At 47.2% G+C, this 68207-nt stretch overlaps 6 protein-coding genes and 1 pseudogene across 12 annotated transcripts; 5 read left to right on the top strand and 2 right to left on the bottom strand.

Annotated features, from left to right (window-relative positions):
- The first annotated feature begins 12773 nt into the window (after nt 1–12773).
- METTL17 (methyltransferase like 17) lies at nt 12774–18710 on the top strand. 3 transcript variants are annotated; one of them, XM_058541056.1, is made up of 14 exons: nt 12774–12880; nt 13016–13169; nt 13257–13391; nt 14294–14375; nt 14634–14715; nt 15039–15112; nt 15559–15653; nt 16028–16098; nt 16288–16395; nt 16669–16737; nt 17410–17460; nt 17722–17814; nt 18045–18220; nt 18295–18710. In XM_058541056.1, the coding sequence occupies exons 1-14, from the start codon at nt 12800–12802 to the stop codon at nt 18398–18400; spliced, it is 1377 nt and encodes a 458-aa protein (XP_058397039.1). In that variant the 5' UTR covers nt 12774–12799; the 3' UTR covers nt 18401–18710. The 3 variants fall into 3 exon arrangements, with proteins under 3 accessions (XP_058397039.1, XP_058397038.1, XP_058397040.1); XM_058541055.1 differs by having other exon boundaries at nt 18036–18220; XM_058541057.1 differs by lacking the exon at nt 18295–18710 and having other exon boundaries at nt 18016–18147.
- Nucleotides 18711–19457: 747 nt separating this feature from the next.
- SLC39A2 (solute carrier family 39 member 2) lies at nt 19458–25514 on the top strand. Of its 2 annotated transcripts, none has more exons than XM_058541054.1 (4): nt 19458–20208; nt 20394–20524; nt 20770–20820; nt 24901–25514. In XM_058541054.1, exons 1-4 carry the CDS (start codon nt 20094–20096, stop codon nt 24997–24999), a joined length of 396 nt encoding a protein of 131 aa, XP_058397037.1. In that variant the 5' UTR covers nt 19458–20093; the 3' UTR covers nt 25000–25514. The 2 variants fall into 2 exon arrangements, with proteins under 2 accessions (XP_058397037.1, XP_058397036.1); XM_058541053.1 differs by lacking the exon at nt 24901–25514 and adding an exon at nt 21271–23451.
- A 2271-nt stretch (nt 25515–27785) lies between these two features.
- Nucleotides 27786–36168, bottom strand: NDRG2 (NDRG family member 2). Of its 4 annotated transcripts, none has more exons than XM_058541049.1 (17): nt 36089–36168; nt 34733–34799; nt 33928–34008; nt 33577–33618; nt 33092–33197; nt 32741–32861; nt 32495–32557; nt 31483–31543; nt 31179–31265; nt 30923–30979; nt 30645–30748; nt 30128–30172; nt 29783–29834; nt 29488–29535; nt 29202–29237; nt 29014–29065; nt 27786–28771 (listed from the first exon to the last, which is right to left on the bottom strand). In XM_058541049.1, exons 3-17 carry the CDS (start codon nt 34000–34002, stop codon nt 28605–28607), a joined length of 1116 nt encoding a protein of 371 aa, XP_058397032.1. In that variant the 5' UTR covers nt 34003–34008; nt 34733–34799; nt 36089–36168; the 3' UTR covers nt 27786–28604. The 4 variants fall into 4 exon arrangements, with proteins under 4 accessions (XP_058397032.1, XP_058397033.1, XP_058397031.1 ...); XM_058541050.1 differs by lacking the exon at nt 36089–36168 and adding an exon at nt 35729–35783; XM_058541048.1 differs by lacking the exon at nt 36089–36168 and adding an exon at nt 34936–35586.
- A 4015-nt stretch (nt 36169–40183) lies between these two features.
- TPPP2 (tubulin polymerization promoting protein family member 2) lies at nt 40184–41867 on the top strand. The gene is made up of 3 exons (XM_058540385.1): nt 40184–40427; nt 40675–40828; nt 41608–41867. The coding sequence occupies exons 1-3, from the start codon at nt 40255–40257 to the stop codon at nt 41794–41796; spliced, it is 516 nt and encodes a 171-aa protein (XP_058396368.1). The 5' UTR covers nt 40184–40254; the 3' UTR covers nt 41797–41867.
- Nucleotides 41868–42910: 1043 nt separating this feature from the next.
- On the bottom strand, nt 42911–43994 carry RNASE13 (ribonuclease A family member 13 (inactive)). The gene has a single exon (XM_058540384.1). It carries the CDS (start codon nt 43992–43994, stop codon nt 43533–43535), a length of 462 nt encoding a protein of 153 aa, XP_058396367.1. The 3' UTR covers nt 42911–43532.
- Nucleotides 43995–53241: 9247 nt separating this feature from the next.
- On the top strand, nt 53242–53712 carry LOC131405325 (ribonuclease 8-like). The gene has a single exon (XM_058540383.1). The coding sequence runs from the start codon at nt 53242–53244 to the stop codon at nt 53710–53712; it is 471 nt and encodes a 156-aa protein (XP_058396366.1).
- A 12623-nt stretch (nt 53713–66335) lies between these two features.
- On the top strand, nt 66336–66794 carry LOC131405324 (ribonuclease 8-like; annotated as a pseudogene).
- The last annotated feature ends 1413 nt before the right edge of the window (nt 66795–68207 follow it).

Genomic DNA, 68207 nt, shown 5'->3' with positions numbered 1-68207 from the left:
TCCCCTGGAACTTCGTCTTCTAGGGAGAGTATTATTTATCCTTCCAGGTTCAGTTTGGTGTCATTTTCTGCAGGAAACCTTCCCTGTCCCCTGCCACACACTCCCCAGACCTGCAGTTAGGCCCCTTCCCTGCTCACCTTTGTGTTATTATCATCCAGTTATAGGTATGTGTTCCCCCAGCAGACTGTCAGTTCCTGAAGGGCACAACCTACAACCTCAGTCTCTGATGTCTCTGCCTAGAATGTTATCTGACATATGGAAGGGACTCTATAAATATTTATGGAACAATAAAATTGGTATCAATAGATCAATGGGCATGAATATCCTTTTGGCTCTTGACACATTGCAAACTCCTTTTCAAAAGGTTTGCACCTATTTATACTACAATGCCATCTGCTATGCATAGAGTGTAGGTTTCACTGCAAACTTGCTATTTTATTAGGAGAAATTGTGACCTAATGTTTTAACATGTATATCACTACTAGTGAGATTAATAATTTCCCCAATGTTCACTTCACTAATCATAATGCTCTATTGTGGATTATCTCTTTATATCCCAGTAATCTTTTCTGACAGCTTGCCAAAGCTACGCCCGAATTTCTTTCTCCCCCTAAGCAAGGAGCCACAGGCTCCTTGAATGGAGAACTTTTTTCCTAAACTATGTAGATACACATCAACGTGCCCAGAAGGCATTTTACAATCTAGGTTTGCTACAAGGCCTAAAACAGTTAAGATTCTCTACATTACAGACTATTTTCTTGGTGGGAGCTACAGATAAGATATACAGTCCAATAGTTTTCAGCAGATACCTGAAGTTTCTGCAAAAATGCAAGTCCATAAAAATGATCCTTCCTTGCTATCCCTTGAAATTTGCTGAGTCTGTTCTCCAGAACTTCTCCCCTTAAACCTCTAGATGGAGAAGGATATCAGGAGTAGGAGGAAGTGGCATCATCAGAGCATAGCTCAAGGACATGTCCACACTGAGAACTTAGCCAGCTTTGCGGTCAGTTGGTTATATGTTGTGATATAAATTAGAAGGACAATGTCTTTTTCTCTAAAAATGTAGGCTCTAAAAGTCTATCCTTATACCTCCCTGGTATGGGTCTCCTCGTTTACTCTGATGGACAGCTATGGAAAGAATACAAACTATTATACCATGGTGACAATGACTTTTCATTATACATACTAGATAGCATTAGTGAAAACTTATAAACACTATCTCATGCCCCACAATTCGACTTCACACAGTCTCACCAACTATTCAGGTTTTGAGACCTGCTCTAGTTCGTCTCAAAGTTCACATGTACTGCCAGTCCCCATTGTAGGCCACAGCGATTTATTCCTTGATCTCTGAAGAAGCAGGTTTCTTTCAATCTCAACTCTGGGCCCAGTTTTCATGGCTCAAGGAGAAACTACCCTCCTTATGTCCATGCAAAGCCAACTCGAGAGTTTGTCTGTGTTTTGTTTAGAGAACATTTCTAAACTAGTCTCTTCGTGGCCAACAGTTCTAAACTTCTCCTGCCCTGAAAGCTTTCTCCCCCTTGTCTGTACCCTAAAGAAACTCTTCTTAAAATTCACCAACTAGAGGGCATCCAAAGAGCCAGCAACACATCTTTTTCAGGCACTCATTCCATTCACTCAAAAAACATTTGAGCAGGTACTTATTAGGAACCCACTATGACTACGTACCTGACTTTTGCCTAAGTGCCGAAGATACAGCCAGAACTACCCTTAGACCCAGGAAAGAGGGGCCCCTTTCCTGGGCCTCACATTGAAGAAAGTCCCACATGTAACTAATGCAAATATGCAAAATAATAAATTTATTAATGAATACAGAGGTGCCTCTGTCCTCAGGATCCAGTGAAACTCATGATCCTAATCTCTGTTTCATGACCGACCTGGCTCTAACCCAAGGGAAACTTCTTCACATTTCTTCTCCAAGATCCTTAAAAGATGACCACGTCTGAGTGATAAGACTCCTTGTAGATGGTGACTCTACCAGGATAGGAGACAGACACTGCTTCCAGGTGCTGGAAGGATCTGGGCAGCAGAGGCATATGGGTAAAAGAAAAGACTGTCTTGTCAAATTCTTCCTCTCAGATAGCGTGGCTGAAATGCATTTTAACATTATGGTGTATCATGGTGCCAATCATCTCTTTTCTTCTTTCCCTTCGTGTTCCAGAGCAGATTTCTGAAGGTACTCAGAAATTAGCACAATATTGCCAACAGCTGTACAGGGCAGCTGAGGCACATTTTGCAATATTCAACAATTTTACTCATAAATTTATATATATGTAGGTTTGGACAACATGTGTGAAACTTGCCACTAATTCTTTACAATACTTTATGTATCTAGATATTGCTTTAAGAAGTGGTAAAAATCACAATATAAGTTATAGCACTTTGATAAAATTAAAATAATCAATAATATTTTCTGTGGTCATGTTAATTTAACATATGCAACCCCATTCCAATATTAGAAGATGATATGAAATGAATTTACAATTCATTTCCAAAGCTATATATTGCTTTAAAGATTGTACGGACAATACCAATTGCCATAGCCTTAACAGAGCAAAATGTCTTCAAATTAAAATTAATTTTTAAAAAACTATCTAATAACTATAATGACTAAGAAATATTGGCTAATTTGATATCCATTGCCATCAGAAGAACATAAGTTATGTGAGAATCTAGACTATAATTACAGGACTTTGGAAGGGATGAATTGGAAGGGACACGATTATATAGACATTAGAGAGCTATTTCTGGTACAGAGGGTTTGTATGACTATAGAAAGGAGGCTTGAGGAGAAGTACATTAGACTCTCCATATATTTCTGAGTCGCTGATGCTATCAGCATTGGAGATAATGAGCAGAGGTTGGGAGATTTCAAGCAAGAGTGAGTCACGCACTTCTTGCCTCCTCCCATCCCAGGAGCCCTTGGAGTCCCCTTTAGCCTCCTCTGCTTTCAGCCATCAATACTTTCCTTTCTTCCTATGACCATTTCTTTTCCCTTTTCCCAAGATCCTTACCAACCAGGACCAAAAGCATTTTGAGTTCAAACCACATTGTATCAAGAGCTGGAATAAAGCTAGAGAGTGGCTCCATAGAGGGAACATCGGGATCAGGAAAAGGAAACAATATTGGTCATTTTTAAAAGGTACGAACCCCCAGCCAGGAGCCAGAGAGGACTATAAGGGAACAGAAGACGAATGTGATTTCTGAATGAACTTGAAATGAGGAAGGATGGAATAAGAACCACAGGACAGGAGAGAGAGCTGAGTTAGCTGGGAGGTAATGACTACAAGCCAGTCTCAGGAGTGACTTAGGAAGGGAACTGGGACTGGGAAAAGTTAGGAAGCACCATGCCAACCACAGCGAAACACTGTGTCCCCATGGGCTAGACTGGAATCTCTAGGACCGACAAAGAGGTCAGTCAAGGTCAGCAAACTCCCTCTCCCTTGCTCCCAGCAGAGAGCATCTCTCTCTACCTAATTCTTGGGTTTCTTGTACACAGACATCTATAGCAGAGAGACACACACATTCACCACCCATTTCACACACCACCTCCATGACGGGTACATACACACATACTCATATATGTACACATACATGTAATTTTATTCTTCTTCCGAAGATTACCCTGATAACAGTGTTATCTATGTAGATAAATGTGCTGAGAAGACCTGCTGTCCCTTCCAGAATGTACAGCAGCAGTATTGCCAGTCAATACTCCAACTCCAGCTCCAGTTGGAGTTCTTTGCTGTTTCCTCATGTTTTGCCACAGCTTAAAAACATCAGGGCTTTTAATGATACTCTGTCTGTCCTCATACTAAACTCACATGTTCTTCCTGACATCAAGCTTTGCCTTCATAAGAAAGAGTGGCAAGAGACCAAGGGAGAAGTCAATGATGATTCATCTTTTAGAAAAATATTCTTATATCAAAAGTAGAGTTTCCCTGGGTGGTATGTATTACTAATTAGCCTTCTGAAAGACAACAGAAAGAAAATTCCAGTTATGCAGAGAATGAAGTATTTTTCTTGAGAGGTGCTTGGAGAAAAGAAGTGGACTTACCCCATAAAAGTCAGTCAAGAATTCTCTGAGCAAACCCTAGGATTCCAAACATTCCTCCATCAGTATCACCCCACCTGGAGGAGGAGTCCAAAATTCTAGGTGAGTGTGTGGTCCCCACTGCAGCAGGAAGCGGGGTCTTATGGGGCTGGAAAAGACCTCAGAATGTCTGATTTAAGGAGCCAGTATTTTAAAGAACATTTTTATTTTTTCTTATGACAGAAGTGACACATATTCAATACAGAAATGTTAGAAAACAGGAAAAAAATAACAAAAAGATAGCTGTAATCTGACTAACCAAAGATAAATTCTCTTCATATTTATAAATTTCCAACCAGTATTTTTTCTGCTTATATTTAAAATTAAAATATGTGATCTTATACATCATCTTATGATCTACTTTTTTTGCTCAACAATGTAAAGGGAATGTTTCCCATTCCCAGAAACTCTCTCCTAGGGTGTAATTTATAGTGGCAGGATAGTTTTCCATCCTAGAGATGTGCCATCACTTAATTATCCTTTCTCTTATTGCTGAGTATTTCAATTATTTTCCACACTCAGGACAGCAGCCTGAGAGCTGATAACTGTGCTTGAAATTTTGCCCTCAGTGATGGTGAACTTTTCCAATAAGTTGTTTAAGTATATGTGATTACCAGGGTGGGGACTTGTTCTCATTAAAGTTCTTGTTCTTTGTTTCAGTTTAGAGTGTTAACAACATAGCTGGAAAAACAAAAGTGCATGCTCTTCTAACCGAAGACCCTTATTGATCAATGCATGGGAGGATAGCTGGGCCAGCCTAAAGGCTGCTGCTACTTTACAGATGAAAAAATGACAGTGCAGGAGGAGCAAGAACAACCCCAGTCTCATGACGTGCTCGCTTGACTTCACCTACGTACAGTTTCACTCTTCTAAAACTTCTCTCAAGGTGAACATAAAACAAAATGGATGTACTGTTCCAGGATTTGCCTTTACCCACTTTATACAAATAGTATTTTCAGTTTCTGCCAGATTTCAGAGCTGACAGCCCAGCCTGACTCAGTAAGTGGTGTCCTCCAGGGTAGAGATGTTGCTGCAGGCTCCATGGGAAGGGAATACTCTTTGCATTCTTTTTCTCCCATTGGTGAGGCTCTGCTCTAAGCCACTCACATTCCATCAGCCAGGTTTCCTTTAGGCGATGACAGGGAGCCAGGGATGGACACTCAGTTCCCTCAAAGGAATCTGGCCAGCCCAGGTGTGGTCCTCCGTTGATGGAAAGATTGAGTAATGATAGGAGACTGTTTATAGCTCTAAGATTCATGGGACAAATCAGAGGGATGCCAGTCAACTAATACTGGACATCTGTTGTGATTTGTTAAAGTACTTTTAAAAGATGCCTCATCCCCCACTGAAGCGAATCTGTTTTGACAGAGGGTTTTCACCTTGCTTTGTCAAATTATACACATGTTGTTCTTAAGAAATCTCATAAATATGTTTATGTAAATCTTGTTATAGACGTTATTTTTTTTTCTTTGGTGAGGAAGACTGGCCTTGAGCTAACATCTGTTGCCAATCTTTCTCTTTTTGCTTGAGGAAGATTGTCCCTGAGCTAACATCTGTGCCAGTCTTCCTCTATTTTGTATGTGGGATGCCACCACAGTATGGCTTGATGAGCGGTGTGTTGGTCTGCACCTGGCATCCAAACCCGCAAACCCCGGGCCTCCGAAGCGGAGTGTGCGAACTCAACCACTGCACCACTGCACCGGCCCCATAAACTTGTTATTTTTGAGAGAAATTTTAAAGTAGAAAACATATTTATATCTGAAAATTGAGTAACATATACATGTTGTTTGTTTTTGAGAGGAAGTCTGTGGAAGAACTGATGAAGATCTAGGCTCAGGCTCTTGGCTGCAGTAACCCTCAACTCCTGGTAAGAGTCTAAGCATAAAAGCCTGGGCAGCCATACCCTCCTTGAACTTTGAGCACTGAATACAAATCTCCCTGCACTTCTAATGGGGAAAGTTGAATTGGGTTTTCAGCAGAGCATAACCCCCAGTCTTTGAGGAGTCTCCAGCCTACTTGTACAAAATCAGAAAGAAAATCTTTGAGGTGGAGGTCACTGATGCATTAGCTGGGCATCAGTGACAGTCTGGCTCTGAGCCACTGATTGTTCCTGTAGGTTGGTGTGTGTCTGTCCCTTGTGTCCTACCCTATGTATTTGCTAGCTCCCTGCTTAGCTAATTGACAGAAATAAATGTAAATGTGGCATTGATCAAGTGGGTGTATGTATCATAACTATTTTCTCTCAGTATTGCCTATACTTTGAAATCCTGAACCTAAGGGGTTTACATTTAACCTTGAATTATTACTCAAAATAAAACACACATCCTTTCTTCTCATAGTTCTTGGCCAAAATGGCCTGCTGAATCCTTGAAAGCCATAAGAGAGATGTATGGCAACCTATTCTTACTCAACTTGGTCAATCTAGTGAGTCTTTGTCATTCTCAGAGAATTTTCCTGGGAGTAAAATCCACTCTGCTCTCGGACAACTATCACCCTGACCAGGGTCAGGTTTAATTGCATTCCAGCAACACAGAAGTCCAACAAGTAGAAATGCACAACGCCTACTTGTTGAATATCTAATGTGGTCCTCTAATTTATTAACAGGACCTACTAACCTGAAAAAGCACAAAATCTCTATTTTGGAATATATTAATATTTTTGTAACTCCCCATTTCTACACTGTACAAAGTACAGTTTACAAAGCTCAGTCAAATACCAGGAACCTAAATATCTAAACATTAGAACGAGTTTCTAATTCAGTTGATAATGACACTGTCTTTAATTACAGAGGGAAAAAAGGATAATGCATCTCACTTGATTCACAGAGAATCGACCTAAAATATACTGAGATGGTAAAATGAACAGAAAAAGACACAGAATCAGTAATCAAAGATAGAAGAAACATTCTTTGGCAAAGGGAGGGGAGCTGTTTTTAGAATTAGATAGAGATCACAGAGTCCCACCATAAGCAGAAGCAACACAAAAACATTGCCTTTTGAAAAATGTCTAAGACATAACAAAAGAGAAGGCATTCTGAAAGTTCCTAAGTACGAAGAGCAGGCCACTAGGAGTAGAATACAGACAACAGTAGTCCAGGGCATTCCACTAAAAAACTAAAAACTACCCTCTGGACACCAAGAAACAAAGGATACTGTGTCCAGTTAACTTTTTATTCTTATGAAAACAATAGAGAGACATTCTTAGGTCACTAATATTTATTTAACTGACATCTCTGAGTGCCTTTGATGTGATAAGCACTGTGCAAAGTGCTGTGTGTATTGTGGTGAACAAAACAGACACCTGCCTGCAGTCTCTAAATTTTGTCCCCACATACCTTGCTTGTGACAATAATTATACAGCATAGGCCAAATATTGAACTGTAAATCTGTGAAGGAGGGTGTGAATGAGGATGCTGCCTATTTATCACAAGTGATAACCAGGGATATCAGTATCTCTGGGCCTTAGAAATGAGGATTGGATATTTCCCCAACTAGCTCTGAGAGCTATATTTTAACTAAGAAGAGAAAATCCTTCTATTGCAGCAGTTAACTACCCCCAGTGAGAACCCACTTTCATCACCATCATAACCAGGAACATTACAGGGGAAAGAATGGCCTTGCCTTTGGCACCAAGACTATGGCTTGGGACCTCCTGTGTGGCTGCATCAGTGGATCAGGTGAGGACAATCATTTATCAAATCTGGGAAAGATAAAAAGCAAACAACGTAAGATGAAAAGGTAGTGCAGGTCATCACCAGATGGCTCTGCTGGCTTGATAAGTAAAATCAAAGTCACAGAGGGTATAACCAAGAAGAATCGCTAAACTACCAAATTCTATTTAATCACAGTTCAGAAGCACTCTCCTAATTTCTGTTGAAGGTACATCAATAATATCAATGACCTCTGGAAGAATGTAGAGGACTAATGGGAAAAGTTGATTGGTGTTTACTTCAGAACAAAGGAGAAGGAGCAGGCTGCTCCAGCTCAGAGAGAGAGAGAAAGAGAAAATAAGGAGAAGAAGGAGGAGGAGGAGGTGGAGAAGGAGGGAAAGAAAGGAGGGAGGGACAAAGGGAGGTAGGGAGAGAGACAGACTGGCTTTCTGAAGACACAGCTGAAGCAACAGCTCAGAGGCAACATTCTGAAAGGAAGGAGTACCACATTTCAGGATGCAGTGTATTTATTAAACCAGAGACCTCTGAATAGTACTGTGTCCCCAATAGGAAGAATACATGACTCAGCAACCAAAGAGTAGAGGCAGGAATGGCTCCACTTACCGTCACTACCATTGACCCACTGGAAAAATCTGTGCTTTCATCTCTGTAACTCTGGGCTCTGCTGAGTCAAAGGTCTAGGTCCCCAAAGGGGATGCTCTCTTGCCAGGTGACATATCAAGGCTCCCATTGAACTACAGTCTATAACTGCTGCCAGGACACTTTGGATTTCTTGGGTCTAGGGACCAGCAGATGAAAAGAGGAGTTACCATATGTCAGGGCTAAGTAACCCTAATCAGCAGGAGGAGGCAGGCTGCTTTTACACAATGGGGGCAGAGAGGAATTCATGTGGAACCCAAGTGATCTACTTGGGTGCTTCCTGGAATTCCCATGCTCCACTGTAACTGTGAATGTACATTTGTAGCAACCTTAGCCAGAGAAAGATATGACTATCAAGGGTTTAGACCCCTCAAGAAGGAAGGTTTGGGTCACAACACCAGATAAGTCACTAAGACATAATGACATGATAGCTGAGGGTAAGAGGAAATTAGAATGGATAGTAAAGGAGGGAGAGGATGGGTGCCAGTTACAGCCCTGGGATCAAATGCAGTGACAGTGGCTATAGTTTGTCCCACTAACCTCCTTCTTCTATATTTCCCTTCAGGAACAGAAGCCCATATGAAGCTTGAAGGAATTGTCCCTTGAACCTATCTGGAGAAGTAGATTTGTGTGGCTTTAGGGCAGCTATGAAAATGCACTATTCAGATCTCCTGCTGGGGGGATCATAACTGACCAATGGCCCTAACTGCCACACTGGTGAATCTGCTCTGCCTCCCATGGGCTGCTCTTAAAAGATGACTGAGTGCAGCAGAGATACTAAGTCAGGCCCATTTCCAAGAGATGCAAGACTCCTCCAACAGCCACCTTGGGCTCAAAGACTCTCCATCAGCCTGGTTGAAACTTTTTTAGAACTGTGCCTATCCAACGTGTTTTCGTTCCCTCTGTCTTTCACAGAGGTCAGACCTGCTTCACAGTCTGACAGCTCTTCCTATCTCTTCTTCTCCCCCTCTCTTTCCCCCTCACAGGCATTTCGCCCAATACGTGTCTTACAAATCGAATCCCATCTTAATGTCTGCTTCGCCAAGAACCTAAACTAACACAGACATGTCCACAAAACAGATTAAAACTGTAATCCATGGTTTCAAAAAAAGCTAAGAAAATAATCCAAGACATGAAAGAACAATAAGCATCAAAATTAGAAAAAAACTCAGAAAAAAAGGTGACACATTCAGGAGAAGTTACAAATAAAAGTAAAATCCTTTAGAAGATAAAGACTGGGGGCCAGCCTGGTGGCGCAGCGGTTAAGTGCGCACGCTCGCTGCAGCGGCCCAGGGTTCACAGGTTCAGATCCCGGGCATGCACCAACACACCGCTTGTCAAGCCATGCGGTGGCGGCATCCCATATAAAGTGGAGGAAGATGGGCATGGATGTTAGCCCAGGGCCAGTCTTCCTCAGCAAAAAAAAAAGAGGAAGATTGGCATTGGATGTTAGCTTAGGGCTGGTCTTCCTCACAAAAAAAAAAAAAGAAGATAAAGACCAACCTAGAAAATACACCAACACAAACACAACATAATGCCATAAGAGAATAGAAGATTTAAAAAAAGGAAAATAACAAAAAGAAATGAAGCAGGAGATAAAAAGGATACTATTTGGGATCTTTGATGGCAGAATTTCTTTAATTTCCCAAGAAACTTATTGCAGTTGCTTTACACCTTCATTGTTGAGAGTTTCTCTGAATCTAATTATTAGTTATTTCCCTTTTTCATGAACTCAGTGGAGAAAACCAGTTGGTCATCATCCATCTCCAACCAGATTATCCAAATCTTCCTCAGAGAATCTTTTTTATTTTCCCTTACTTAATTTGGGGGTGGGGGTTATTTCTCTTAATATTGTCTATTTTCTCCACATTTATGTCTGTTTCTTTTAACGTAGAGCCACTAATTGGAAATACTACCCAAGTCAAGGTATGACCAATGCTAACATGGCAGAATTCACGGATTAGGTGTGAAATGGGCTCATCTATGCATTTGGGGAATTGTGACCTGGTCAAACGATTAGACTCAGATCCTCAAACTAGTCTATTCTGCTGACCTTTTCCAAGCATGAAAACAAAGAGGGGTCATTTTATCAACATAATCAACAAATATTGATTAAGCATTTTCAATGCACCAAGAATTGTGTTCACTGTTTTAGATGTCTTGAGGACATCTTTGATCTATGAGGAAGATGGTGTGGACGTTTTTGTTTTCTTTTGTTTTTATGAACAATACTTTGGATTAAGAACAAAGACACTTAAAATTAGGTCTAAGTCAGCTTTTGAGATGTTGTATTACCAAAGGAAGAGAACAATCCCAATTAGGCCAGTGCTAGAATGAAGGAGGCCACAGCTATGTTGGCAGCTTGATGGGAAAAACAAGACGGACATTCAGAGGCACCACCCAAGTTCTCCTGCTCCTTACTCCTCAGTCTCCACTGCTCAGTCTTACTTGGCCCCAAATATCCCCACTTTCAAGTCTGTCTTGGAAATAAAACATAAATTTATAATAAAAATTAAAATGTGGGGCCAGCCCCGAGGCTTAGCGGTTAAGTGAGCGCGCTCCGCTGCTGGCGGCCCAGGTTTGGATCCCAGGTGCACACCGACGCACCGCTTCTCTGGCCATGCTGAGGCTGCGTCCCACATACAGCAACTAGAAGGATGTGCAGCTATGACATACAACTATCTACTGGGGCTTTGGGGGAAAAAAATAAATAAATAAAATAAATAAATAAATAAAAATGTGATTATGTCCCTTCAAGTTCCCAAAATACATGATCACATATATGATAACAATATCATAAATATATTGAGCATTTACTTTGGGCCAGACATTAGCTCATGAAATCATCATTCCAATAACCCTATGAGGTAGCAACTATTATTATCTTGCTGCTCTAGAATTCAAATTCAAACTGCCAGATTCCAGGTGCCAAGCATCTTATCCCTATGTTCTGCTACCTCCCTATGACAAAAAATAACATAGCCAATCTTATGCTACAGCTAACCTACAGTGACAGGGATATTTTATTTTGCTAATACTTGAGCCAGCAATTTAAAGTAAAAGCAAAGTGTCACAGACATGAGGCTAAGTGTAGCACTGTGAATCAAAGCGTGGGGAAACAAAATGAAGAAGGTGAACCTGAAAGGGAGGAGAGCAGTGAGTAGGGAATTTACAACAGTTGTCCTAAGCACCCCTCAAGTCTCCTTCCAGAGTATTCAGATTATAAAGCAAAGACCTCCTTTATTAGAATCAAAGCTTAATAACCTAAATGCAAACCAGACATTTAACTCTCCAAATGATACAGTTCCCCATATTCTATCTATAATTATCATATCTGGACTCTTTCAGTTACAGCAAAGGCAACAACACTTCTATCCTTCCAGCCAACAGATTTCTATCTCAAAAGGTTAAGATATACCAGAGTTGACTAATGTGTTTGCTATAGGAATCAACAGGTTACAACACAGTGAGTTTGTTTTAATGCTACACGGTAACTGAACACTTCAGAACATTTAGCATATTGTTCTTAGTTAACTTGCTAACTTGCATTCCAAGGAGCAACAATGTGAGGTAGGACTTATGTTTAAAAGTGAAGCTCAGACTCAGACTGCCTAGGTTTAAACCTAGTTGTCACCTAACAAGCTTTGTGATCTTGGGCGTGATATTTAACCACCTGAGGACTCACTTTTCTCAGCTGCAAAATGGGGTTAACAACAGAATCTACCTCATAGGATTGTGGGGACTAAATGGAGTAATATTGCGTAAAAGTGCGTGCCACAGTATCTGGCACATAATGCTCTAAGTGTCAGCTATTTATCAAAGAGGGCCGGTTTAATATGAAGACAAACTAACATGTAAAAAACATTAACTCTATTAACTATAAATCTCTGTTATCTTCGGTCACCTAAATCTGGTTTTTCATATCTCATCTTTCCGTTACTCCATTCTACTCTTTACACAAAGGGAAAAAAAACTCCAAGGCTTCAGAGTTCTCCGTAGTGAAAGCAAGGAGCTCAGGTAATTATTACACCCAGAAATAGTCTTTGCCTGTCTAAGGCGCCTTTCTAGAGACTCCAGGAAAGGGCCCTTCCCCACCCCGCCCCGCCCCGCCCCCTCGATGTCTGGACCCGGAGACCAGTCCCAACGCAGCCGCGACGCCACCTCGCTTGCGACTAGTTACGTGGGAACCGAGGTCCAAGTCCGATCCATGTACAGTTACTCTGCAAGGTGATTTACATATCTATTGTTTATTGGCTACCAGCAAGCACTGGCTCTCTTCATTGGCTAATACTGCCCGGTGCCGCTGTTCCGCAGGGCATGGTCCCCGCGAGGGTCACAGGCACCTACATTTCCGTTTCCGGGTCGCCTCGGGAGCCATGGCGACCGCGTTGGAACTGAAGTATCTGCAGACATTAGGCAGATGGCGCCGCGGCCTTGGAGTACTTCCCCAGTCTCGCGTGAGTGCCTGCTTTTCCCTGTTCTCGGAGGGACGCTGGATCTCTGGGAGGCGCTCTCGGCAGCTCCTCTCTAAGCGAACGCCCAGAACCTTGCCTTCTGCCCCTCGCAGTCAGCTTTCTTTTCCCGGGCTGCAGGCTCTCGCCGCCCTCGTGCCCGGCGTATCCCAGGTGGATAACAAGTCCGATTTTCTGGGGAAGAGGCCCCATCGCCGGCACCCTGGCATCCTGCAGCTGCCGCGCGTGCGGCTGCCGCAAGCCCTGGCTGACGCCGCGCAGTTACTGCTGCTCGGTGAGTGACGGTGGAAAGGGAGGCTCGAGAAGAGGCGGAGACTGGGGCTGCCCGCGAGTGATGCCGCTTTTCATCTTTCGCCCGTAGAGAGGTCTATGCCCAATGTGGAGAAGCAGGTGCAAGCACTGACCAATTATCTCTGGAGCCGGCATTTACCTATAGAGCCAGAGGAGTTGCAAAGACGGGCTGTACATCTTGAGAAAAAATTCTTGGAAAACCCAGGTAGGGCTTAAGAATAAAGAGGCCAAATTGAAATATCGGTGAGAAGTGAAGAGCAAGAAATAATATTACCGTCTCTCAAATAGATACTGCGTTTTCTTGCTTGACTTTCTGGCCAGAGCAGTTATTACAATGACGTCTTATCAAGAGAAGAAAGATTATTTCAGAGATTGCCCTTGGGGCTTTGGTAAAGGTCAGCGAGTGCTTCAGTATCCTGTTGAAATCTAGATGTTTATTTGTGTCCTCCAAGTCCGCTGGATTAGGACCGTCTAAGTTTTTATTCAAGTGAAATAAAGTCCCTGTTTGGCTCCCTGTCCAGTACTGGAACCCTCTTCAGGGATAGGAGAATACTAAGTATAATTTGTCAAGTTATTTTCATGATTGTGAGCTCCTGCATATTACAGACCTACTTTTTCTTCGTCTTGTATTCCCTGCACTTCCCACAGTGCCTGGTTCATAGTAGGTGCTCAGTAGATAAAATAGTACTGAACTGAACACGGTCATGAGGCTTAAGATTTTCAAGCCCCTTTCCTCCCTATAGGAACATTGGAGACATCACAATCTTAAGTGTGGGAGAAAGGAGGAAATCCACAATATATTGTCCTTATCCAATCCTTTGATTCTTTACCATACTTCCCTTGAATAAAGAACAAAACCTGTGGGATAGGGTTGATGGAGTTGAATAAACTGCTGGTAGAGGTAAAATACTATCTGATGCAATCTGTTGGTGGTGGTAGTCATCGTTATTCTTACCTGAACTTTTTCTCTAGGTTTGGCTTCTCTCCTAAGCTTTGAGGCTTTCCCTGGTGGGAGTTGGGGAGGAATGGGCAGGCAGTATATTCAGATACTGGATCTGAGCCCTGTTCTTCCTAGGTCCTCACTTCCAGTCCTTGTTCTCACCCCAGACTCATCTCAGACAGAGGAGAAACTTTGTGGAGCAGTGCTGCATGCCCTGCGCAGAACTACCTACCACTGGCGAGAACTGAGGTAAGGGGGACTAGAAGGGCTGTAGAAGAAAGAAAAGTTTGACTTCAGAAGGAGAGTTGGGGAAGTACAGTTACACAGTTTAGTGTTTGAAAAAGCTGTCTGGTTTGTAAGGCTCCCCAAGAATCTTCTCTGTTGAGGAGTGAAAGTGTTGAATTGGAAGAGCCCTTTCCAAAGATTTCGTTTCCTAAAAGTCTAGAAGATAGCTATGGGATAGATAGTTATTTTCCAGTGGGTATGACTCTCTGATTTTCCTGGCAGCTACAATGAGGGACTGAGCCTGGTGTACATGGCAGCAAGACTGGATGGTGGCTTTGCAGCAGTCTCCAGGGCATTCCATGAGGTGAAAGTCCCTCAACTTCAACCTGAACCCTTTTACCATCAGTTCCGTGATTCATAAAGTAGTCTCCTGGGATAGGATTCTTGGGACATTGCATGTCCATTTCTTTCTTTAAAGAGGCCCTCTTTATCCTCTGAAAAGATTTGTGACCCAAGAAAGATTTAGAATCACTCTTTTAGGAGCTTCCTATCCTATAAAGTATTTACATTGAATCTCAAAACACGTTCACGTCGCATCTCCTCTATCGTAGTCCCCTAATTCATATTCACCAAGGCTCTAAATAAGTGTCTATTTACCCTAATGTGGGGTGTTATATATTTCTTCAGATCCGGGCCCGAATTCCAGAGTTCCAACCACAAACCTTGATGGACTTTGGTTCGGGTACTGGTTCTGTCACCTGGTGAGTATCTTTCTCTGTCAATTCTAGCTCTGGAGAGCCATGCCTACACCACTTCAGTATCAAGACACTGTGGAACCAGAGGGAGAATAGGAAAGTTGGGAACTAGAATGTTTCTTGCCTCATGTTAGGCAAGGCGTAAGATTATGGATTAGGGCCAGAGCTTAAAAGAAATGTCAAGTAAAAAAGACGCATGTTTAGAAAGATAAAAAAGGAAAAGAATTTAGTCTAGGGTGTAGGTTTTACATATCATCAAAATTTTTTGCCTACAAGTAGTTTTTTCAGTCTGCCTTTTTTTTTTTAAGGAGTTATAAACGAAAATTGTTAGTTTTTCCAACTATTTTAACATAACACTCTGTTTCAGCAGGGGTGGGGTTGGAGGTGGAGTGGTCTCTTGTAGGGATGACTCATTGTCATGAGAATTGGCGATTTATATTTTGCCATCTTAGGGCTGCTCATAGTACTTGGGGCCAGAGCCTACGTGAATATATGTGTGTGGACAGCTCAGCTGCCATGTTGGATTTGGCAGAAAAGCTACTGAAAGGTGAGGACAAGGTATAAGAAGGGCTTTTCCAAAGTTGAAGGAGCTAAGAAAGCAAAGGAGTCCTAGAAAGGGTGTTTTATTGGGGAGTAGAGGAGAGGGCTAAAAGTTAAAGATGAATCTGATCTCCTTCCAACATTATGGTCAAGCAGAGGGAGGTGGAGGCCTTTGCTGGACTGTGGATGGGTTGGATAAGATTAACAGGACGGGAGACCCAACATTCTCCCTCCCCTTTTTAATATTTGCTTACCCTATTGCATCTCACTCTCACCTAGCGTTTTTCTTTATTCCCGGGGCCATGTTTCTTGTCAGGATATCACTTCAGTTTATACATACCTGTACATTCATAGTTGCTACATCTCTGCTTTCCTCCACAGGTGGTTCTGAATCTGGGAAGCCTTATGTTCCAGGTGTCTTTTTCAGACAGTTTCTACCTGTATCACCCAAGGCAAGTGGCAGTGTGTAGGTGTGCTGAATGTGGAAGTTGGCAGATGGGAAACTGTGGCCTCGGCTTCACAACCCAGCATTGACTCTTAGAAGATAAAAGAAAGACGAAGAAATTTAGGGGATAGAACTTTGTTGTACTCTTGGAAGGAGGAGGTGGTGGGTCTGTCATATGTCTTGTCTCGGTCCTCAGGTACAATTCGATGTGGTGGTATCAGCCTTTTCCCTAAGTGAACTGCCCAGCAAGGCTGACCGCACGGAGGTAGTCCAAACCTTATGGCGCAAGACAAGTCATTTTCTGGTGAGTTGAAATCCCTTTTCCGTTCAAGTTTTAAACCACTTTCATGGTTTTCTTGCCTTTCCATCTCTCCATTAGAGCGTGTCATCATTCTTGACCGTTTTTTTGCTGCATAGATCCCTTTGTCCCTCTTTTAGGGTCTTCATCCCCATCTTATATATAATGTCTATTTCCCTTCGGAGCCCTACTCCATCTGTGAATGTTCTTAAGGAGCTACTGACGTTTATGTTTTCATGTCATTCAGGGCTTCTGCTTATTTTCTCCTTTTGTGCACAGATACTGGTGGAGAATGGAACAAAAGCTGGGCACTGCCTTCTCATGGATGCTCGGGACCTGGTCCTTAAGGTAAGGTTTTTTTCTCCTTTTTTCACACCCCTCCATCCACCTGTCTGTCACGAGTTACTAGTACTCCCTTAAAAACTGAAGGCAATTCTATCATACAGTGAGAAGGGTCACTCAGGATATTAGGCGTATAAAGTCAGTATGATATAGGGTAGTGGTTGTCAAACTAGGATCAAATCTGGCCTGCCACCTGTTTTTGTATGAGCCATGCTTATTTTTGTGTCTGTGTCTATGGGGACTTTCTCACTACAGATGGCAGAGTTGAATAGTTGGGACAGAAACAAATTTTGCCTACTCTCTAGACCTTTAAAAAAGAAGTTTGCCGACCCCTGAACTAGGGCATTGCTGAGCCAAGAACCTTATCTCTTTGGGGCCGTATGAGCCAGTGTATAATCATAAATTTAATTGTCCGGGATTCAGATATTTTTGAGAGTGGAGGTTGCTGACAAGGGAGAGCACCATACTATGTGCCAAGTTCTTGCCTTTCTCCTGCTGCAGAGAAAAAGTTCTTTGTTTGGAGTTTTAGAGAAGCAACCAGCTTAACTCAAAGAACATAGTTAACAATTAACAGAATTGAATGTTAAAGGAGTCCTCAATTTACTGAGTGCAAAGATTGAGTTATGAGAATAGACCCCTCAGGCCCAGCTTAATTTTTCTGATTTCCTTTGATTTCAGGGAAAAGAGAAGTCTCCTTTGGACCCTCGACCTGGTTTTGTCTTTGCCCCCGTGAGTATTACTTCCACCTTTCCCAGCTCACAAAGATGTGAACTCAGCTGTGGCCAGGAAAAGGGAGAGGTGAAGCAAAGCCACCCTCCACTACTTTGTGTCCCTATCCAGTTTTTTTCTCAGTGACTCCCTGGTTCTCCCTACCCCCTGCTCCTGTGCTCCCATATTCCTTACCCTTCTTGACTCTATGACTCTTAGCTTTTCAGTTTTCTGATCTATGATTCTTTTGTCTTACCTCGTGTCTTTTATGTGTCTTCACAGTGTCCTCATGAACTTCCTTGTCCTCAGTTGACAGCATCTACGCCCCTGGCCTGTAGCTTTTCCCAGGCTTACCATCCCATCCCCTTCAGCTGGGTATGTACCCTGGGAATATTGCGGGAGGGAGAAAATAACCTGGGAAAGCAGGATGAAAAAGAATCAGAGGTGGGAAGAGTTGGAAAATACAGAGAAGAGCCTGGAGATTTTAGGGCCTGAATGTGCATGACTCATAGAATATGAAAAGGGCTGCAGGAGTGGGGGTCAATTTTTTTCCCTGTATCTTTTTCCTCCAAACAGTCTCTATATCCTTATCTTAGAACAAGAAGCCAAAGGAGGAAAAGTTCTCAATGGTAATCCTTGCCCGAGGGTCTCCAGAGGAGGCTAATCGCTGGCCCCGTATCACTCAGCCTGTCCTTAAACGGCCACGCCATGTGCATTGTCACCTGTGCTGTCCAGATGGGCATATGCAGCATGCTGTGATCACAGCCCGCCGGCATGGCAGGTAGAGAGGGTGTGACCAAAATTAGTGGGAGGTGGCAAGAACCTGCAGCCCACGTTGACCTCTCTTTTCCACAGGGATTTGTATCGCTGTGCCCGTGTCAGCTCCTGGGGAGATCTTTTACCTGTGACCACGCCGCCTGAGCTTCCTCCGTCCCCTGCTAAAGATCCCCCTGAAAGCTGACAAGGATATGTAACAAAAATTTTCTTCTGTCAAGCCTGCCAAGGCTAAAGCTACCTGGTATCCAGGATGGAAGGGCTGATACTCCTATATATGTGTGTGTTTGAGGTTTTAATAAAAATAAAAAGTTTTCAAAGAATGGAAATGGAGGGCCGGCCCCGTGGCTGAGCGGTTAAGTGCGCGCGCTCCGCTACTGGGGGCCTGGGTTCGGATCCCGGGCGTGCACCGAGGCACTGCTTCTCCGGCCATGCTGAGGCCGTGTCCCACATACAGCAACTAGAAGGACGTGCAACTATGACGTACAACTATCTACTGAGGCTTTGGGGGGTGGGGGGGGGTAGGAGGATTGGCAATAGATGTTAGCTCAGAGCTGGTGTTCCTCAGCAAAAAGAGGAGGATTAGCATGGATGTTAGCTCAGGGATGATCTTCCTCACAAAAAAAAAAAAAGAATGGAAATGGATCTTGTGAGTCTTAAAAGATATAGAGGTCAGTTGTCATGGCCTATCCTATAACGAAGAGGATCCTGAGATGTTCAATGCCTGTTTTCCCACACAAATCTCAAGCTCACTCTCTCCACTAAGAACTGCTTCTCCCTGAGACCAGGCTTCCCAAGGAGGTAATCTGGGGTAGTGGGAAAACCGCCCCTGGCTCTCTGCAAACTGGCTCAACAGGTCTCAGGGTTGTTAGGCAGGCCACCTGGATAGGAGAACCAGCAGCTGCCCCATTCCCTTGCATCTTCCTCAGGGTTCGTCAGCTCCCCTGGAGTTTGCCTAGTATATTTCTCTCAAGAGTTGATCCCCATCAGGACTGAATCTGCCATCTCCACCCCTGTATACGCAGGCAGGACCCTTCAGTGTACTTGGTTCATTTCTCAGTTTTCCCTGGGCCCTGCTGTTTCAGAGCTAGAGTGACTCTGTCTTAAAACTCTCAGTCCCTCTCCAGCAATATATATCAGGAAACAGGAATAGTCAAAAGTTGTAATATCGATGTTGTAATACTAGAAACCTCAACTTCCCACTAGACATTTCCTTGCCTGAAGCTATTTTCCTGGGGGGGGGGGTTACAGGAAAGGGGAATCCCCTCATCTAGTTCTCACAGCGATGGCAGCACCACCTCTCAGCCCCACCTCCTTACCCACAGGTGGCCCCAAATCCCTTCTGAAAGGGTGCAGTTCAAGTATCAGCATAGCAACCTCTAAGACTTGGGGTGGGGTGGAAAGGATATGGAAGGCTTAGATCAAATGTCTTGAGTGAGGCAGGACCAGATTGTCCCCAACACAAAACAGCTGGGAAGTAACTACCAGAGACTCTTATTTTGGGTTAGACCAGCCCCAGGCATGAACGAAGACCGTCCACAGCCCTTGGATTAGTCATGGCATTGAAGAGGAGAAGAAGACGTAGAGCATGGGGACTGTGCCTGGCAGGGAGTCTGGAGTTTCTGGTCTCGAGGTTCAGGAAGGCATGAGCCAGGGGAGGGGCCTCCATGCAGGGGGAGGGCGGAACGCTGGGGCAGGGCCCGAGTCAGCTATGCAAGACTGTGCAACCACAGGCAACACAGAACAGAAAGAGGATCCCAACAGTCTCCTGAAATTCAGGAGAGTGGACATTCCAGCTTTGACCACCTAAGACACCACTCCTCTAAAGATTACGACTCCATTTGTCATTCTGAGGCCTCTGCTTGTCCTGTACCCCAAGGATGGAGCCACTTCTAGGAGTAAAAATTGGTTGCCTGTTTGCCCTGCTGGCTCTCACTCTGGTCTGTGGCCTTATTCCCATCTGCTTCAAATGGTTCCAGATTGATGCAGCCACAGGTATAGCCCACTTCTTTGTCCCCATAACCTAAGTCTGACTTCAACCCTATCACCCTATCCTGATACCTCGCTCTGATTCTCTCACCATCCCCAAGCTTGGGATATTGAGTGCTGCTTGTTGCTCTTTAATCACCTTCTTGTATCTCCTTGTTGACAACTGGATTGTAACTCCTGCTTTTTATTAGGTCGTCACCACCGGGTCCTCAGCCTCCTGGGCTGCACTTCTGCTGGTGTTTTCCTGGGAGCAGGGTTCATGCACATGACCGCTGAAGCCCTGGAGGGAATTGAATCAGAGATCCGGCAGTTTGTGATGCAGGTGAGCCACAGAGATGCTGAGCTACAGGGGTGTGAGGCCAGAACAATGAACAGAACCAAGGGAAGAAAGGGGGAAAAGTGATGGAGCGGGGGACACGGGTGGAACAACAGGGAAGATGACAGCTCTTGGGATGTGTGGAATGATGAAAACAGGTCAGATTGGGCTTCAAGGAAAGCATTGCCACGGAAGAGGACAGGAAGCTGAGCTGCTCCATCCCCATCTAATTTTTGCTTTTTTCTCCCTAGAACAGGACAGAAAGTAAGAGAAATTCTTCTGATGATGCTGATTCAGCTCAGGTAAGTGTCTCCCACCAGCCCCAACCTCGAGGGTGAGGAGAACCAGAGACTCCTTCCATACCCAGACCATTTTGAGGGGAGTATGTGGGGAATACCAAGAATCCCTTCTGCTCCTCGGCTCAGATGTTGTAGGGGAAGGGAGAAGCCAACCCAATCCTTTTGGGTTTAGGGAATCCCAGAAAAAGCTCTTGCGCTACTCTTCCATTCTTTCCTTGGACCCTTGACTTGCTTCACATCATTTTCCCATATCTCTAACCCTATTGATATTGTGCCCCTAGTCCCTCTGGCCTTCCTGTTGTTGCATGTCCACATCTACTCTGGGCTTCATTCCTCTCCTGTTTTTATGTTCTATTACCACATTTCACTTCCCTTCACTCTCTCAATGCCATGTCCATCCAGTGCACTTCTTCCCTTCCTCCCCCAACTCACAGCCCCTCTTTCTGTTCCTAGATGGAGTATCCCTATGGAGAGCTCGTCATCTCCCTGGGCTTCTTCCTTGTCTTCCTCTTGGAGTCACTGGCATTGCAGTGCTGTCCTGGGGCTGCTGAAGGATCAACGGTGCATGAGGAGGAATGGGGTGGGGCTCATGTCCTTGGACTCCACAGCCATGGGCCTCTGCCCTCACCCTCACGGGGTCCCCTTCGAGCCCTCATCCTCTTGCTCTCACTCTCCTTCCACTCAGTGTTTGAAGGTCTGGCTGTGGGGCTGCAGCCCACCGTAGCCGCTACCGTGGAGCTCTGTCTTGCTGTCCTGGCTCACAAGGGGCTCATAGCGTTTGGCGTAGGACTACGGCTGGTGCGGACAGGCACTGGATCACGATGGGCCGTGTTCTCCATACTGTCATTAGCTCTCATGTCCCCTCTGGGCCTTGCCGTAGGGCTGGCTGTGGCCCAAGGAGACTCTGAAGGGGGGCGAGGCTTAGCACAGGCTGTATTAGAGGGTGTAGCAGCTGGCACCTTCCTGTATGTCACCTTCCTAGAAATTCTGCCCCGAGATCTAGCTGGTCCTGAGGCCCCTCTAGCCAAGTGGGGCTGTGTAGCTGCTGGTTTCGCCTTTATGGCCTTTATTGCCCTGTGGGCCTGAAAAATCCCTGATTTTTCTGATGGACCTATCTAGGATGACCTCCTTCCTACCCACAGGAGACACCTCCCAAATGTCTTTGGCATTCAAACATTTCTTCACTGAGACATTCACTAGGCATCATCCCCGTGAACTGGGCCCCAGCGTTTCCCCACATGAGATCCCATTTCTCATCCAGGACTGACAAAAGGATGTTTAGGTTGACTGCCTATAAATTGAAGAATTGCATAAACACCATCTCCAGATTTGACTCTTGTCCCATTTATGCTACTGTGTGTAATAAATGTCCGCTTCACCCTTCCCCTTCAGCTGTGCTATACTTTGTTTCTCCAGGTTGCTTAGGAGCTTCCTGGTACAGGACATGGAGGAGTGGGGAGTGGGAAGGGTGATTTTCTTCTGGATTCAGGGCCACTAGCCATTCTGTCAGTTAAGGGCCATGCCCCCGAGGCATGGGAGCATTGCTGAAAGTTCAACAACCTGCTACCACCTTACCCAGAGGTGTTGAGAAACTGAGCCCGAGTTCCAGCATTTAGAGAGAAGACATTTAGAACAGAAACCATGCAGATCTAGATTTTTCCTAGACTAACCACACCCACCCCACTCCCAGTACCTATTATCAGCCACCCACAACATGTCCAACAGACTCTTGAGATCAGGCTAACTGACCTAGATCTATCTGGTTCCTATTTTTCACACTGAGCTCTGTGTGGCCCCAGGGACATTATTGCTCTTCTTTGAGCCTCTGTCTCCTTCCAACTGCCTTGTGCTGAGGGATTAAGGAGCAGTATCTTTAGAGAGGGAGAAAGGCGCCGGATAGATGCTTATGGTGATTACTTGGCCCTACCAGGACTTAGTGGCTTTCTTTTCTGCCTGCTCTACCTGCCAATGTGCCTCTGGCCCCTCCCTACTTGACCATCTGCCTTTCAGTTTGAGTAACCCCTACAATGTGTTACTTTTCTTAAAAACTGCTAAGGGCAAATACAAAAACTGATTATCTGGAATTGAGGAGGAGCAGGGTGGCAGTTGGCCAGCTGCTGACCCATGAGATGGAGGAGTAGCTCAGACTTAGTGGAGAAATTGGGAAAGAGAAGGGGTGCCTGTGAGCTCAATTCCTCTCACCAGTTTGCCCTTCTAATATTTTCAGTGTGGAAGCCCAAGTGGCCTTTAGGTAGACAAGGTCTCCTGAGTTTCATTCTCGTCTCAGTCTGTGTCCTGTCCATCCCCTCCCCCTCCCCACACATTGAGATAGACAAACCTCCTCACAAGCCCAGCTTACCCACCAGGGATCAGGGAGAAGGCAAGCTTCAGGCAAAACTAAATATAAATGTCTGACACAGGAAATAATTTCCCTGAAGCACCATCCTACTCTGTTTTCCCTTCAGTACTAAATGCACTCACATGTGATACACTCAGAATAGTGCCTGGTGTGTAGGAATAATAACAGAGATTCCACGCTGAGCACCTGCTGTGTCCCAGGCCCTGTGCTATTGCTTTCTCATATGTTATCTCACCTTCCCAACCCTGCCAGATAGATATTATCCCCATTGTAAGTCTAGGGAAGTTCATTCAGAAAGCTATTTCAACCCACAATAACGTGATTCTAAGAAAAGCTCACTATATAGATTTTCTTCTCCTTCCTTACCTTTATCCCCTATCTTATATGTTAGAGTCTCAGAAGTAAGCAGAGACACGTTGGATAATTGAGGCAAGTTTAATAAAGGGACTATGTAGGAAAGTGTGGGCAGGGTTTGGACAGAGCAAATGATGGTGCAATACCCTGGGGCTGAGTAGTAACAATGCTGTCACCTAAGCTGAAGAGAAGGGAGCAGTTACCAAGAGCTAGAGAGGCCAATAAGAGCTGTGGCCGCGGGGAGAGGGATGCAACCAACCTGCAGGGACTCGACCATGAGGAAGCCAGAGGAATACCCTCACTCTCCTTCTACTCTTTGGTGTACTGCCAGTGTCTCTTGTTGGCCATAACCAAAAATAAGCCAAAGGACAAAACTGTCTCTTGCTGCACTGCAGATAGGTCAACTGCATGAGGGACAGGTCATAAGGAAATCTGAAGGGGCAAACAGAAGACATCCAGCATGCCATTGATTCTCTACTGTTTTCAACTCAAGTGATCTTACCAGGACTTTGGAAGAGATGAATTGACAGGGACACGATTATATAGACATTAGAGAGCTATTTCTGGTACAGAGGGTTTGTATGACTATAGAAAGGAGGCTTGAGGAGAAGTACATTAGACTCTCCATATATTTCTGAGTCACTGATGCTATCAGCATTGGAGATAATGATCAGAGGTTGGGAGATTTCAAGCAAGAGCGAGTCATGCACCTTTTGCCTCCTCCCATCCCAGGAGCCCTTGGAGTCCCCTTCAGCTGCCTCTGCTTTCAGCCATTAATGCTTTCTTTTCTTCCCATGACCATTTCTTTTCCTTTTCCCAAGATCCTTACCAACCAGGACCAAAACCATTTTTAGTTCAAACCATATTGTATCAAGAGGAGGAATAAAGCTAGAGAATGGCTCCATAGAGGGAACGTTGGGATCAGGAAAAGGAACAATCTAGATCATTTTGAAAAGATATGAATCCCAAGCAAGGAGCCAGAGGGGGGTTATAAGGAAGCAGAAGATGAATGTGATTTCTGAATGAGCTTGAAATGAGGAAGGATGGAATGACAACCACGGGACAGGAGGGAGAGCTGTGTTAGCCAGTGTGTGGTGACTAGAAACCAGTCTCAGGAGTGAACCTTGATTCACTCACCCTTGAGAGATAGGTTGCAACTGAAGAAAATTAGAATCATGAGAGTTAATCGTGAAAAATAAAAATAGGAGGGAAGATACGCAGGATGGGAAAAAAGATAAGAGGAGAATCTTGTTGGAATAGTCAGAAGAGAATTTATGTGGAATGGTTTTCAAGTCTCCTCAACTCCTGTGCCACTTCCCCCACGCCTCATTCTCCATGCCCACACATGTATTTTTTATGTATTTAAACAGAAGAAAAAAAACAGAAAACAGAAGAATGGGACCTCCAACTGCCCTCCCACCTGGAGCCAGCTTTCCATTTTTGCACCAATAAATGGTTGTCTGAAGTAACACTTTGGAGCTCCCCCACCTTTCTTTTACTTACAAGCTGAGGCTGGGTTGGATATTGCAGTTCTAAGATGATAGTTTATGTGAAGAAAGGGAGGTGGGGAACAGCAGCAAAGAGAAACCAGAGTTTAGGGACTATCCCCGAGCAGAACAGGAGGATGTTGGTCAGAGACCAGCACACGGGAACCAGATACACCCGAGGACAAAAGCCTAAGAGCTCCAGACTGACTCTTGTGAGACAATTCACGCCACCTCACCCCTCCCCTGAGGGCATTTTCCCATGTCTTGCCTCCCTCACCATAGGAAACAGTCCCTGGCTTCTGGCTCTAGTCTGTTGGAGCACAAAGAACGGTTGCCAGCCAAGCGCCCTGACATCACCCCCACTGACTTGAAGAAGCCCCTGGCCACTAGCAAAGGTGACCCAAAAGGGTTGCAGAAACGGGTTATGATGCCCCCAAGCCCCAGTCTGTGTGGATGCTTAAAGATGCCAGTTGTAGATCATTTCCTTTTTATTTCAATTTTGTTCTGAGTTACTATCTTTAGCTTTGTTGAATGTCAAATACAGAATGCATTCTACTTTTACTATATATTTATCCAATTTGGGGAAAATTCTGATGTTGGTGAGAAGAGAGGATGCAAACAACTTACGCTGCTCTGGCATCGTTTACCCTGACCACACTCCTAGCCTTTAGTCAGAACTGACTCTCACTTTCCAGTTGGTCCTAAAGTCTCTCTAGAAAGGTGGCCTCTCCTCCTCTGACATTTTCCCTGACTCTTAGAGGAGTGCTCTCTGAAGCTCAACATCCATCCCTCCTGCTGCAGTCCCACTGTTTTCTGTGTACCTTCAGAGAATCACCCTTTAAAATCTCTTCATGAGTTCCAGAATTCTCAAGCTGCAACCACAAGTCTCTCATCATGTGTTCTTCTAGTTTATTCTCTTTCCCATTGAACCCTCTCTTCCCATTGAACCCTCACTTAACTATCTTGGGTTTCTTTCCCTGAAGTCAGGGAAACGCATTCCTTGAGAATGAGAGGAAGAGAGAAACAGGAGTCCTAAGCTTGAAGCAGAGACAAAACAGAGAGAGTTTGTGGCTCAGCTTCTATGAAGTCACCCCACCTCTCCTCCGAGCCTCTGAGCTCTGATCTTGAGAATGGGCAGGAGCCACAGACCATGGTATCAGGCCCTTCCTATGTAGCTTAATCTAGAATCAAAAAGAACAATGAGAAACTTAGGAAGGGAACCGGGGCTGGAGAAAGTTAGGAAGAAGCATGCCAACCACAGGGGGGCACTGTGTCCCCATGGGCTAGACTGGAATGTCCAGGACCAACAAAGTTGAGAGGTCAGTCAAGGACAGCAAACCCCCTCTCTCTTGCTCCCAGCAGAGAGCATCTCTCCCTCTACCCAACTCTTGGTTTTCTCATGCAGAGACATCTATAGGAGAGAGACACACAGTCACCACCCATTTCACACACCACCTCCATGACGGGTACATACACACGCACTCACATATGTACATGTAAATGTAATTTTCTCCCTCTTCTGAAGATTACCCTGCTAACAGTGTTATCTGTGCAGGCAAACGCGCTGAGAAAACCTGCCTTCCCTTCCATAATGCACAGCAACAGCTATTGGCAGTCAAGGCCGATGCTGGTTGGAGTTCTTTGCCTTTTCCTCATGTTTTGTTTACCTAGGAGCTAGCTGGTCCAATGATTCCAATTATGCCCTTTCTTTCCTTTAGTGTGGCATTTAAGCACTCTTCGCTGCCTGCCCTGCATGTGGTCACCCAACACCCTCGCTATCAATAGCTAGCTCTGTAAGCCTGCTAGTCACCTAAAGCCCCCGCCCCCTTCTGATCCTGGCCTACTGCACTTAAAATAGATTCCATCCTGAGAGAATGATGAAGTCCTCAAGAATCAAGAAACATTCCCTGACCCGCTTCCATGAAATCAGTCTGTCAGCACTGGACATCAAGCTGCATGAGTCCTCAGCTCAGTTTTGAGGAAAGCATATAATTGCCTGTGGGGTTCTATAAAGTAATCTGGCAAATGACCTTGTAATATTCCACCCACAGTACTCTCACCAGTAACGCTACAAAGTGAGTACCTTCTCGTTTTTACTTTTTGTGCCCCAAGAGCCCAAGAATCAGCCTGCAACAGCCACAAAATATCTGAAGTCCTCTTGTTATTGTTCATACTTGTTGAAAATCTTCTCAGAAACCACCAATATAGTCTGATTAATCCCCCAAATTCTTGGATTCATGGGGGAGAAGGAATTCCTGAGAGGAAATCCTTGTTGCTGTGACTCTCCTGAAGGAGTCTTCAGATTGAGATCAACTAGGAGCAACCCAACCCCTCTAGTAACTGCATGAGGCCTGGTCTACTGATTGTACTGAACCATCTAAAATGGAATCTAGGTGACCCCTAGGGAGCATCCTGCAGGAGGGTGGGTCACAAGATGTCCTTGGGCACTTTAGTCAGCTTTCTGTATTTCCTTCTGTAAGATCAGGATGTTGGTGACATCTCTGAAATCCCATGGCATTTCTCTCCTTCCTAATAAGGAAGTCTTCTAAGACATGAATAGCTCCTCTCTCCCAAAACTTGAAAATACTATCAATATCAAGAATAATACCATTCTACTGGAATAGGGACCAGTGACTATGTAGTCACATTTTATAAGCCCTCTCCCATGGTACATGTCACTTTGAGAAGAGAAGGTGAGAGTTGAAAAGGGAGAGGACAGGAAAAGGGGCATGGGGCAGGCATACCCAGACAAAGAAGAAGAATGATGCTCAGATTCCTCTACAGTTTATTGTTACAGCAGAAGTTGTAGAAGACAGGAGGGCACCCTCCACACATAACACACTGTAGTCAGGTAGCCCTTCCCACCCCTACACCAAGCCCCAAGCAGCCCTGCCCCAGCTTGGCTCCCTCCCGCCTCCCACTCTAGACACACACTGTCTAGACAGCTACGAAAGTTAGTGTAGCCAGTGGCCCCAGGCCCCTTCCTATTGCCCCAGCTCCGATCCTTCCCGCATACTTGTTCATTGCCCACCACCTCCCGCTCCAACTTCCATTTCACACACTGGATGTTGCTATCACATCCTGAGGACCACTAACCCACAAGTAAGCCTCCCCGGACTCACACTCATTTAGGCCCATAACCTTCAGAGATCTGAAGGGTTAATGAGAGGCCATATCTGCTTTGGTGAATGGAGCCCCAGCCCAAGTCCCCTACCCCTGCAATGGGATAAGTAGGGAGAGTGTGGTGGAGGCACCATGGACAACTACAACAACCTCTTATCCCTTATCTATGGACACCTACATTAGGGAGAGGGGATACATGCCCTCCCCACCTTAACACCAAAATGAGGGAGAGGGAAAATTTAGGGGTCTGAGTCCCTAAGAGATATTAGGACATCTCTCCCAGGAGCTGAGGGGAATCACAGGTTAGAGGTCAAGGTTAGGGTAGCAATCAAAAGATCAAGGTCATCTCCACACAAGATCTGCCCATCTTCCCTTGCTCACTCTGGCCCAGTGCCCTATGCACCTCCCAGGTTAGTGCTGGGGGAGGTGAGGGCTGGGTCCCACACCAGAGCAACAAGGGTCTTTCAACAGGAGACCTCCATGGTGTGCCCCGGGGGCCCCGAAGCAAGAGTCCCAGACTCGCTGCTCTGGGACAGGGTGCGAGAACGGGACCGGTTGCCATCGATGGACGCTGCACTGGTCAGGGAGGCTGTGCGAGACCGGGACAGGCGAGTCATGCAGGATGAGGCCACTGTGGAGACAAAAGGATAAGAGGGCAGTCAGAGAGGACAGGGGAAGAGAGGCTGGCAACTCAGAGGTGGGGGCTTGGGTGGAGACGAGAGTTACAAATGGGGCCAGGGGTCAATGAGCTTGATTTGGCAGATGCTCGTAAGTCTAGGAATTAGCCCAAAAGGGTTACTCTCCCTCAGTGTCCATCCCTCCTCCTGTGCAGCAATCCCTTGTCCTCATGATAGCCTCTGACCCCATACTTACTGTAGCCCATGCCTTGCAGAAAGTACTTGAAGGCCTCAGTCAGCTTGCCTGGCTGTGGAAGTAAGAAGAGGAGAGGGAGACAATGAGGTGAGGTTAGAAGCTGAGCTAGAGCCCGAGGCCGTGGCCAGCTGGGGGTGGGGTGTGTGGCACAGTGTATAGTTCATCCCACGGATGGCAGGGGTACTCACTTGAGTCAGCTGGGGCTGACCTCCAGAGTCGGCCATCTGTTCAGGAGAGAGCCACCCAGAAAAAGTGATATGCACATAAATAAAATGAGCCATGCGAGAGGTAGAAAAGGGTCTCTCTTCCCTAGCTTCCTGATTCCAGGCCCTTAGGGGTTTTTTTGTTTTTTTACTTCAACCACCCCACTTGCTCCCATGCAGGACCCTGGAGGCCCAGAAGCTGAATCTAGAGAGGATATACGGCTCTGGACAGGGGGCCAGGTCAGGCTGGGCATGGAGTAGGGTTACTGACCTTGAGGAAAGAGGTCTGGGTGGGGTCCAGTTTTGAGTTACATTCCACCTGGAGGAAGTAGGAGGCTGAATGAATGAGGTCACACTCCCTGGGGCCCCTCCCATCCACAGACCCAGGGACGCAGAACCCAGTTGCTTTCCCATCAGCCCCCTACCCATTCCCTTCTTACCAGATATCAACCTCTTATTCCCCAAAGTTGCTCTCCCTGTCCCAAAGAGCTTGCCTCTTGGCAAGGGACCCCACTGACCACCAACACTCCAACCCTCCCTCACCCACCCCAAAATTCCCTACTGACCACTGCGTCTTCATGGGGTGCTTGGTCTCCTACCACCAGCATGACGGGACACCTAGAGGCATAGTGTCGGGGAGGAAGCGGTGAGCCCTTGGCACTCCCTCACTCACCTCTTCCCAGAAGAGCAGCTGGAAAAATGTCTAGCTCCAAAGAGGGAGCAGCCTTCTGAACCCCGCTGACCTCACCAAGAGGATTCAAAAGGGGAAGACCCAGAGGGAGGTGATTTGCCAAATAGGACGGGGTGGAATGTGACAGAAAATTCCCCAGCAAGACTCTCCTTCTTCTAAAGGATATAAGCACCAAGGGCAGATGCAGGGAGAGGCAAAGCTTTATCTCTTAAAGTCTTACTTGAGGGTAATGTCACTTCCACGCCCAAAGTTCAGGTCTCGGCGGCTAGATTGGGGTTAAAAGAGGAGTAGGAATTTTAGGCAGGTGACGCTATCCATCCAGAGATACGCTATCTCCCCCATGAGGAAGCTATCCTCCTCCTCAAAATTATAGTCAAATATTGGTGATTAAAAGTGGGAATGGAAGGGGAAGGTGGCAGGCAGGCCTCAAGCACAATCCCTGGTGAGAGGGCAGCGAAGGGGGAGGAAGGGCATGAGGACAGGAGGTCATTTTACTTCTCAGAATCCAAAAATCCAAGGGAAGTCCACAGGAGAAAGGGGGACAGCTCCTCACAGTTCTTCCCACTGGGTCTGACCTGCAGCTGCCCCAGCTGCACACCAAATCCTGCCCTCCCAGCACACCTCGTACTTCCCAGACCTCCCCCTCCCCCTCCATGCTTCCCCATGCCCCCCTGGTACCGCTTCTACATCTCTCTCACCTGCACACACGCACGCACACACACACGCTGGCCACTCACTTGTTGTAGCTGTTCCAGTACAGTTCAATGTTGTCTAGGTTGGGTGCATGTGTAATGATATTTCTATACTTTTGTATCAACTCGGAATTTCCAGACAGCTCTTCCTGAAGGAAAGAAGAGGGAGAAAACTAGGGTTGGGAAGAGAAGCCAACAGTTACCGGATGCAAAGAGGCAAGCCTTCTTCCCTCCCCAGATCCTGTCCCAGCTAAGGAAGTCACCCCAGGCATTCAAGTCCCTGCTGGTCCCCTCTTCTTCCTCCATCTTCCACACCCACTTACCTGGCTGAAAAGATGTCCAAGGATCATCTCCGGAATGGAAGAGGTGAGGCCTGTTAGCTATGAGGAAAGGGCAGGTGAGAAAGCTCGGGACACTACGGGGAGAAGAGACCCAGGCAAAGCAACACAGTTTCTTTCCTGCTCCATCCTCCCCGCCTCCTTGAAGTTCACAGGCCAATCAGTTATGCTGGTAGAGCCTAACAGGACCCATATGAGGGGAACCCCCCACCTAGATCTCAGCGCACAGGCCCCTCCAAACCTTGTGGGCTGCCCAATCCATCCAACCCTTGGCATTGGGATCAATGTTGATGAGGACAAGACCCTCGACTGTGTCCGGGTGGGTAAGCTGAGGGGCAGCAGAAGTAAGGGAAGTCAGAGGTAGGGCAGGGCCTTATCCTCTTCCCACTGAGCTCCACCCACTCTTAGCTCCCATGAGGCCTGCCTCCCCACCCTCGGACCCACTTCCTCCCTCCAAACACACACTAGCAAACAATGCTCTCCTAATCAGTCTGCCACGGGCCTTGGACCTGCCCTTCCCTCATCTGGGGGTCTTTATTTCTTACAGCATATCGCGACAGGACATAGGCTCCAGCTCCCACACCAATTCCAATTATTGTGGAGAAACTGTGAAAGGGAAACATATGTCTAATGGGCCCTGGTGTCCAAAGCTTTTAGTCTCCAAACTCCTCACCCTCCTTCCCAAGTCCACAGGCACACAGGAGGGCCTTCCTTTGGGCGATGCTGACAAGGAATGTGCCAAGAAGCTAAAAATTGACACTGGTAGTCAGTGTAGGTCCCTGAAGTCCGTCCCCAGCTCCCTCCTGGAGAGCTAATGTTTTGAAAAGAAACACCCATCCACCAACCAACCAGACACTGTTTTCCTATGTAGCTCTTTGTCCATTCTCCACTTTCAGGAGCTGGTTCAACTTGTTCTGCTTTAGCTCCTGGTTCCTCCAGAGGAACTAGGAAGAAGGGAACTTGAAGCAAGATGTAAAAAAAGACACAACTTCAGTGAACAACAGGGAGAATGGAGGAAACAGAGCCAAAGAGGTGACCCAGAGCTGCCCGGGGCCCTGGTGCCCAGGAAAAGCTGAGCCAAGGACAGCGCCCAGGAGTTGTCAGCACTCGTGTGCATACCAAGGAGGCCTCGTCTGCTTTCTCTTCCTTCTCCCATTCTCCCTTACACACAGGGCTCCCACGTCACCAGGTGTAGGTATGGAGGAGTGGGGAGTGGGAGGAAAAGAGACAAGTCTACCTGGTTCCTCAGGGATTGTCACCCCCTCCTTTTCCTCTCTAGTATCCCAATTGGGAAGCCCCTCTTCAGCCTGAGGCAGAGCCACACACAGACCCTGCCTTTTCCTTTCCTCCATCCATTAGGGCTACGCGGCTGACTCAAGTCAGTTTTCGAAACCCACCCCATTCCTCTCAACAATCAGGTGAGAGCATAGAGGAGGAAGGATATATCTAGGCCAGAGGCCAAAACTCGCCCAGGAACCATGGTGGACACAGGAGTTCTAAGAGCCACCTTGTGCAGGAAAGAGAACTCTGGTTTGGAGGGGTCCCCAGGCCTCTCACTTTAAGTACTGCAAGATGCAAGGGATCATGTCCGCAAGCTGGTCCAGAGACGGGTACTGATATCTGGGGAAGAGAGGAATGTTAAGGAAATTATCAACCTGCCTCTACTCCTCCCATCTCAGGATGTCTGACTCATCCTCTCCCAGAACCTCCACTGCCCTCTCTTTCCTCCTCCCCTGGTCCAATCTTCCCCACACCTGCCCTGTGCCTCAAGGTCTGGTGAGGAGGGAGGGAGCTAATTCTCACCCCAAAGGGAACACAGGAGCCCCCTCTTGCATTCCAGGGGCATCCACATGAACTCGCACGAAGTTCTGAATGATTTCCTGCATATCCCCGAACTGAAACAGCGGCTGGAAGCAAGATTTACCTGAAGAGAATCCCCATCGCCCCAACAGTACAATCAGACAGGGAAAAGCGTCCCCGAGTCAGAACCCACCCTCTTTCTTTCAGGCCACAGTCAGACTAGGAGAGAACTTCTCCTAGACATGCCACATGGCTCCCTTCCTGCTCATGCTGACCCTGCCCCTTACCCTGGGGTTCACCCTGCCCCCCAGCCTCTTTCCAAAAAGCAGTGGGAGGAGAAGTGAAGGTCCTTACAGTTGAGTCCTACATCATGGTAGGTGAGGATCGCTGGGCGTTTGGGTTTGGGGGTGCCATAGACAGTGAAAGTGACAGAGCCATAAGGTGTCTCCACAGAGTGAGTCTGCAGGAAAACAGGTCACCATCAGGGAGGAGTTGGCTGAGAGGAGAAGAGGCAGAAGGAGCCCCACAAAAGTTGGGGGGTTGAGGTGGGAGGAGGGGCAAAGAGAGGTGAAGGGAACAAAGAATTAGAAATGGGATCAGCAAGAGTTTAGTTTAGGTAAATATGACAGTGGAAGATGATTTAGAGGGTGGAAAAGAATAATGAAAGATTGGAGAACATCAAGGAACTCTGAGAAGGGAGGAGAATGGAAAGAAAGGGGAGAGATGGGAACAGGAAAGGACTGGAATAAAAGGAGAGGAGAAAGAGCCAGGTAGAGCCTTTCTTTCCAGGGGGAGAAGAGAGCCCCTCCTCCCACCCTGGGACTGCCCCCAGCTGTTACCTGTCCCTGGTCCAGGAGGATTCGGGCAGCTAACTCAGCCTCCTGGAGAGAGACACACAGACAGAAACACAGAGCCACGCAGAGTCACAGATGGAGAGACAGACACAGATAAAGAGAAGTAGGTAAAGAGACCAAACACAGAAAGAGATGACAAAAAGAGACATGGAGAGGATGAAGGTTAGTGTACTGACAGGACAAAGGCCTGCACTGCCGATTGTGTATGGGGAGAGAGACAGGGGTAGAGGCACAGAAAGTAGGGGTGTGGGTTAGAATGAGATCACGGACGGGGGAAGGCAGGAGGTGAGGGGATGCTTGGAGGTCGGGCCTGGGAGTCAGAGCGTCTCTAACAACCTTGGCCACCTCAGGTGTCTGCCCTGGCAACAGCGGCTTCTCCTCCGTGATCTGCACTTCCCGCAGCTCCGCCATGGTGGCCTGGCAGGGTGAGGAAACACGGAGACTAGAGAGCTTGCTTCCACACCCCACATCTCCTGGAACACCTCACTCCCTTTCTCAGCACAGGACAATGCAGGGTGCAGAGGGCCCCAGATGTGAAGACTACTCCAGGACACACAGAGAGCCTTTCCTGCCCCTAGCTCCATGTCCAGGCCACTGAGGAGGAGCGGTTGTGGAGGAGGAATCAGGACAACACTTCTCCTCAGACTGGCCACCCCCACTGCTCCCCGCACACCCACACCTCCGGACCCCCTCCCCTATCTGGATGGAAATATCAGGGTGGGGCCGCAGTGCAGCTCGGGTTTCCCAGGCTATATTTAGGGGCCACCCCACACTCCCAGTTAGGTAGGGAGAGAAACTCCTGCCTCAGTGACTGAGTACTCCAAAAAGACTAAGGGACGGGTAGTGAGAGTTCACAACTGACTGTGACCTTCAACTCAGGCCCCAAGGTCAGCAGCTCAAAGGGAAAGGGGCTAAAAATGACCCGAGTAACATGACCAAAAGGGGAAGGGGGGAAACAAGAAAAGAGGGACAAGGGAAATATGTGTCCAACTGACCCAATGCCTCCCTTCCTCCCAAGACTCTCCCTCCCGACTGTAAATAAATTAGCATACATTCAACATTAGTGGGGCCCAGGAGGAGCAGAGCACCTATGCAGAACTGCAAAATAAAGAGCCTGCAGCCTGGAGGTGGGGTCACTTACTGGGCTCCTATTGGCTGGATGCAGTGGGGTTAGGGGTCAGGGTTCTCACTCTTCCTGGCTCTGGGGTCTGAGAAAACAAGGCAATGAGGTGAATGACATGGGAGACAGACCCTGGGTCTTTTAGGGACAGAAAGCCTCAGCCAAGTCCTAGACTACCTGGGTGATCAACCCTCCCCAGGTCACTAACCCTCCCCAATCTCTACCTCCGGGGTCCAATGAACATGTCTTTTCTAGGCTTCAACCAGAATCAATACAGGCTGGAGGGGCCTGGGGGTGCAGGTATCAGTCTGGCTGGAGGGAGGAGAGAAGGAAGTGCTGATGTGGAAGAAAGGAGGTGGCTTCTGTCAGAACCTCTGGATTCTAGTCCCTGCTCTGCAGCTACCAGAGTGACCTTGGCCCAGTCAGTTAGTACTCTTGGCCTCGATTTCCTATTGGCAAACTAGAAGTGGGGACCAGAGTATCCCCAAGATTTTCTACAGCTCTCGAGTGAAACGAGGATAGCAGAGCATGACCATTTCCAACCACCATTCAAAGACAAATTTTTAAAAGCCTCGTGCCTTCACTTCTTTTCTCCACCCAGTCTCCAAGTAGGTCCCGCGAGTGGAGAAAGGGGGAGAGGGCGGTCCCACAATCTCCTCCCAGCCTCCCCAGACGACCCACAAGGGCCGAGCGCCAGCTGGGAAGGGATGGGTACAACGGATGGGACTGACGGGGCCCAGCACCCGGAGCCTGTCCCTACGGGTCCCTATGCTGCCCGTCCGCGTGGGGACCGACACCCTCGCGTGAAGCGCCCTGGACCCTGGGCACAAGCTCGCGCACGCCCCAAACACGCCCTGGCGCTAGCGGAGCCTCCGCCTTTGTGCGCAGCAGCCCAGCGCCTCCTCCTTGCCGGCCCTTCCTGCGAGCGGTCGGCTCCGAGGGAGCGGGATCAAAGGGCCCACCCGCCCGCCTGGCGCTCTCCAGGGCCTGCGGCCCCTCGCCTGCCCCTCCCCCTACCTGCTGCCGCCGCGGCCGCTTCCACCTTCACTTGCCTTTGACTCTCCGGCCCGCCCGGGCTTGGGCTCCCCACAGACCCGCCCCCAGCCCGCCCACGGGCCGACGGCTCCCTGCGGATCCGCCCCAGACCCCCAGTAAACACGCCCCCCCTCACCCCGCCCCACGCTGTCTGCCGCTCAGGGAGGGGCTGTGCGGGGGGCGGAGGGAACTCCAAGGAAAGCAAAGTGCTGGGTGCTCCCAAGATCCGCGCGCGCTCCGAACAACATCCCCCCCGCCACAGGGAGGCTGTGGGTGTGCGGGAATCCCTTAGTCGTGCGGGGGATCCCCACGCCCGCCCTCAGCAGCGCCCCCACCCGTGACCTGGATCTGCCTGTCGCACTCTGGCTCCTTCCTTCATCCCCAGACTCAGTGGTGGGGACGGTAGGGGGGAGACGAACCCAGGGTGCTGACACCCCACGATTTCGACTCCACACGCCCGGAAACAGAGAGCTAGGTTAAGGGAGGAGGAGGTGGGCGGGGATCGCCGCTGAGAAGGCGGGGGTCTCGCCCGCTGGGAGGCGCAGGTGTGCCTGCACGGACTGGGGGTGGGGGGCCGTCCGAGGCGCAGGAGTTCCCACTCCGGTGCGCCGGCGGTCCTGGTACCTCTTCTCTCTGCTGCGTCCCGACGCCTGCTCTCCGGCTGCTCGCTGAGAAGTTGGAAAACAAGGCGGGGGAAGGGGGGGCGGGGAATGCGGGGGGCCGCTATAAATAGAGGGAGATCGCAGGAAGGGGGGGAGAGGATGGCCAACGGGGACTCCTGGGTCAAGGCCCCAAGGGGGGGCAGAGGAGGGGCCAGGGACCCCCCCGGGGGCTCAGACTCTAGAGTAAACAGGCGCGGGGGCGGAGTTAACTCTGCGGGGGTGGAGTAGGGGCTTGGGGAGGACGCAGTGTCCCAGGCTGGGACCCAAGAGACCCTGTGGCTTGGGTGCTAACCCCTTCTACTCCGGCCCAGAGAAGGATGGTGAGACCAGCTCAGCCGGGCTGAATCGCATTGCCCAGACGCTGATTTCTCAGAGACTGCTGCGTCTCTCTCGGGGCCTGGGTGGGTTTGCCATCCTAGACTCCTCACTCGCTCTGCTCTCCCCCGACCTAGATGCACCTTCCCTGAGCCCCTGAGAGGAAGGCCACCTGGGATGGGATAGTTATGTGGCCAAGGGGATTCGGAGTTGTCTTAGGCAAATGAAAACCAGATTGAATTTCTCCCCACCTGTACCCCTTCCAGCTCCCCTCCCCCAGGGTACCCACCCCATCCTCCTTCATCCTGGCTCCTGAGTTGCCATTTCGGGGGCTGGGCGCCAGGCCAGTTGGGAACAATGGCCAATGGAACTGGAGCTGCCAAGTGCAACACCAGCACAGACTGCCCCCTCCAAGACCCCCAAATTGCCCTTCCCCCTCCTGCCTGGGAACCACCCCCCACCATCACCCTCACCGCCCACAACCCCCCTCCCGTCCAAGGAGCATCAATGCTCCTTTCATCCTCACTTGGCAGTCGTGTATTGGAAAGGAGAGGCCAAGAGGGAGGAGGTGACCCGAGTAGAACTGGTCAGGATCAAACCCAGCTTTCAACAACCCCAAATCCAAAGGACCCTCCTACATCCCCCAATTTGGAGCACCCAAGTTTCCTCTGTTCCCTTCCCCCACTCCCTTCATAACTATTTCCCCAGAAACTGGCACAGAAGTTGGGCACCCTGGCTCCTTGCCTAGTCCCCTCTCCCCTCCGGATGCCAGTTTAACACTCTCCTGGACAAGGAAAAGCCTGCTGGAATTAGGATCACAGATAAAGATGCATAGGAAAGGAGAGAGAGCTCACCAGCCCTACTGGAACTGGGGTAGAGGGAATGCCTAGAGGGAGAACTTTCGCCTGCAGCTTTCTCTCATGTGTCTCAAGTCAGCTTACTTGGAGTGGGGGAGGGAAGGACCTGAGGGTTCCAGCATCTAAATTCGTCTCTGGGTCAGGATGACTCAGGGGGAACCTGATAAGGGGCCTATGCAGGGGGACGGGCAGACAGGAGATGGGAAATTTCCACTGGGATCTGTTTGCTTCCTAGGCCTAGGGGTCTCAGCCTGCTGCAGGCAGAAATGAGGCTGCTTCTGCCCTAAGATAGGGTTCCTCTCTGTCACAGCAGGTCCCAGCCTAGCCCAGGTGTAAGTGGCCCAACAAGAATAATCTCTCTCTCTAACTTCCTTCTCTTGGGCCAGAAGCAGCTTCAAACTATGCCTTCAACTAAGTAACAGTTTTAAGTACCTGCTGTGTGCAAGCCACTGTGAATGCATGGAATTCGGTGTGAAGTCTAGTCGCACCCTCTCTAGAAGCTTATGATCAAGTAGTTGAGAGGAGGTGTAAAGACAGAAGACACTAAGAAAAATGATGGATATATATATGATTAATTGTTTAGACAATAAGTCCTATGGCAATAGTTTCCCACCCTTCTCAAATGGGGGATCAAAGATTCCCATTCCCACGTGATGGCTTTAGTATCTGCTGATGGAAACAAACGATGAATTCAGCAATAGTTTCAAATAAGCTTGTACAGGATTCTGATAATCACAACCTCTATGTATGTAGTAATACCTACATGTGCAAAGCATATTATTTATTCAGTTGACAATCAATCTTCTGTATACATATAGATTCCAGGGGACCTTGCAGACCTCACCCCAGGAGGCTGCAGCCCACAGGCTAGGAACCATTCTCTTAGTGTGATTCAGAGGAGGAAAAGGATTTTGTTCCTAGGGTGAACTACCCTACGAGGAATGCAACCATGGAGTATTTGAGTAGGAGAGAGGGGCATTCTATCTGAAAAGAGAGAGAGCACGAGGGAAAGTTTGAGGGCAGAAATATACAAGTTACTTTGAAGAACTGAATAGTAGCTACTATGTGCAAGGTAGTTCCCATTTATTGTCCCCCAATACTATAAGGTAAGTATTATTGTCCTCACTGTACAGTTGAGGAAACTGAAGCTCAGAGATGTTTAGTGTCCTGCCCAAGGCCAACCAGCTAGTAAATGACATATCTGGGACTCAAATCCCCACCCAGATTCATTTTACTCCAAGGCTGGGCTCTTTCCACTACAGGTAGCCTCTCAGTGTATAGTAATTAGGCCATTATGGCCCCAGATGAAGAATAATGTTGATGAGAGGTGGGTGCTGTTTGGTAAGGTAGATTGGGGTCAAGTGTGAAGGTCCTTGAATGACAGGCCAAAATGTTTGGCACTGAAGATCCATAGAGTGTTCTTGAGCAGGAGTAATGGATAAAAAATAGTTTTGTGAAAATTAATCTGATGGGGGGGTAATAGAGATGATTATGGGGTGGTTGGAGGTGAAGCATTCAGACTCAGGAAAGAGGTCATTTAGAAGCCAGAGTAATCAACTAGATATGAGATGAAAAGGACTTGAATAAGTGTGACAGTAATAAGAAAACGGAAAGAAAGGAATGGATTTGTAAGACAAAGAAAACACATTTATAGGAATTGTTGACTGATTAGATAGGAAGGGGAGGGAAGTCACCAACCCAGTTACTCTATTTTAAGATCCCTGAAGTTCATCCATCTATATGGCTTCTGGCCAGAGAAAAGGCCAAAGAGAAACCTCTGAGAATCATACTTGACTTGCACAGAAACTTCTCTGGAAGATTTTCAGAGTCTGAGACTCACCCTCACTCTGACCTATTTCACCCTGATCTGCCCAGATGTGTTACACTCCAAGGCCTGTGTTCTTTCCATGTTGGGCCCAACGTTGGAAACCATTTAAAGTTCTTACTGAAGTTGGTCTGCCAAAGCCAGTGGGATTCTCCATATTGATCACCAACCCGGTCCTGGAGACTAGGAAGGAGGGCAATGTTGGACTGATACCAACCTGTTTTTATTAACCCCTTCCCTGGGCTCTCCTCAGCTTTTGTTGAGGGGCAGAGCATAAGACAGTTTGACCAGGACCCAGAGGACTGGGTCAAGCTGGGCTGAAATAACGAGGGAAGTTTGATCATCTGGAGAGATCAGAAAGTTGGCTACTTGCTTAATGCAGCATGTGAGGTAGGGAAACCAAAGACCCCTCTCCCAAAGACTAGAGCTGTAGCTGAGGCTGGAGGTGATGTCACATAAACACTGCTGAGGTCATAGAAGCTTCCCTTTCCTCCCTCTGTCTCCCCGTTGCCACACAGTCTCCCCAGTCACACACTTAAATACAAAGGCTGGGAAGGGTCGGACACCATCCAGGCACTCTTAGGTACACAAAAGTGATAGGGAAGTGGGTGGTGGTGGTGATTGTTCAGCATGTAGGATCCACACTAGTATCCCCAGTGCTGGGGATGGTAGGTGGGATGGGAGTAAGGGGGAAGAGGGGAGAGAGGAAAGGGGAGGAAGGGGTTTGTTCCTATTGCTGATTCTGATTTTATGTTAACCTCCATCCTCATTACTCCTCAGTCCTCCCTTCCCCTCCTCCCTCACCCCCGAGTCTCCCTCCCTACCATCCTCCCTCACCTCCAGTTGACCATGGCATCAGAAGCAGAGAAAACGTTCCAGCGATTTGCTGTCTTTGGAGAATCATCAAGCAGTGGCACTGAAATGAACAACAAGAACTTCTCCAAGCTGTGCAAAGACTGTGGCATCATGGATGGCAAAACGGTCACCTCCACTGATGTGGACATTGTGTTCAGCAAAGTCAAGTAAGGGACCAAAGATGGGAGTGGGTGTGATGAGGAGAACAAACAAGGTAGTGGACATGGAAGGGTTCACGTGGCAGAACATTTGTAATGGGTCTACTGTGCACCTACTGGGTACCTGGCGCTGTGCTATTCCCTGTCCTCAAGACTCTCAGTGTCAAGAGGCCAAGTCTGAGTGAGGGGAGGGTTGGGCCTTAGAAGGTGATGAGTTCATGTTCCAGAGTTCCTGGATTTCTGTCTGACTGACCAGGGCCAAGAATGCCCGAACCATCACATTTCAACAGTTCCAGGAGGCAATGAAGGAACTGGGCCAGAAGCGGTTCAAGGGGAAGAACCCAGATGAAGCCCTGGAGGACATTTATAAACTCATGGAGGGCAAGGATCCAGCTACCACTGGTGTTACTGTGAGTGACATTTTTCCTCCCTAAACCTAATTTACCATACTTCCCTAAATCCCTGCTGCTCCCATCTCCCCTCCTGCCCTCCCGTGTCCCTCACCCCTGCCTGCTGTGATACTGTAGGGAGACTGTTGGTATTGGAAGACTTTATAGATCATCCAGTCATTTCAGGGGCAAAAAAACTGTGGCCCAGAGAGGGGAAGTGACTCGCCCAAGGTCCACAGCTATTTTAATAGTAAAATTTAGACTCATTCCCAAGTCTCCAGTATCTGAGCCAGGCAACTAGGGCCTGGTGGCTTTTGGGGGACCCTGAGTGCAGAGGACTTGGTGCCTGATCCCCACTCCTCCTCCTGCTCTTATGGAAGGTCTAATCTCTGAATTCCTGCCTCTCGCCCACCCTCTGTTCCCTATTTGTCCCCTCTCTGCTAAAAGCTCTTTCTACTCTAGGTTTCAAATAGGGCCTTCCCAGAAGGAGGGACCTTGCATATTGGGTCTGGGGTTGAAGTTCTTTGGCTGCAGCCTGTTCGAAATACTTCCTCTGGAAGCAGAAAAATCCACCCCCCTCCACTCATTCCCACACCACAGACTCCTCCTCCCTGAGGAGTGGATGGCTCTTGTCCCAGTTTCTGCCCACGGCTGCCTCTGGTCCCTGAGAATGCAGCACCGTGCCACTGGGAGAGCAATAGCTCTGAGCACTCGCAGAATCAAGGGCCATCTTTAGAGAAGGGTGTGACAGTGGAGGGGAAGGAAGAGGGGGATCAGACCCATCATTCTTTGGCTTGCAGAAAACGACGACGGTGGGCGGGGTGAGCCGGCTGACAGACACCAGCAAGTACACGGGCACCCACAAGGAGCGCTTTGATGAGAGTGGCAAAGGCAAGGGCATAGCAGGACGGGAAGACATGACTGACAACTCAGGCTACGTGAGTGGCTATAAGGGTGCTGGCACCTATGATAAGAAGGGCAGCAAGTAGTGAGTAGCTTCATCTCGGCCTTGACCCCGCCTCCTCAACACCAGGGAACTGGGGAACAATAAACGTCTGTGTGTGCAGCAGCTAATGAGCTCTGTCTTCCACCAAGCTGAGGGACCAGTGGGCCCACTGGTAGAGAAAGAAGAGAAGAGAAGAGAAAGCCCAAGGAGGCAGGGTTTCCAGCTTGACACCCTTTACGCTGCTTAGCTTCATGCCTCTCAACCATAAGTTAGCATTTCCCTCAACAGCTGTTTCTAAGAACAGGACTGAGGACTATATTTGGAGATGAGATGAACCAGATGTGGAGGCAAAAGTATTTGCTACTTGTGCTCACATAATACTGGTATGCACTCTCCTCTACTTCCTAAAGGGGAGCAGCAAGTCCTGATTTGACATGGTATGACCCAGATATCACCAACTAGACCCTTCCCTGTCCCTCCACCTTCCTCATCTGTGGCAGCCCAGGTTTTGTTGGGTGAGAAATAGAAGTGAGCAAGGGTGGGCCAAGGATCTACTTAGTCTGACACTTATTATGAGTTTGCTCTAGAGCTGGAGGGAAGGGATAATCCATTTTCAACACCCAACCTGGAACTGAGTTTTACCCCACCCCGCCTCCATCATGGTACACATGGAATAGATGAGCCTACTGACTGCTAAGGGTAGTCTAGAAAGATGGCCAGAGGTGGGGCCTGCAGGACTCTGAGAGTAGGAGTTCTGATACTCTCCAGGAGAAAGGAATGAAATCAGGACTGATTTAGATATGTTGTTATCTTTTTATTTTGAAATGATTATAGATTCACAGGAAGATGCAAATATAATACATACAGGTCCCATGTACTCTTCACCCAGTTTCATCTAATGGTTGTATCTTACATAACTCAGATGTGGTTTTAAAACCTTCTGTGACTACAGCTAGGCCGACCTCACCTCTGTCTTATCAGCAGCAGATCCTGGAGTTTGGAGGATGTCAGGAGGAGCTTTGAGAAGGAAAGGGATGCAGGAATCTTTAGGGGGATAGGTCAGAGAAGATAACTTGAGACCCCAGTGAGTTAAGGAAGAAAAAGAGGCCAGAGAAAGGAAGACAGAGTGAATAAAGGAGGTTGGGAGTGTGGGGAACAGACTGCACTGGTCTCCATGGTAGAAGGAGGGAGGAAAGGACAGGTTACATGAAGAGAAGATCAGTGATTTCATAGAGAGGAGAAGACTGGGAACTGAGGGGAGTTCTGGGGAAGTGAGGCTAAAATGAGTCTAAGGATCTCAAGGGAGGTTCCTATAGCTAGAGACAGCCACTATGTGGGTGAGTGAGTAGAGGGAGTCCTAAGGAAATGGAGAGACTGAGAAGAGAGGGATGGGGAGTTGAGATGCAGAGCTGGGTGCGTGTTGCCATGGTGTGAGCTGAGGCTTCGGGCCTCCATCCAGGATTCAGGATCTGGCCCAGTGGATGGACAGTCACTGCCAACTGGACACAGTCAGCGTCTTAGGTAGGTAAAACTGTCTGTGGGAGAGGGAGGATGATGGGGGAAGGGGAGGTAAACAAGTTGGGACTAGAAGACAGTGTGACTTTGCATGGTGACCAAAGCTCTGGACATTTTTCCTACCCTCCCTAGTCTCTTGGGAGGAGCCTGCCTGCCTTCAAAGTCAGGGAGAAAGCTTTGTACCAAGGATCAGAGTTTGGGGAATGGGGACAGGCTGGTCTGTGGTGTCGATAGGACGTGGTTCAGAATGAAACCTTCCCTTCCCTAGAAGAGGCCAATGATACCTATGGGTTCAGCATCATACTTTCGAGAACAGAGCAGGTAGAGCCTTTGGTTGGTTAGGGTGCTATTGTAGCGGCAGCTGGTGGGAGGCTGTCTGGATCCCAGAGAGCAGATCGTGACAGGGAAGGAGTCCTGGGTGAGTGTACAGTATTCATTGTAATTCTCACAGAAGCTGTCACTGTACTTGCAGAACTCCCGGACGGCTGTCCAAGGGGCATGTACCACATAATGGATCTTTGGGCAATACCAGCTTTGCTTGACATCCCGCACATAGGCCATCAGACCATTACAGTAGCCGTGGAAACCCTTTGGATAGTTCACTTTGGGATAGTCGATGTGTAAGGTGCGGAAGTTCTTGATAGCCATCTGCAGCTTGCTGTCCATGGCCAGAGTTGGCTCTAGAACAAGCTGGAGGAACAGGAGCCAGGCCACAGCTGCTGCCATTCTTCCTGCTGGCAGAGTTAAGGTGGTTGGAGGCAGAAGTGGGCCTAAGATGGCTGTCTGTCCCTTCCCGGAGCCTCCAGCGCTCCCCTAGCCTTCCCTCTGTGCCTTCCCCTGCACCCCAGAAGCTGGACTCTACCTCGGAGATCTTCCGGCCCAAGTCCTCATGCCCCAGAGAGAGGAGACACTTGCCCAAGGTCACTCAGCTGGTCAGCCGCCTTCAGCCATTCCCCCCTCTCCCTTGGCCCACCTCAGGGTCTCAGCCTCACCCAGTCCATGAGCTGTAACACTTACAGAATAAGAGGTCCAACTGGTCCTTGGGTGAGCGACTCTTCCTGATTTTTGCTGGCCCTGGTCAACCCTTCTGGTAAAAAATGCAGAGGGGATAGAAGAAACAGGCTGAGCTACGATTCTCTGACTGCTCCTGAGGAAGGACAGGAGCTGGCAGACGGCAGGGCAGGGGCAGGGATTCTACTTGCCTGAGAGCAAGGACAGCCCAAAGGTGAGAAGAGGCTAGAAAGGTTTCTGGATAAAGACTAGTCTGGGAGGAGGGAGTGTCCCCTGAGTTTGAGGAGTTCCTGTGCTGCGGGGGTTGGATGGGTGGGAGGAAAGAGACATTGCTATCTGGTCTCCTCCTTTCTGGTGTCACCAGAACACTGAGTTCCCATCTTCTTGCCAGAAGTCCCTAAGTTCTTGGGCTTTCTTTGATGTTTTCTCTGGTGCATAGGCCCTGCTCCAGCGGAAAGGTAAGAAGGAAAGTACTGTTGTGTCTCTGAGGAACAAAGTGCTGCTCGTTCCTGACCCTCAGAGAACAGAGGGTCTGCCACTCTCTTATCCCACTCACAGGAGCCCAGGAGGCCACATATACCATACACCACACAAGGGCACCCCACCAGAGTGCTGGGCTGCGAATCAAAGACCTCCACATGGAGTCTCCACAGTCCCCACCATCAACTCCACTCCAGTCACAATCACAGCAATCACACCGACTCTCTCACCTGTGACCTCAGGCCCTAACAGAGTCTGAGCCCTCCTGGAAGTCTATGCATGCTGACTCTGAAGCCTCAGGCTTGTCAGGTTGGATTAGACAGCACAGCCTGGGCTTGAGGGAGTGCAGGCCACCTGAGCCAGCGGATCAGATTTGTAGTTTGTCATGTTGGAAAAAGGTTGGGCTCCTCTCTTTTTCATCAACACCTGCCCCCTTATCAGAACAAAAGAGCTAGCTCCCTACACCTGCCAGCCACAGTCCCTGACTTCACAGGCCTCTCAGCCTTGTCTCCCTGCAGGGTGCCATCCAGGTTGTGGGCCTCCTCTTAGGAAAGCCTACCCCCCTTGTCCTGGAGAGTGGGGTGGGGAGTCAGAACGCAGAACCCTGAGTGCTGCAAGGCCAATGTGTATTTCAGGAGGGGGCACAGAGAGATATATTGGTGTTCCTCATTCATAGCCCCCCTAAACTTGCTCTTTCTGACAGCACAAACTAGAGTCCAAAATTGACCCTACGCTCCCCACAGCTGGCTTCTCCTCCTGTGTTGTCTTTCTTGGTTTCCTCAGTTACCTGCGCACGAAATCTGAGAGTGGTTCTAGACGCCTCCCTCTCCCTAAGCCCACCTGTTGGGAGGCAGTGGCTGCATGGTGGTTAAGAACAAGGCTTTTGAGTAAAACAGACCGGAAGGTGAATTCTGGCTCTGCTGTTTACAGTGTGTGCACCATCAATCTAAGTTTACTAAACCCCACTATAAGCTTCAATTTCTTTGTCTGTTATTGAGGGTAATATTTTATACCTTGTGGCAGTATTGGGATTCATTAAGATGTATATTAAGAGCTTTAGCCCAATGCCTGGCACATGGTGAGCACTCAATATGAGCATGACTCATGCAGCAGCAGTCATGCAGCTCTGACAATCTTATCTAAACTTTTCCTAAACCTGTCCCTTCCATTCCTATTTATTTCTCTGCTCAGGCTCTCCCCTCTCCTGGACACCACACACTCTCCAACTCCAGTTGAAGGACATAAAACCTTCCATGACCTGATCCCCCCCATGTCTCCAACTCTATCTCCATCCCTGCCTGCTTCCTCCTTTGTGCCCCACCCCACCTGTATGTCCTTGCTCACAGTCTCCTCTGCCTGAAATGCTGCTTTTCTCCTCCTCCCACCCTTGCCTCCATCAATTCCACTGAGCTAGCTCATGTGAAGACTCAGCCCAGAGATCCTGTTTGAGAAGCCTCTACTTGGAAGACCTCCCCAGGGAAGTGTGCAAGCCAAGCAAGTGAGGGTAAAGCCCACACAGGCAGGTGGCTCATCTGTACCCTTCAGGTTGGTCTACAAGCCAACACCGAGTGGGAGCTCATGCAGGGTGGTGCCTGAGCCTGGCTGACTCATGTCTTTGTTTTGAGGAAGCCTACCACTTTGTGATCTCTGCCTCAAAGCATGCCATCGCTTCCCTGTTTGCTCAAGACTGCAGCTTCCCTGAGAAGAGAAAGGGGTTTTCGTGTCTCTTGGTCTTCCTCTTCCTTCATTCACTACCCGCCCACCATCACTCACCTCTGCACAAGCAATTACAGAAATGGAACAGCACATGGTCGAGGAAAGAGCTCAGGGCTTGATACAGATAACCTACTGAGCTTCTGTTTCGTCTTCTATAAAATGTGATTAATACCTTCATTACCTCATGAGGCTGCAAGAATAAAATAAGATGGTCAGCATAAAAATGCCTTTTAACCATTAAATAATATATAAAGGGATAACTGGATATGGTCTCCTAGGTTCTACACCAACTCACTTTTTTTCCAACCCACTCAACATTGGCAAAGCCTCTTTTATTCCCCAAATGAGCCAAGTGACCTCCCCCATCCCCACTCTGCCAGTCTAGAGCCCTTCTAACACCTGACTTAAAATTCGTCTTCCTGAAGATGAATTACTATTCATCAGTAGTAAGTACTATTACTATTACTAGCCATGACCCATGTTGATTATTTAAAAATATTTTTTAAAAAGTAATTATTAAATACCATCTGAAAAGTGCTACGATAAATGTTGGGGAAAATATAGAGGTAAATAAGATAGTTCCTGTCCAGATTAACAATTCAGTGGAAAAGACACACGTATAAACATATGTAACAAAGGCTGAGCACAGGACCAGGAAAATTACTGAGTGCATGCTGGGCCTTGGGGTTCCAACCTGCAATCCTAGTGGTCTGGTCTTTAAAATCCTATCCTAGAGGTGCTGATCCATAGGACTGCTTCATCCACTCTGACATGCTCGCCATAGTTTCATCTGCTCTCTAAGCCTAAGATCTGTGGGATTGTTACTCCATTACACTGGACTTTACATATACAAAAATTACCCGAGAGATGAAGAAACGAAGTTTTAGAGAGGGACAATAACTTGCTCATGGTCGTATGTCTAATTCACTGGTTCTCAATGGGGGGCAATTTGGTCACGTCTAGAGACATTTTTGGTTGTCACAACTGGGAGGTGCTACTGGAATCTAGTGGGTGGTGGTCAGGGATGCTGCTAAACATTCAACATTGCACAAGACAGCTCCCACAACAAAGAATTATCCAGACCAAAATGTAAATAGTGCTGAGGTTGAGAAACCCTGATCTAATGAGAGAATCAGATTTCCTAACAAAGGCTGACTTACTTATACCTTACATATTGCAAAGAGTTGGTAAATATCTAGGACTTAGAAATATTTTTGTTAGATTTTGCTTGTAATGGTGTTGGTTCTTCTACCAGCAAAAGGAGTACTGAGAGTTCACCATTGAAACAACTCTGAGTTAGCTTTCCTGTAAAGGTGACCCTCTGCATGTGGTAATCCACACATAATCTCCTTCCTCCCCTCTCCAATAGTAAGCATTTCTAGAACAACTGGCTAGGGTGGCCAGTGCAGGAGTAATTCCCTGTGATTGAGCAGAATCCCAAGATTTTGCCCTGAGGGAGCTCACCATAATCTCAGTGGCATCACTTTTGCCCTGTCCAACTCAAATTGTCATACTGCTTACCGTGTCATGGACAGTTCCTGGATTGTCCTTGAACCCAAAGGATTGCTTCAGCCATCTCAACCTTCTTGTCATAGCTTCACCTCCACCCCAAGATTGAAGTCCAAGAGCTGCATTGTCAGTTCCTCAATCTGCTAACCAGTGCTGTGGGTGCTAGTGATCCCACCTGGGACTGGGGTCATTCCGGGCAGAGTGAATGCCTTCTATCCCAGAAGTTGAATCAGTTAGGGTCACTTATATGCAAGGCACTGTGCTATATCCTGTGAGAGGTGCAAAAGAAGTGTAATAGATGATCCTTGTCTTCTGGAAATTGACAGTCTAAACTGGAGGAAAATGATAAATACATATGAAGAACTAACTAATGATTCAAGACAGAAAATTATACATCTTGAAGACAGTAAATGTTGTAGGAATTTAGAGGTAAGAAAGATTCCTCTGAATTAGGAGGGTCAGAGCAAGTTTTCAGGGTGGGGGTCATCTTGGGACCTTGGGACCTGGGGTGGGGGTCATCTTGGGACCTTGGGTCTCAAGGAACACTTAAGAGTTAAGTGGAGGCCGACCTGGTGTCACAAGCGGTTAAGTGCGCGCGCTCCGCTGCAGCGGCCCCGGGTTCGCCAGTTCGGATCCTGGGCGTGCACAGACACACCGCTTGTCAGGCCGTGCTGTGGCGGCGTCCCATGTAAAGTGGAGGAAGATGGGCATGGATGTTAGCCCAGGGCCAGCCTTCCTCAGCAAAAAGAGGAGGATTGGCAGATGTTAGCTCAGGGCCAATCTTCCTCACAAAGAAAAAAAAAAGATTTGCGTCTAGACATTGGGGCCGGCCCCATGGCTTAGCAGTTAAGTGTGCACGCTCCGCTGCTGGCGGCCCAGGTTCGGATCCCGGGCGTGCACCGACGCACCACTTCTCCAGCCATGCTGAGGCCACGTCCCACATACAGCAACTAGAAGGATGTGCAACTATGACATACAACTATCTACTGGGGCTTTGGGGAAAAAGAGGAGGAGAATTGGCAATAGATGTTAGCTCAGAGCCAGTCTTCCTCAGCAAAAAAAAGAGGAGGATTAGCATGGATGTTAGCTCTGGGCTGATCTTCCTCACAAAAAAAAGAAAAGAGTTAAGTGGAGATAAAGAGAATTATGAAAGGTATGTTTGAGAAAAGAGAGAAAACCGGTCTGGCTGGAGTTGAGGCACTCAGTGTCAGAAAAGGCAGAGATAAAGTTAGAAAGACAGGTTTGCCAGATTGTGGCAGACCTTGAATATCAGGCTAAGGAATTTATATTTTATTCTGTAGATAAATGGGGAGCTGGCAATGGCTTATGAGTCAGAATGACCTGGTGAGGCCTCTCAACCCCAGGCCAGGTCCCCCTCTCCTACATCCTGGCTTGTCCAAAGCCATTGGTCTGGGAGCCAAGGATTCCAACCTTCTGTCAGGGCCGCCTCCTCCAGACCCACAGCTGTTCCAGGAAAGGTCATGAGAATTCAAAGACCCAAAGTGAGTCCCACATCTGACCCCAACTTGCTGTTTGTTTCACTTTCCCCATCTACAAAACTGAGCCCATTACCTTTATTTATCCGAGGAGCAACAAAATTAGGATAACAGAACTTGGATCTGCTCCTGCTTGAAGGAAACTCTCACGGGCTTTCCATCAGTATCCAGAGGCTGTATGGAACTCCGGAAGAGAGAGAGGCTGGGCACCAATCCAGGCCCTGCCTTCCTCTCTCCCAGCCCCCCTCATCCCCTCCCAACGCAGGCTAGAGGAAGCAGCAGCTGTTGTCCTGTGGGGAACACAGGCAGAGGTCCACCTGGCACTGCTGGGATTTTCACAACACCCACCCCAACAACTTTAAACACACACACACAGAGCAGCGACCTGGGGAGAGGTTAGGCCAACAGCAGTGACTATGGCGATAGAATGAGAAGGAGGCTGGGGTGGTTACCTCATATCCCTGGATAGAGGCTGCTGGTGTGAGGGGCTTTCTTCCCTCCCATCTTCTCTCCCACCATTTTGTCTTCTGCTCTCCCATCTCTAATTTTTCTCTTCTCTCTCCTGCCAGATGCCCCAACCAGTCCTTGGCCTGATGCCTGACTCCTTTTGTTCTCCCTAACCTTGTCCCCCTTCCTCCATCTTTTCCTCTTGCCCCATGAATGCACTGAAGGAAAAATGGCAAAAGTTATCTTACCGAGTGCAGAGGGAAACAGATCTTGGAAGCTGGATAGTTTAAGCAAATAAATAAACAAACAAAATCACCCACCTTATCCAAACAACAGAGGCAAAGTAAGGGTTTCAGCTTGAATTGTGCAGATGGTAGAGGTTCAACTCTTATACTTCAATTTTTGTGTGCAAACCTAAACCTTTACTCTCTCTTCCCTTTCACCTGAGACAGTAGGGCCGTATTTATTTTACTTTCATGTAGCACTAAGGCAGCCTTCTGGGGAACCCAGCATAATGGAGTTGAAGAGCAAACTAGGATAATTATAATGACAGGAAAACACAAGAGCGGAGGGCAGTGCAAGTCGTGGTTTGGAAACATCTCACTCTAGAATAATGAGAAGTAAGAAGGAGTCCAGGCTAGGAATTCAAATGAGCTCTTGGCCTTCCACCCACTCCTCCAACCCCAGTCTGCGGGCCAGGGCTGGACTGGCCTGTGCCGATCTGCATTCTCTCCACGGTCTGCTTTAAACCATGGATTTTATCTCCAAACATTTGCATTTCTACAGCAGCAGAGGCAAAATTCTCCATCCAGAAGTTCAAACTGCAAAGATTCAGGCACCGTAACAAAACGGTGAATGTTGTTCCCTCGCCAAGACCTCACTGAGGGCCAACCAGAGGAGCCAGAGCCCTGCCGGAACTTGCTCCTGGTTCTCTGTTGCCATCTAGTGGTAGGTCCCATCTCCAACACCACTTCTTCTGAAGGTCTTTCATCCTGACCCCAGCTATGGTCTCCAGCGTCTAAAAGGATGTCTCTCTGGCCTCAGAACAAACACTCCATCTTCCTGACTCCAAATCCTAACTTCTGGACCAGAGCGCAAACCTTATGATGGAGACGGTTTACGTGACCTGTCTACAGTCACAATCCACACAACAGCCAGGTGGTCTTTAAACAGACAGGCCTTTTACTCCTCTGCCTAGAACTCTCCAGGGCTCCCCACTGTGTTCAGAGCAAGAGTCAGTCCTCCTAATGGTCTCTCTGGTTTTCCATGATCTGGCCTCTGGCCTCTCTCTGACCCCATCATTCACCTGCTCCAGCCACGTGCACTCCTTGCTGTTCCTCCAACACTCTAGGCGTCTGTCTACTTCAGGGCTTTTGCAGTCTGTCCTCCCCACTTGGAGCATTCTTCAAAGCACAAGTTCACTCTCTCACCTTCACGTCTTTGTCCCAGAGTCACCTACTTCAAAGGCCCTGTTTAAAAATCACTGCCCACCAACCTCCGTCTTGTCCTACTTTATTCCTTAGCAATTATCACTTTGAGCAATGTATGTATTTATTTTTTACTGTCTTACCCCCAATAGAATGTAAGCCTCACAAAAGTAGAGATTTTTGTCTCTTTCGTTCACTGATATATCCCAAGCACCTTGGCACACAGTAGGTGCTCAATAAATATTTGAACCTGAACCCGAGATTCTGAGATCACCTGCTACTTTCAGATGAATCCTGAAAACAAAAACACTGTTCATCTCAGTTTCGCAAGCCTTCCCACCCACCGAGAGTGATGCTTCTCTGTCTCAGTCTCTTAGTTCTCCTGAGAGCCATATGCCAAGCTCACTGGAGCCCCCAGAGCAGCACTGACCCAAGCTCTCCACACCATGTAGCTCCCACCAGGAACAGAGCCAACAAAGTGAAGGAAGGCCTAAGGCTTGATGCTGAGCAACACCACCACCAACAGCATTTCCAAATTTGGACAATGTTTAAATTTTGCAAATTTCAACAAAGTAGGAAGGGAAAGAGTAAAAGATGAGAGGTGTTGGGTTCCTTCTACAGGTAAAGCCAGGTGGGGCCTGGAGGGGCCCAGGTAAAGCCAGGTAGAACTGGAGGGGCCTGGAGGAATGAATCATTGTAGAATAGCTGAGTTGGGATGGTGCTGGGCGTCGTGACTGTGATGATTCATCCACTTCCCTGTCACCTCCATCTCCTCCAAAAGAAGAGCAGTAAGTCCTGATGACAAGAAACCATACAAAGCAACTTTCTATGCTATTCTATCTCTATCTCAAGTCAGAAAAAGGCAATCTTTACCACCACAGTGATTGGCTCTTCCCAGAATCATGAACCAGAGGAGTATATAGGAGGAGATAAATGACACCTCTCCCTGAAATTCATTTTGGGCTGACACCTGGGTCAGGTGCTTTATTAGAGTCATTAAAACCATGTGACCAGGGGCCATATCTAGTCTTGGAGCGTGAGGATTCAAGCTTCCTCATTGCTGAACATGTTTAGACAGGTGCACTACTTCCATAGGTATCCACTTATTTGAGACACGTAAATGGAGAGGCATGAACCTGATTCATTTCCTGACCCAGGAGTGCTCCCTAGCCCGCCCCAAACAGAAGCTGTGTAGCCCAGACCAGCTCTTAAGGAGCTAGGCAGTGAGAAGAGGCCCTCAGAAATCCAAGGCCCAGCGGTGGCTAGGTGCATCCTCAACCCACAGAGCAGGAGCCACAGGGCGAGGACTCGGTGAGGAGGTGAGCCCTGTGGTGGGACATGGCTGAGAAGAGAGGACAGAGAAGGGACAGGTTCTGACCAGGTAAGAATACACTCATGTGAGTGATAAGATGGACAAGGGAGGGACTCAGTGTGGAGGGGATGAGAACAGAGATGGGAGGAGAGGAGAGTGATGCTGGGGGATGGAGGCACAAAATGGGGATACCAAGGAGATGGGGATGGGCTCATGGAGGGGATGAGATACAGAGAAAGGGATGGGGACACAGGGACACAAAGGGGCTGGGACTTGAGGGAGAGGAGATAGAACAAAGAGTGGGAGGCAAGAGGGACAGAATGAAGGAAGATAGGGATACAAGGTGAGGTGGTTGGGGCCATTGGGTTAGGGGCTGGGGTCACAGTGGATGTGGGCACATGGAGGGAGAGGAAGGGATGAGACACAGGGTGAGGGAGGAAGGAGGCAGTAGTGGAGGGAGCTGGTGATTAGCTAGAAGGAGCAGGTATAGGAAGGCTAATTTCTCAACTAAACACCACCTGCTCTCTGTCCCCAGCGAGCACAGCCCTCCATTCTGACTGTTCCCCCTAAGAGAGATGGCAGCAGCCAGAGCAGGATTCTGCCGCCTGCTGCTGCTCCTGCTGCTGGGGCTGTGGGTGGCCGAGGTCCCAGTCAGTGCCAAGCCCAGGCACATGACCTCAGCTCAGTGGTTTGAAACTCAGCACGTGCAGCCCAGTCCCCAGGGATGCAACAAGGTGATGGGCAATGTCAACAAGTACACGAAACACTGCAAAGACCTCAACACCTTCCTGCATGAATCCTTCTCCAGTGTGGCCACCACCTGTCAGACCCCCAGCATAGCCTGCAAGAACCGCCATAAAAACTGCCACCAGAGTCAGAAGCCCATGTCCCTGACCATGTGTAAGCTCACCTCCGGGCGGTATCCAGACTGCAGGTACAAAGAGAAGCAACTGACTGCTCCATACATCGTTGCTTGTGACCCGCCCCAGAAAGGGGACTCAGGGCAATTCCAGCTGGTTCCTGTGCACTTGGACAAAGTCCTTTAGTTTCCAGCCTTCCTCACTCCTGGATTGTGCCTTAATTCCCTTTCTAGGCCCCTGCACCACTCCTTCTATGCTCAGAAGGTTATCTTCCCCTCATCTCTTGGGGCCCTTCCAAGCTCAGGCTCTTTTGAGAGGCTGAGGGGGAGCTGAGATCGATACCTCAGTAGGCTAAGCTCCAGAATAGATGGTCTTTCATCTTTTTGTTGCTGTTTTCCCAGAAGCTTATCCCCAAGAGAGGGGCTGAGCAAGCTCAGGGGTGTGGGTTCCCTGGTCCGTGCCTTGTATATCTCTCTCCTGCCCCACCTTATCATGACAGCATGACAAGAAGAGGAAATAAATGAAAACGGTTGCACAGGATTTATGGACAGAGCTGTTCCTGTTCCTAAACTAGGAATTTTCACCAGCTTTGACGTGGTAGTGAGGTGGCCTGTGTGCAGAGAGGCAGCCGGAAGGAAAGAACACAAAGAAGTACCACTTCATGTTTATATAGCATTTCATGCTTTTCATGCCACATGAGTCCCTTGTGAGATAGACTTGACAGAGATTACTTGCCTACTTTAGGATGAGGAAATTGAGATTTCAGAAAGCTTAACTAAAGAGCTTGTCAAATTGGCTAGTAGCAGAACCTGGACTTGAACCTAGGTCTCCTTCTTCTAAATACAGTGCACTTTGTACTTGACCATCGGACAAAAATGGAGAGACCTCTACAGGGGCAAGAGGAGAACTAGGTAAGAGTTCACCCATGAAGAAATGTACCCAGAGAGCTCTGAAGAGCCTGTTACCCTGTGTTGGCTGCAATAATGGTTATTATCCCTTTAGCCAAGAGACTGTTACGGGGTGCTCCAGGGATCTTAATTCATTCTCTCTCTCTCTCTGCCTCTCTGACTACCCTCCCCCTTCTCCAGCCCACTGTTGTTCTGACCTGGGCCCTGGGCCTGGCTCTGGCTAGATCCCCTTGGCCTGAAGGCATAGGATCAGGGGAGTGTCCCAGCTTCATCTCTGCTCCAGGATCACATTTCCCTTGACCTCAAGGGACTTCCGTGGCCCAGAGCCTGCTTGTCACAAACAGGCTGGTGGGAGCTGCCAGAGCTTCCTTCCTCCTGATAATGATCTCTCCTGCCTTGGTGCTTCCCTGGCTTTCCACTCTGGCAGTTGGCCCAGGCTGGAGGGGTTGAGACGTGGAAATGCCATCTTCCTGTCCCCCTGGGCTGCAGATACCATTTCTCCCTCCCTAGTGAGCAGAGCTGGAGAAGCTCTGGTTTTCTGTTGGCTCTATTGTGTTAGCCCCCTCACCCCCACCCAGTATTGCCTGCAGCCCTGACCATCACCAGCAACCTTCTCTCTTCCTTCATCTCACTCCCAGATGAGCTGTGCTACACCCATGCCCACCCCACTTCAGCACCCAGCCAGGTTGTTGCACCTTCTCTCCCCAGCTGGGGAGTCTACTCTCTTCCTGTCCCTCCCCAACACCTCCAGTGCTCCTTGACTCCTTACCAGAGTCAGAGTAAGCTTTGGAGCCAGATAGAATTGGGTGTAAATCTTAGCTCAGCCCTCCCTGGCTACATGACCTCAGCAAATTACTGAACCTCCCTGCAGCTATGTTTCTATATAGCAAAGTGGGAGCCATACCACCTATCCAGTGGGAATGCAGGAAGATTTGGAAATGACATTTATGAAGACTTAGTCAGCCCCAGGCACCGGTAGGCATTCAATCATGACGATTAGTAGTAGCAGTGGCAGTAGCAGTAGCAATACCCCCATCCAGTCATATCCACCCTTGGCAAATAGGCAGACCAAGGCAAATACCCCACTCAGTTCTCCTTGAGGGCTTTCTTCTGCCAGAGTGAGGTTCATGAGCAGGCTAGAGGACAAGTCTGCGGGCAGAGTCCTGCTAGGTGGGCCGGATGGTTTGAGATGATGAGGAAAGAAGGTAGGGAAAGGGTGATCAAAAGAAAAGAGAGCAGAACCTTGAACAATTCAACCAGAGTGTGGAGCCAATAAGTTGAAGAGTCTTGGAAGTAAAAGGTGCACTAAATATACATTGTGGCCAAATGCCAAATGACTGAGTGTAAAATCTCTACATCCTGTGGTCTCTATACTATACATTAATTATTCTAAATAGGTGGTTTTCAACTGAGGTGTATAAAAAAGCAAGATACTTAGGGGTAGCTAATACTTCTTTTCACTTTATTCTTTTTTCACAACTCTTTATATTTTCTTTATTGTTGATTTTTTTATGGATATTATGGCTTTGAAGACATCCTCCTCACAAAATTTTGAAGTGGCTAAAATTATGACTTTAATGCATCTTCTCAAAATGAAAAGAATTTCCGATAGAACTTTTTCTTGAAAGACTCATGACCTACATAGTATTAAATAACTAAAAATTAAACATAATTTAAAAGTAATCTGTGGTGATAGAGGTCAGAATAGCAGTAGTCTTGGGGAGTACTAACTGGGAAAGGGTAAGAGGTAAGCTGGAAATGTCCTTTCTAGGTCTGGATATGTTTACTTTGTGAAAACTCATTGAGTTGTGTACTTATGATTTGTATATTTACTGTATGTAAGTTATACCTCGATAAAAAAAATCCTCCTAAAAAGAATAGTTCTTAAGAATAATTTTATTTAACATGATAAATGCTAATACACCAATCAATTGTACAAAGATTATGATATAATGAAATCATAGATAGAATTATGATATAATCTAATTTCTATTGTTCTGCTCTGTACTATTTCTTAAATTAAATAGTATTTGTACTATTTATTAAATTGTTATAAATACTTTTGGCTCAAAAAGTATATAAGGTTCTTCCTATAGTTATCCAGCTAATATACTCTCCTATTTATATTAACTGTCAACTAATTTTCCTGTTTTTTAACTATGTGAAAATTCTTAATAATAGTTTTGTATATAATTCTTAACAATAGTTTTGTATATAACATAAGCTTTCACAACCATTAATTATTACAGCATTTTTCTTAAAATAGTAAATATGCATTTATACTTCCACTGACTGATACACTTTCTACATTTAAAAAAGTTCATGAGGAAAATTTCACTCCAAGTTACATCTAGAATGCTCAGAAATATTTGAAAGTGACTGTTCAGATATTAACAACGAATCCAAAAGACTTGCCTTGTTCTCATTACTGATGCTTTAACTGATTAGATTTGACAGTCACCCAGTCCTTCACATGATCTTGATCACAGCCAAGTTTAGGGATGCCAAGAATAATGTTGAAATAGGCATTTGGCTATTCAGCCTTCCAAAGGTCAAAGCTGAGCTCCAAAATGAATAACAGGTTTGGGCCAAATACCAAGGCTGGCTAAATCTTGACGCATTCCTACTTAAAACCTGAAGAATAAGAAAAGGAGACAGATTCATTATAAGAGATTTCTGTGGCTGGGAGTGGGAGCTTGGAGAGGGGAGGAGGGTGTGCAGAGGAGTATTGCCCAGTCTTGTGTAGACGGCTTCAAAGAAAATTGTTTTGACTTGGACCTAAGGAGCAGAAATGGAATCCAGTAAAGAAAGTAACCAAAAAAACTGGAGCTAGAGAGAGCTAGCTTTCCTAGTAGTGAGACTGAGGTAGATGAGGTAGGAGACTTTTCTACACGACCCTGATTCCCTGATGTTTCCACACTCTGAAGTAAATGATCCATAGACACTATGAAGAGGGCCAGCTGAGTCAGTGTGAAGAGAAGGGTCCTGATCTCAAGGGCAGGTTGTAGGAAGAGGAAATGTCCTTGAGATGAGGACCCTTCTCTACACAATGATTCGGCTGGCCCTCTTCATAGTGTCTACGGCTCTAGGGAATAACCCTAGAGATACAACAGCAGAGAACATACCAGTAGCGACAACATCCAGGGAGTGTTCTTGTTGAGAGAACCTTGGCTCATTTCATCACATTTCTCCCATGCTCCTGCACAAGTGGGCCTCCAAAAGGGCTTCGAAGACGTCAGATCCTCACTCTTTTAAAGTCCTCCTCCTACTCCCATCCTGCCATGGAGGGGTAGAAAGAGCAGTTACAGCTCTTATCAGGATGTTTACCTGTGCAGGGCTCCAAAGCCAGGGAGCTTGGGGGCATCCATAAAGCCAAAGGGGCATGAGAAAGCCCACTAATAAGGCCTTGTAGGAAGTCCATGGTTCGCAAGAGGGGAGGTAAGGAAAGATCTACCCATAATGGAAAAACAAGCTGTGGTGGAAAGTCCTCTCAACTTAGGGAGATGGGAATTTCCTCCTTTATATAAAAGTAACCTACTTCACAGGAGTATTAATGTAGATTAAATGTGAGAATATATATAAAGCACTTAGTACAGTAGCTGGCAAGTAGGAAAAGTTTGAGAGGTGTTATCATTTATATTTATTACTGCGGAGTCAAATTTGAGTGGCCAAACCTATGATGGATGGAGCAGGCCTGACTTCCTTGACAGAAGAACAAAGGATTTAAACAAAGGAGGCCAAATTCCTCCTCAGCTTCTCCCTGCCAAAAAAATTCCTAGCCAAGAGTAAATAAGGTGAGGTTCAAGGTCAGACAAAAAGGACAATATGCACTAATTTCTCTAGGTAAGGTAATCCGGTGTGGGGTGGGGTGGGTGGCAATGCTTTCAATTGGAGCAAAAAAAAAGGCTGTCTAGTATTTCTGTTAAGACTACTTTACTTGAGGGGGGCGTTTTCTCATCTCTGTGTTCCATGAATCCAAAGATATGAAAAGAAAGCAGAAGATTTAGGGCCACTAACTTTTTTTCTTTAGTTAGTTAGTTATTTTCACCCCCAAAGCCCCAGTAGATAGTTGTACGTCATAGTTGCACATCCCTCTAGTTGCTGTATGTGGGACGCGGCCTCAGCATGGCCGGAGAAGCGGTGCATCAGTGCGTGCCCGGGCCACCAGCAGCGGAGCGCTCGCACTTAACCGCTAAGCCATGGGGCCGGCCCAGGGCCACTAACTTTTGAGTGTGTCTTTCTGTTCCCTCCAAAGGGTTCAACTATCACAGCAATTGATGGAAAGAGGGGTCTAATAAAATTTCCAACTTCCCCTCCTGAGACATTTATACTATCCCCTCACCTCCATCATAGAAGACCTCTTATATTATTCTCCATTTCCTAGGGTGTCTTCCATTATTCAAAACCACTGCCAATGCCCATGGCTCATGGTCCGCCACTGCCTTTCAATGGATTGGTTACAGTGGGAAAACATCATAGTTGTTACTTTGTATGGTCTTCACATAGAAACTTAGTTGAGCTTACACATTTAAAACACATACTGACCTGGTGTGAATTAGTACAAATTCTTGCTTGGGCTGTGGCATTTAACACAAGACAGAACTTCACATCTCATAGCTTTAGGCTCTTTCAGTAGATATTCAGAAAATTATAATGTTACAAGAGATCTTATCTAGTGACCTCAGAGATCATCTAGTCCTGCCTTCTCCATTTTGCAAATGAGAAAAATAAGACCCAGAGGACTTCAACTCCTTGCCCAAGATCGCATGGCTAGTTTAAGTAAGAACACAGGTTTCTTGAACCAGTCCAGTGATATTTCCAAACTGGCATGCTAATTAATGGTCCCAAATGGATTTCCAAGGTCAAACTCACTATCCATGGATTTTCCAAGGTCAAACTCACTATATATGGACCGGCAAATCAATCCGCAAATGGACAGATTCCCCGATGTAAGACAAAAGCATGTTCATCCAAAAGAGTGTTTCGTGCCCATGATCCTGACACGTTTACATTTCTGCCTCTCACCTGTGGACCACACCCCCTTCACCTGAATGCTCACATTGTGTCAGCGAGATGGAAAAAAAATGGCACCCAACGACTTGAGGGTAAACTAGTCAAGCATGTCCCTGGACCACGCCGTTGGCTACTGAAGACATAAATAAGGGCATGCAGCAAAAACAAAGGTCTTCACTTCCCATATGCTATTCAGGGCCAGGGTGAAAGCATTGCAGATTCCATTTGGTGGACCTCCAGGTGGGCCTGAGACATCCTGAAACATTTTATCTTTGGTAAAGGTCACCATTCTCTACCCTCAAAGTTGGTGCATCCCAGGCTGGGTTTTCACAGTCAACTAGAACCCACAGAGCAATGTTTCTCAGACTTTTCCCTAAAATGGTAGTAATGGCAGAAGAAAATTCATTAAAACACCCGAAGTGGTGCCCAGCAAACATGAGCTTTCTCTGAAGCCTCCTTCTTTCACTTAATTAATATTTATAGAATTGCCATGCGCATAGATGTTTTATACGTTATCTTAAAATTTCATTTGTGGCAATAATGGATCAACGTTAGTTTCCTGATTTTGATGGCTGCGCTGCGATTACGTAGGCAAGAGGACTTGTAATTAGGAAATACTCACTTTAGTATTAAGGGGTAATGGGACATCATGTCTGTAACTTATTCTCAAATAGTTCAGAAATGTTAATAATTGGGGAATCTGGGTGAAGCATATAGGGAAGCTCTGTGTACTATTTCTGAAACACATATAAATTTAAAATTATTTCAAAGTCAAAACATTCTAAATTGTAAAAAAAATGTAATTTATTTGAATTTTTCAAGATACTCCATCACATAATTTTAGTTTATGTAAAAATAATGCTTTAAATTACTTGCTCTCTCCAAAAAATTGTTTTAGTAAAATTGGAAAAGAAGACATTGTCTTGTGTCTTTGTGTACTCTGCACACGTCTGCATTCAGCCTAAGGTAACAGTACATTGGCCTTAATAAGGTTTTCCTTAACTTGCTCTCCATGGTTTGGTGTCTCTACCCAGGATTTCTCTTTAAGAATTGGGCGAGGAAGATAAGATAGTTACAGTGCTAGGGCAGTAGGAATGTCCTTCACATGCTAAAAAAAAATGAGAAAACAGACAGAGAGCATTTGGAATAGTGGCTAGAACAAAGAACCCCCTCAATAAATGTTAGCTATGATTGTTTTTATCATTGTTGTCATCTCTGGGAGGTCCAAATGCTGGACACAGGCTTGTAGTAAGTTAAAGGTTACAAAACACATGTGAGCGGAGCCACATGCCTCAGCTCTGGTTGGGTTGAAGACTCCATCCTCTCCTTCTTGAGGATAGATCCTAGAGTCAGAAACAAAGGGAGACAGTCTACCCACTGAGGCAAGATCATGGGACTGGGGTCCCTGGGAAGGCCCCAAAGAGTTACACAGTAAAGAAAAATGGACCTGGCAGGAGACAGGGACTGGGAACAGAGCCACTGGGAACAGAGTGAGGCTTCCCAGAAGGAGTGTGGCAACTAGATTTCACGTGGTAGAGCTCTGAGGCTCAGAGTTCAGATACCAGGATCCAGGGTATCTCCTGGCCATGGGCCTTCAGAGCCAGGGACTTCTCTTGGAGAAGAATCCCTCTTGGAGAGATTCCCTGTGGAAGCTTCTCACAAGGCTCCTGCCTTGATCTGAGACCAATCTAGCTCCCCTGCCTGGATTGTTGACCAGTTGCCAAGACCTCGGATCCCTGCAAATAGACCAAGGAGCACATTCAGAGAAGCTGGGGCAAGGTAGCCCTGTGGTTCTCCAGAGCTGCTCAGGAGCAGGACGCTGCCCTGCAGTCTTCTCATCCTTCTTGTCTCCTTCTGGGCTTTTCCAGCCTGAGCTTGCCTCTACCCAGTTTCCTAGACTTTCATTCTGTTTGCATTATTCCCTTCTTTTCCCATTTCTCTGTCTCCCAGGGATATTGCTATATATACTCACAAAGTAATTGGGGAGCTAAATATTCATAATCTCAGTCTCCTTTTCGAATTAGCATTGCAACAATGATTCACAGCCAGAGCGGGTCAAATGCCAGGACCTCAGGGTAATCTATTGTTAGGAGTAAGTACTCCTTCCAGTCACCTGTCCTGGTCCCAGGTGGTCCACCATGGATGTGTGAGCGGTTTGGCAGAAAGTTAGCTGAAAATCTTCTATCCTGCACTGAGAGAAACAGAATACTATCAGCAGTCACTTGCCTCCTGAAGCTAATGTTATACCTTCATCCAGTTTGTCTCTGGGTGAATTTTACTTCAAGGCTTCCACATCCCAGCTTGGGTCAGCCTTGGCACCTATGGAAAGGAGCATCCGCAACGGGCAATGGTTCTTCTCACACCCCGTCATAAGTAACTTATCAGAGCCGTGTAGCTTTCAGCTCGTTAGTCACAGCTAACTGTGTCCTTGTGCACAACCTCTATGAATAGATCCCACCATTGCCCTCTGCTGAGGGACCAGGAACCAGCTCTGGGCAATCTCATACAGGACCCAAGCAGAGGACTAGAAAATGTACATCCCACTTCCCACTTAGCCACTGCTGGTCATTTGTAATGGACCTGGCCCCCTGCCCCAGCCCCAATCCTCCAGAATCCACTTCCTCCAAAAGTGTCTGCCTCTCACCACCAGGAGGCTGTTTGGAGGGTGAAGCCTGATGAACCACACTAGGAGTGGCACTTGTAATTCAAAGGCTACCCTCATGGTGCTGCTGTCCTTCAGGCCAGCAACCCAGATGGATTTTCTGGCACCCTCACCCACCCCTCCTAGGGTATCCTGAAAACTTGGTCTTTCTGGATCATTGCTTATTCTCTACGACCCCTCTTTTGAGCTACCTTCAGGGTCTTCTGTAGGGCCTCTCCTTAAATTCTAGTCTGGCTACTAGCACTTTGATGCTGCTGCCTTTTTTTTTTTTTTTAAGATCAAATGTTGCTTTTGTTTTGAGGAAGGTTGGCCCTGAACTAACACCTGTTACCAATCTTCCTCCTTTTTTTTTTTTTTCTCCCCAAAGCCCCAGCAGATAGTTGTATGTCATAGTTGTACATTCTTCTAGTTGCTCTATGTAGGACGCTGCCTCAGCATGGCTTCATGAGCGGCGCATATGTCCGCGCCCAGGATCCGAACCGGCGAACCCAGGGCTGCCGAAGCGGAACGTGTGAACGTAATCACTAGGCCACTGGGCCAGCCCCCTGATGCTTCTTCTTGTTTCATAAGGTGTTAGAACCAGGGGGCGTTTCAGAAATTATTCAACTGAAATTCTTTGTGTTACAAATGATGAGGAGACTGAGAGGACAAGAGTGATGATTCAGTTCAACACAGTTACTGAGTGTCCCTATGAGCATCAATATGCCTGGCACTATAGAGCTAGAGAAGCCTGAAAGGACTGATTCCCATCCCACGAGTTTGCCGTCTAGTTGGGAAGACTGGATACACATGTAAGAATTAATTAACAAACAAAGTAGTACCCAAATGAGCAGTACCAGGAATTAATGCTGAAGGAGATTATGTTCAGGACGGATTAGCCTGAGGTAGACTTGTACAGGAAGGTTCAGGCAGGTGATCATGATCAAGCTGAGATGATCAAGCTGTGCTTTAAAGGACAGACAATATTTGAGGGAGGGCCCTCAGGGAAGAGGAAAAAACAGAAGTAAAGTTGAAGAGAGCAAAACATGTCCAGGAAACAAAAGGAAAACCAGTCTATTAGAATAGAATTTGATCACTATCAATACACAGGGAAGCAGTGTGGCAGGGAGGAACCGCATAACTTTGGAGCTAGACCTACCTCATTTTCATTCCTTGCCCTGCCACTTACTAAATCTGTGACCTTAACTTCTCCTAGCCTCAGTTTCCTTTTCTGTAAAATGGGGATATAACATGGAACACACAATATTGTTTTGTATATAAAATTGTATATAAAGCATAATGCCTTGGCACACAGTAAGCACTTTTTTAAATGATAGCTATGATTCTTAACAAAGTACACAGCACTGTGCCAAGCACGTGGTAGATGTTCGCTGAATGGTGGTGAGTAGTTTCTCTTTCCGCCTGCTGCTGTTGTACAGCCCTGTGCTGATTTGACCCTTAAGTAGTGTGGTGTGTACTATCGTGGCTGCCTTTAGTAAAGTGGTAAATATTACATTCAAGGCAACTGGCCCTAGAATGTCTGGGGCCATGTTTAATACCACCATAGCATACTAGACACTTGAAGGTTTCATCACATCACATTGAATATTTAAAATATATATTCCTCATTCAATATCATTCTTGCAGAAATGTATCAAATGATTTTAAAAGTTTTACTTCTGAAATTATTTGACTATAAGTAATTTGTGATTGGCACTGTTCCTTTTGCAATTGTGGTACTTGGGAATTCCTGTAAAATGAGAAAATCTAACCTGAGACCATTTTCCAATGTAATAAACTTATGCATCCCAAATTTCAAAATAAATGAAATCAACTTTGTGTCACTGTGGTAGCACGTAAGTAAATAGTTTAAATTTGATGTTGCAGTTGACTTTTCCTATATTGGAGCCAATATACTTTTCTCTCAGTCTCAAATATAGTGGGCCCTTGAAAACCTCCCAGACCCTCGGCACTGAGCCTCTCGTGCTTACTGGATAAGATGGCCCTGCGACTGTGGTGGTTGGGAAGACTTGTGATAAATGACCGGGATCAAATACACAATCAAAAGAACCCCTTCCCCAGGCCTCCAAGAGCGGGGCTGGCCAGCTGCAGGGCCAGCACCTACTTGAGGGAAAGCATGTTGGCAACTTCATTGGATTCAGAGCTTGCACGGTCTGTGGTCAGTCATCTTGGGCAGCACAACATGTGTATGTCAGCCCTTGGCTCCTGCTGCCATCCCCACCCTCTCGCTCCAAAGCCCGAGGCTTGGGTCTGCAACTGTTAATGAATAATCACTTGATCATCTTTCCATCCCAAGGGGAGAGGCTGGGCCCAGGGCTTGCAAAAGAGAAATGACTTCCTGGGTAAATACATATATATTTGCTCCCTGGGGCCCAAGTCAACTGCCTGCTGGATAATGTTCTACTGGGTTGAAAAATCAATGTTGTGTTAGCTCTGTGGGGAGGAGTGCATGAAGGGATCCCCCCTGTGGAAAGGGTGAGCTCTGCTGGTGAACCAGGCTCTACTTTGGAGGCAGAGGAACGAACATCTCAGAAGTTTCCCATCTGGCAATGCAGATCCTAGGAGTCTCAGTGATTTTTGCCACTTTGAGGAGCATTTTATCTCAAAGGCAGTCAAGTCAAAATCCCAGAGGTCAAGATGCTGGGTGGGGTCCAACATACTGACAGGGACCCGAGGGGCTGTAGCCAGAGCAAGTTCCCTATCTTCAGTCATTTGCTTCCTCCCTTGACAATTGTTGCAATATCCACTTACTGCCAGTATTATAATTTACTAAATATGTGTGACTTAGTTCAAATAATGCTTTGAAAATGAAACTATGTAACAGCACATTTCAAAGAATACTAGTGTCACTTAACAAATAGAAGTAAAAATAAACACAATGAATATCATCCAATTTTTAAAGATTCTATCCAGATGTGTTTTCCGCTGAAGACTCAGTCTGAGGTTTGTTGCCTCTATTGAAAAGGAGGGAGAGGGCGGGCCCCGTGGCTTAGTGGTTAAGTGCGCATACTCTGCTACTGGCGGCCCGGGGGTTCGGATCCGGGGCGCGCACCCACACACCGCTTCTCCGGCCATGCTGAGGCCGCATTCCCACATACAGCAACTAGAAGGATGTGCAACTATGACATACAACTATCTACTGGGGCTTTGGGGGAAAAAAAAGGAGGAGGATTGGCAATAGATGTTAGCTCAAAGCCGGTCTTCCTCAGCAAAAAGAGGAGGATTGGCATGGATGTTAGCTAGGGCTGATCTTCCTCACAAAAAACAAAAACAAAACAAAACAAAAAAAAAAGCACAAACAGAGACACACTCACTACGCTCTGCCTGGATGGGGGAAACACTTTCTCCCTCCCTTTTCAGCCTGGCTCTAGACCAAAGAGGTGGGTTGAAAGTCAGGAAGCTCCTGGCCCCACTCTGCCAGTCACTTGGTGGCCTTGGGAAGGGCATTTGCTCTTTCAGGAACTCTAGCTCCTTCATCTGTAAAATAAGGAGTTGACTGAGATGATCTCTAAGGACTCTTCCAGCTCTGACGGTCTGTCATTCCAAGACTTTCTCCAACAGGGCAAAATGTCTGCCAGGGAAAAATCCCACCTCATCATGCTGCTTTGCCGGCTGGAGCAGTGATTGCCTTACTGGGGGAGACTGTTCTCACTAGCTTCAGTGAGAAACTGGGCCAGAGAACGGAGAGGAATTAGCCTGACTCCACAACCTTAATATTGATTCTTCCAGGAACACCAGAGCTAGCCTGGGAGAGTGGGGTATGAACCCTTGGCCCATTTTTCTTCCAAAGTGAGTTTCCTTGTGGTCTGACTTCTCAGAGTTTCAAACAAGAAACATGGGAACATGAAAAGAATAGGGGCTTTGGAAGCCGAGAGGCGTTGATTAAAATCCTGTATTTGACACTTTCTAGCTGTGTGATGATGGGCAATTTCCTTAACTTTTCTAAGCCTCAGTTTACTCATATATATACATATAAAAAATTGTACCTCATAAAACTCTTCTAAGGGATAAACAATATAAGTATTTATTGGAGGCATAAAAAGGTACATTATCCGCTGGGACTGAACAATAAAAGGCCAGTGGTGTTCTTAAATATCTGGGGCTGTAGGAGCCCTGCAATAACTGACTTGTGGTCTGAAATTCTTAGAAGGGCTAGCAGGGCTCCCCCATGGTGATCTACTCACCCACCTACCTCTCCCTCTGTTCCATTGTCCCCCTTAGAAGAGATGGCAGCAACCAGAGTAGGATTCTGCTCCCTGCTGCTGGGGCTGTGGGTGGCCGAGGTCCCAGTCAGTGCCAAGCCCAGGCACATAACCTCAGCTCAGTGGTTTGAAACTTAGCATGTGCAGCCCAGCCCCCAGGGATGCAACAAGGTGATGGGCAATGTCAAGAAGTACACGAAACACTGCAAAGACCTCAGCACCTTCCTGCATGAACCCTTCTCCAGTGTGGCCACCACTTGTCGGACCCCCAGCATAGCCTGCAAGAACGGCCGTGAGAACTGCCACCAGAGCCAGAAGCCCATGTCCCTGACCACGTGTAAGCTCACCTCCAGGAGGTACCCAGACTGCAGGTACAAAGAGAAGCAACTGGACACGTTCTTCCTTGTGGCCTGTGACCCTCCCCAACAGAAGGATGACCTGAGGTACCAGCTGGTTCCTGAGCACTTGGATAATGCTGTCTAAGGCCAGGTGTGCCCCCCACCCCAAGTTCTGCAGAGTCCTGACACTGCTGCTGCATTTCCTCCCTGGAATTCTCTACTAATCTTTACCCGCTTTGCAAATACCACTTCCCTCCTACACACCCAACTTCACATACTCTTAATTCTGTAGGGAGTTTTACGGATGCTCCAAATGGTGAGGGACGAGTGGTCATTCTGTTTTGCCCTTCACTGCTGCTTCTTTTGCTTTGAATGTGACACCATGTGGGTCTTCAAGCATCAAGGATCTCAGCAAGGGTAGATCCAGGTTTTGTGGGGCTTATGGCATATACAATTTTGGAGACCATCTAGAGAAAAAGAATATAAAATTACAAATGCAAAATAAGGGCAGGGCCTTGGGAGGGCTGTGGTTGGACAGTTCGCAGTGATCCCAGGCAGGGGAGACCATCTAAAGAAGGAGGGCAGGAAACTGCGCTGGGGTGACTGCGCTGGGTTCCCTGCATTGGGCAAAGCAGTGTCCGATTTTGCTCCAATAAAAGACTCTGCTCTTCCTGATTCTGTGTTACTGTCCGGGGAAAGTACGGAGGTTTGGAAACCCCTTCTTATCTCTGTGAGGCCTCAGCTTCCCTGCCCTACAGGCAAGAGAGAAGGCAGCAGCCTGAGCAGGTGGACTCGGCCTTCCACGCCCTTGAGAACCACCTGGTGGTCCCACCTTACAGGAAGGGGAGGAGGGAAAGGAACAGCAGGCTGAGACCCGGGATGCCAGTCAGATTTGAGGCTGATCCACTTGTTCGTGCTCAAGCCCTAACCTCACAGGTCACTGATATATCAGACCCAGGGCAGAAGCCCCAGACTTCTGAAGAGAATTTCCCTCCCTCGGGAATTTCAGAATCAGGACCTTCCAAGAATCTTGATCTGGTTCCAATTAGTGCTTCTCTGATTAACTGAGGTGAAGGAGAAGTTTTATGTGGAACCTGCCAGAGACCAAAACTTTCATAAAATACAATAAAATGAATTATGAGAAAAATGAAATAGAACATACAGATATAGAAGACAAAAGGCCAAATTTTTTATTATTAGATTCAATTAACGTAAAATCACTCTATCAAATTGGTGTAAAAGTGTTTCAACGCTTCCTCTCAATCTATATACTTATCTCGATAGATACACAGAGAAAAGCACACAGACATTATACCCATATACACACATAAATACCAACATGAGACATACATATGCATACACATACACACACACAGGGACACGTACTCACACATGTGTACGTGTGTGCACAACACAAACACACATCCACATGTGCACACACTCAATAGTAAGGCAGCCTCTCTCCTTCCCTCTACCAACTCTGCCTCCTCCACACTCCTTCCTTACATATTTAGAAAGAGATGTTCCTACACAGACTAGGGCTCAGAATAAGGAAAGG

The sequence above is a fragment of the Diceros bicornis genome, chromosome 5, assembly GCF_020826845.1.
Source record: "Diceros bicornis minor isolate mBicDic1 chromosome 5, mDicBic1.mat.cur, whole genome shotgun sequence".
Taxonomy (NCBI): Eukaryota; Metazoa; Chordata; class Mammalia; order Perissodactyla; family Rhinocerotidae; genus Diceros; species Diceros bicornis.
The sequence above is the reverse complement of the archived record's forward strand: the minus strand, read 5'-3'. Positions and strand labels throughout refer to the sequence as shown.

What these genes read in the sequence shown, in the direction of transcription:
- METTL17 (XM_058541055.1), top strand. Translation starts at nt 12,800, where the DNA reads ATGGCGACCGCGTTGGAACTGAAGTATCTGCAGACATTAGGCAGATGG. An exon ending in AAAATTCTTGGAAAACCCAG is followed by an intron (nt 13,392 to 14,293) that starts GTAGGGCTTAAG and finishes TTCTCACCCCAG; the next exon opens with ACTCATCTCAGACAGAGGAG. An exon ending in GGCAGAAAAGCTACTGAAAG is followed by an intron (nt 15,654 to 16,027) that starts GTGAGGACAAGG and finishes TTTCCTCCACAG; the next exon opens with GTGGTTCTGAATCTGGGAAG.
- SLC39A2 (XM_058541053.1), top strand. Translation starts at nt 20,094, where the DNA reads ATGGAGCCACTTCTAGGAGTAAAAATTGGTTGCCTGTTTGCCCTGCTG. An exon ending in TCCGGCAGTTTGTGATGCAG is followed by an intron (nt 20,525 to 20,769) that starts GTGAGCCACAGA and finishes TTTTCTCCCTAG; the next exon opens with AACAGGACAGAAAGTAAGAG. An exon ending in ATGATGCTGATTCAGCTCAG is followed by an intron (nt 20,821 to 21,270) that starts GTAAGTGTCTCC and finishes TTCTGTTCCTAG; the next exon opens with ATGGAGTATCCCTATGGAGA.
- NDRG2 (XM_058541049.1), bottom strand. Translation starts at nt 34,002, where the DNA reads ATGGCGGAGCTGCGGGAAGTGCAGATCACGGAGGAGAAGCCGCTGTTG. An exon ending in TCCTCCTGGACCAGGGACAG is followed by an intron (nt 33,198 to 33,576) that starts GTAACAGCTGGG and finishes GTTTTCCTGCAG; the next exon opens with ACTCACTCTGTGGAGACACC. An exon ending in CCCAGACCTCTTTCCTCAAG is followed by an intron (nt 29,238 to 29,487) that starts GTCAGTAACCCT and finishes TCTCCTGAACAG; the next exon opens with ATGGCCGACTCTGGAGGTCA.
- TPPP2 (XM_058540385.1), top strand. Translation starts at nt 40,255, where the DNA reads ATGGCATCAGAAGCAGAGAAAACGTTCCAGCGATTTGCTGTCTTTGGA. An exon ending in ATTGTGTTCAGCAAAGTCAA is followed by an intron (nt 40,428 to 40,674) that starts GTAAGGGACCAA and finishes CTGACTGACCAG; the next exon opens with GGCCAAGAATGCCCGAACCA. An exon ending in CAGCTACCACTGGTGTTACT is followed by an intron (nt 40,829 to 41,607) that starts GTGAGTGACATT and finishes TTTGGCTTGCAG; the next exon opens with AAAACGACGACGGTGGGCGG.
- RNASE13 (XM_058540384.1), bottom strand. Translation starts at nt 43,994, where the DNA reads ATGGCAGCAGCTGTGGCCTGGCTCCTGTTCCTCCAGCTTGTTCTAGAG.
- LOC131405325 (XM_058540383.1), top strand. Translation starts at nt 53,242, where the DNA reads ATGGCAGCAGCCAGAGCAGGATTCTGCCGCCTGCTGCTGCTCCTGCTG.